The 72,089-nt window shown below is 47.2% G+C and overlaps 2 protein-coding genes and 1 non-coding gene across 3 annotated transcripts; all 3 read right to left on the minus strand.

Annotated features, from left to right (window-relative positions):
* Positions 1-19,082: 19,082 nt before the first annotated feature.
* Positions 19,083-20,207, minus strand: LOC100837776. Its single transcript, XR_002964164.1, has one exon. It is a non-coding gene; the product is annotated as an uncharacterized LOC100837776 (transcript).
* Positions 20,208-22,483: 2,276 nt separating this feature from the next.
* On the minus strand, positions 22,484-26,426 carry LOC100838377 (pentatricopeptide repeat-containing protein At3g05340). The gene is made up of 2 exons (XM_003566518.4): positions 24,067-26,426; positions 22,484-22,762 (listed from the first exon to the last, which is right to left on the minus strand). The coding sequence occupies exon 1, from the start codon at positions 26,378-26,380 to the stop codon at positions 24,536-24,538; it is 1,845 nt and encodes a 614-aa protein (XP_003566566.3). The 5' UTR covers positions 26,381-26,426; the 3' UTR covers positions 22,484-22,762; positions 24,067-24,535.
* A 528-nt stretch (positions 26,427-26,954) lies between these two features.
* LOC100838681 (protease Do-like 2, chloroplastic) lies at positions 26,955-37,385 on the minus strand. Its single transcript, XM_014899070.2, has 21 exons — positions 37,141-37,385; positions 36,910-37,023; positions 36,221-36,274; positions 35,860-35,933; positions 35,367-35,430; positions 34,504-34,548; positions 33,879-33,986; positions 33,631-33,708; positions 32,764-32,830; positions 32,498-32,556; positions 31,387-31,486; positions 30,816-30,895; positions 29,642-29,698; positions 29,397-29,500; positions 28,437-28,524; positions 28,256-28,341; positions 28,143-28,167; positions 27,973-28,044; positions 27,820-27,870; positions 27,672-27,732; positions 26,955-27,586 (listed from the first exon to the last, which is right to left on the minus strand). The coding sequence occupies exons 1-21, from the start codon at positions 37,294-37,296 to the stop codon at positions 27,342-27,344; spliced, it is 1,788 nt and encodes a 595-aa protein (XP_014754556.1). The 5' UTR covers positions 37,297-37,385; the 3' UTR covers positions 26,955-27,341.
* Between the last annotated feature and the right edge of the window lie 34,704 nt (positions 37,386-72,089).

A 72,089-nucleotide genomic window follows, 5' to 3' on the forward strand; every position in this document is an offset into this window, starting at 1 on the left:
GGTGCTTCTTTACTATCCTGGAAGACCGATGGTCATCAAAGATTCCCTGCATGCCATGTCAAGAGAGATGCAAGAGCTTCATCAGTTCTACATGCAAGCATCAGCTGGTTCTGAACAGCATGCCCAACAGATCAATGTTAGAATCCCAAAAGACTATGGCTTATTTGACCAAGAAACCGGTAAGATTCAAGAACGTCTTATCACCTTTGGTGTGGAGTTCAACGAACTATTCCACCTCTTCAACCGCCAAAAGCTTGATATCAACCTCTTAAGGCTGTGGTCTGCCTACCAAATAAGAAAACTGCGGCGATTGGAGGTCAAGAAAGTAGCCATTCTAGACCCCGCGATGTTCAACTACGGTGACATCGGTCTTGAGCCTGAAAAGGATGCCTCAAGAACCACGGCATCTAAATACTTGGTGGCATGTCTCGAGAAATACGCAGACGACGACTTCATCCTCTTCTTCCTTAATTTGGAGTAAGTTCAATTTTATATATGGAACCATTTGTTTTTTCTAATTCAGTCTTTCTTATACACCCTTAGATACTAAAGTTTGTTTCTTTTGAAAACAGAGACCATTGGGTGACACTACTCATTTGTTTGCCTTGGTCCGCGGTGTACTACTTCGATTGACTGCTTCCGAAGAAGGGTGTTCGAGGTAGGTTCTGGAAACCCATCAAATCACTCATTAACACTGCTTGGAAAGTGGCGACCAAGGGAAAACTAGCTAGCTGGTAAAGGCTATAAAGATGAGCCTCACCACAACCACAGGTTCCCTTGCCAGCAACAGCCGCCAGATAGTGTGTTCTATGGCTACTACTGCTGTCACATCCTTATGGAGAATGCCAGCATGTTCAAGTCTAAGTGAAAGGGGTCAGTCGCGGCGATGGAAGAGCACTGGCGACCCCGAATGACAATGGGACACCGACCTAAATGGATCGTGTATAACATTCAAAGGGAGTTCGCCCATCTCATAAACAATGAGGTCATCAAGCCTAGTTTGGACTTCTTCGAACGCGTGGAACAAGTCGTGTCTAGGGTTCACCCACGACAATAGATTTATTTGTATTCTTTATATGCTTTCATGAAATTTTGACACTTTGTAATTATGCTTCCATGGAATTTTGACACTTTGTAATCAATGTCGTGAAGTGAGATACATTTGTATTCTTTATATGCTTTATATGATGCGGCTTATATACAATTGTATGCTTTAAGTGATGTGATGTGATGTGATGCGGCTTTATATGTATTTTCTGTGATGAGATACATTCTGTATATAATTTGCTGTGTATTTCCTATGTATTTACTGGTTTTAATTATTTTTTTAAATACCGAAAATGTATCAGTGTCGGTTGCTCGACCGACAGTGATGGGGCGACGCGACCGTTACTGATGATATATACATCAGTAACGGTTGCTTCGACATCAGTAACGGTCGGGTCGACCGTTACTGATGATGGGTATCATCAGTAACACGAAGTTAGTAACGACGGCCCCGACCGTTACTGATATGATTTTTCGACCGTTACTGATAACCGTTTTTGTAGTAGTGTAGGCACGCACAAGGAGGCGGATGCGCTGGGAGGCAGCCAGAACCGGCGGGCGGCTGCGGAGGCCCATACCACGGCAGCCCAGGGCGGCAACGCAAGGGAGGCCCCGGGAAAGCAGCGGGTCGCCGGCGCGAGAAGGAAGCAGGGCGCGCCGCCGCGAGTTGATCGGGAGACGAGATGGGAGAGAGAGCCCGAGAGAGAGGACTGCGAGATAGGGAGGAGAGAGATGGGAGAGAGATGTGCCAGAGGATTAAGCAGAGATTACTCAGCTGGGCAGAGAAATTAAAAAAAAACTGGACAGACGTGTGGCCAGGATGGCGGTGGTAGATAGGATGGAGAGTACGGGGAGGTTTGCCCATCACGAAGGCCAAAAGTTGATGCAACAGCACTTCAAACAACCACAGAAAGCACAATCCAACGCATAACAGTGACAGGCAGCAAGATCCATTTTTCTTCAGGCGCCAGTGAGCCGACTCTCGGTCGCCCCCAACCGATCATCTTCCTTGCAGTCTTTGCAGCAACATCACAGTCTTCTGCAGCAATCAACGCCCTCATCCTTCATCCTTCTGCAAGTCTGCCCAGAACTGAAGAAACGAACACAGGGAAGAAATGATATATTCAGGATTATGCAGAGGATCTTCTTTTCAAAACAAACCCCATTCCGGGCTTTCCATATTGCCCAGCAAATAGCCCCCAACCCTTCCAGAAACCACAAGTGAGACAAATTAAGCAGCCTCCCCGACCATATGAAGTATTGCCAAACACTTGTTGGAATCAATTCAGTACCTAGAAAATGAGCCACAGATCCCAAAACAACTTTTGCGACAGTACAGTCAAAGAAAAGATGGTTTAAAGACTCAGGCTTATGGCAGAAAAACACTTGGGATCCCCAGGCCAATGCCTTTTAACCATGTCATGTTTGGTCAGAACTAAATTTAAGAACAGCTGCCACACACACAAAAAAAATGATTTTAAGGGGAAGTTTAGATCTCCAGCAATCAGTCTGCTACTCAAGAGTTTATAAGCAGAATTAACAGGAAAACGCTCTTTAGGCCCCCACTTCATTTTCTTCTTTGCAGCATCAGCACTATTTTCACAGGTGATAAGTCTAAGATGCTCCCACTGAGTGGCCAAAAGTCCTTTCAACCATCTAGAGAAAGCAATAGAATTCCAGTTCATTTTTGCATGAGCAAAGGAAACTTCTTTATTATTGCAGAAAAAATAAAGTTCAGGGTATAAGCACTGCTACAGAAAACCCCATCCGTGATCCCCCTCCAGTGGCGGTTAAAACGGACCAAAAAACACACCGCCGCTGGAGGCCTCTCGAGGCATCCACGAGTCACCGTCACTGGTGCTACATCAGCAGTGGCGGTGATTTTGTTCACCGAAACAAATCACCGCCACTGATGTTGTAGCACCAGTGGCGGTGACTATCACCGCCACTGGCGCTGCTCGTGGATGCCCCATATGTTAGCAATGGCGGGCACCCGAAAAAACCGCCATTGGTGAGTCCGCACCTGATGGGTTAGCTACTCGGCCTACCGTGACCTTCCCTTGACCGCTGCAGCACCAAATTGATCGCGTTTCGGACTCCAGCGGCCTGGGAAGTCACTGTTGACTGGTTAGCCACCGATAGGATGGGCAGCCGAATCCATTTTATGTTAGTCAGATCGTTTGTAAAAAAGCGAGGTGGGACTAAATTTCTCAACAGTGGCGGTTGTTTCTTTGTCACCGCCACTGGCTGTCTTCCAGTGGCGGGTCCAATAAAATGACCGCCACTGCTGAGTCGGCACGTTATGGGACTACCCAGTCAACAGTGATCTTCCCTTAGCCGCTGCAGCACCAAACTGATCGCGTTTGGTCCTCCAGCGCAAGGGAAAGACACTGTTGACTGGGTAGCCACCGATAGGATGGGCGGCCGAATCCCTTTTATGCTGGTCAGATCGTTTGTAAACAAGCGATGTGGGAGTAAAGTTGGGGAACTAGTGGGAGATCACCAGTGGCGGGTATAATCTTACCCGCCACTGGTGCGGCTCCAGTGGCGGTTTATTTCTCCGCCCGCTGCTGGAGGTCACCAGTGGCGGTTATTCAGTTTGCCCGCCACTGGAGACCTCCCTATATATAATCCCTGTACGAGCGCTAAGCTGTTCGAGCTCATGTGTCTGTCTTGGACCAGCTGCGGCTCTGCTTCTCACCGGCGGCGAAGCCCTGCCAAAATTTGATGGCGGCGGTCGGAAGGTAGCTCTCCCCCCTTCTCCTCCCTCTTCCTCTCCCTTCTTCCTCCTCCTATTCTTCTCCAATTTTGCAAAATGGCCATTAATGGTGCCTTGGCCGCCGGCAGGAAATTAGGTCCTGACCTCTCTCCGGCGGCTCTCCCGGGCTGCCCCCGCTGTCTCTGGAGCTCCCCCTCACCCTAGTGATGATCCTCCCTCTCTCTCTCGCTTTAATTTTGCTGTCTCTGGAACTCACGCCAGAGGTCGAGCTGTTCATCGACATGCACATCGAAGAACTTCGAAACCTCAACCCTAACAAGAATGATGATTCGATCCAGTGAAAACACAATTCTACATTCGCCATGTGGCTGAAGGATCTTTGGTATCCGAGGGCTGCGGCGAATGAAGATGAGAAGATTGTCCAGAAGTTGTCATGGCTTCCCGACCGCAACGTCGTGACATACCAGTCGTACGCAATGAATGGGTATACATACTACACCAAGGCTCAAGACCGTAAGAGTACGTACCAAACTCATAGTTGAGACGGGGACCGACAGCGAAGGTCAGACTGAAGCGTACTACGGCATGGTCGAAGAGATCTAGGAGCTTGACTACACCTTCACCACCATCGCCATGTTTCGCATCAGATGGGCACGCGATGTCAGGCATGAAGATCATAGGTTCAGAACAATGATTCTGCCAAAAGAGATTCCCCGTCATCAGGTGAACGTCAAAAGAATCTCGGCACTGCATGAACCATGGCAGTTTGCTTCCAAATGCAAACAAGTCTTCTTCGTGGAAGACCCGATAGCGAAAAACCGCGTAGTCGTGAGGAGAGGTAAAAGGAGCATTGTTGGGTCGACAGAGTAACTTCACAACAAGACTATGAAGGTTTCCCCGATCCCACGACCAGGCAAGAAGAAGAGGTGGCAAGACGGACGATCCAGACAAGAAAGAAGTCAAAATTACCCACACAAGATGGGGCCTACGCCAGAAGCAGCCACAATGAGGTCCAAACGTATAAGAGGAAAGAGAAGACAACAAAGAAGAATACAAGATTGTCCAATAGTTCACTATTTGTGTAATTTTCGATGTAATTTGAATTCTAACGAGGTTCGAATCTTAACTTGTTCAAATTTGAAAACAAATGCCGTAAATTTGTTCGCAATATTTTTCTACTGTGAATGCATATTTTATTTGCTTGTTTCATCATTATAAAGGAGAAAAAAAAGTTTTTAAGCCCGCCCGGGTCAACTAGGCTGTTCGGGTTCGAGCCCAGCCAGGCGAACCCGGGAGCAGCTTACTACCTACTAGGCCAGAGCGGACCGGGCCCACGGGCCAGGCGAGGAGCACAGGAGACAGGCGAGATGATTAATCGGAAGCTGATGGGAGAAGGGAGGATAGCCTTATATGCTGGTCGAACCGCTTGTAAACTAGCGAGGTGGGACTAAACTCCCACCTCGCCTCGCGCGGATCCCGCAGAAGGACACCAGTGGCGGTTATTACAAGGAAAACCGCCACTGGAAGGGGACCAGTGGCGGTTATTACCAGAAAAACCGCCACTGGAAGGGGACCAGTGGCGGTGATTGCAGGTAAACCCGCCACTGTTGCCTGCTACCAGAAAAGGAAGCAAAAAAGTTTTTTAGCCCGCCCGGTCAACTAGGCTGTTTCGGGTTCGGGCCCAGCCAGGCGAGAACCCGGGAGCTGCCTACTACCTACTAGGCCAGAAGAGCACGGGCCCACAGGGCTATAATCCGAGCCCACCAGTGCACACAGAGGGTACCGGGTCCACAGGCCAGGCGAACGGGAGTAGAGGAGAGAGAGCGGCAATTGTTTTTATTCGGAATCTGCAAAGGTAAGGGGAGGAAGCTATTTCTGCTGGTCGAACCGCTCGTAAACTAGCGAGGTGGGACTAAACTCCCACCTCGCCTCGCGCGGCAGCCCGCAGAAGGGGTACCAGTGGCGGTGATTACAGGTAAACCCGCCACCGGAAGCACCCACCAGTGGCGGTGATTTTGCTGAAACCCGCCACTGATGTGTGCTACAGGACTTGGAATTTCCCAAATCTTCTCCAACTCACCAGTAGCGGTTATTTTCCTGAAACCCGCCACTGATAATTATTTCAGAATGCACTATTATAATCCTATTATATTCTCTGCATTCCCAAAAAATATGGCACTTGTACTTTTGGGTGTATAGTAATATCTTTTGTTCCCAATACTAGTTTTAGACTTTAATTCATAGTCTTTCATACAAATTTCTATGATTATGTGTGGCTTTCGTGCTAATTTAATTCCATAAAATTTAATTTTCATCAAAATGAGCTGAAACTTGGCATGGGAACACCTCTCAGTCTAATGAAGCCACATGGAAAAAAATCAAGCCCAAAGTTGTTATAATGTTACAATTTGGATGTTGGCTTAGAAGGTATCAGAGATATCTAACTAGATGATCCCAATATGTTATTCTTATGGGTTTCATTTGGAATTTTGACACCAAACTTCATATACAGGAATATTGTTGTGTGAGAAGCCTCCATGCCAAATATCAGACCATTCTGAGCAACTTTGTAATTTATAACAATTTTTAACCACGGTAAACACTACAAAAGCATAAATTTTCAATTTCAGCAATGTATTTAGCATTGAAATATTTAGTAATACAAGAAATAATTATTATACACTTGAAAGTACAGGTGCCACAATTTTCAGAGAGACACTGAATATAATAAAAATATAATACTAGAGCCAAAATAATAACTAGTGGCGGGTATATACGATACCACCACCACTGGTCCGTGGAACAGGGATGTGGCTAACCCTCACTCCTGTTTCAATTACCAGTGGCGGGGATTTCACATACCCGCCACTGGTGGCTCACCAATGGCGGGTATCCGGAAATACCCGCCACCGGTGGTCTCCCGCACCGGTAACCCTAGGAAGGGTCTCCAGTGGCGGGTATCTGCGAAATACCCGCCACTGGAAACCCTTCCTATATATATTTCAGGGCGAGACTTCGCAAATTTTTTGTATCGTAAACAATCTTCTTGCTTACCATTAGCATCTTCTGGAGGATTTTTGGAACGAATCCACTTTTCTAGGAAGATGGAACATTTTGGGATAATGGACCCTGGTTTTTTTCGGAAAACCTTATGGTTCTTTATTGCGCGTCTTTCTCACAGACCAGCAGCGCTCATCCCCGAAACCCTAGGTGAAGCCCTGCCCAATTCCACCGCCACCGCCGCCGCCCTTCCCCGCCGCTGCCATGTCGCAGCCAGACAAATCCGGGGCCGGGGGGTCGCAACGGACGATGAGGAGCGGGAAGCCCCTCGCCCCGCAGGCCCCCCCGCCGGCCGCCGGACCCGCCTTGCCGCCGCCCGGCCCGTATCGCCGAGGGCGCGGCCGGGCCGCCTCGACGCCGCCACCTCCACCGGCCGTCTCCGCCGCCAACCCCGCGACCCCCGCTGCCCCGCCAGTCTTCGCCGCCGACCCCGCGGCCCCCGCCACGGCCCCGGCATTCTCCGCCGCCGACCCCGCGACCCCCTCTGCCCCGGCCCCCTCTGCCCCGGCCGTCTCCGCCGGCTGACGAAGCCCCTTTCCCGGTGAGTCAAATTAGGGTTCAATTAGGGTTAAATTAGGTTCAATTAGGGTTCAATTAGGGTTAAATGTGTTCTTAATTAGGGTTGAATCTTATTGTTAATGTTTAGTTAGGGTTTAAATATTGTTGTTTAGTTCTATTTAGGGTTGAATCTTGCTGTTTTTTTAAATTAGGGTTGCTGTTTATGTTTAGTTAGGGTTTAAATATTGTTGTTTATGGTTAAGTATTGATGTTATTGCTGTTTATTGTTTAATGATACATGCATGTGATCCCGACCATCGTGTCGGTTGATATGAGGAATGTGGGCCCGGCCATCGTGCCGGGTCGTTGAGAAGGGTCCGGCCATCGTGCCGAGGGGGTATATGTGGGTGGGAGTTTTTTTATGCAGGTATAACATTCGGGTATACTCATTTGTTGTTTTACAGGAATGGTCATGCCAAAATTTTCTTGTTTTACAGCATAGGTCATGCCGAATTTTTCCGTTTTTTTAAATTACTTTTATAAGTGTTGGATAGGAACCTCAGGCTCGCGTTGAAGCGGGGGCATCTTCCTCGGGCTCGGAAATTGCCATGAGCGAGGAGCAGTTGTTTCTTGAAGGAGCCGAGGAGCAGCTGCTCCTTGAAGGAGCCGAGGAGGAGCAGCTAACGAGGAAGAAGCTCAGGCTACGAAGGCGACTACTCAGTCGAAGTCCAAGCGGGGGGCAAACAAGGTGCCGACGGAGTCGTGGGTCGTCACCAAGCTGAACAAAGAAAACTACCCGGAGGAACCGGTGGAGGCCGCAGAAAGATTCTCCAACACATGCAACGCCATTGTACGGGTACGCGCTTGGATCTATCAAAGATGGAGCGACGTCCCGGAAGCTGTGAAGCAGGACTGTTACGAGGCGGCATGGAAGCGGTTCGTGCCTGCCAATGATGAGATCAGGAGACGGTTGGAGTGGCGGATGCACCAAGTCATGAGGAAGGGCCAGAGCACGTGGCAGTATAACTGCCGGAAGCTCATCGGCAAAGACTGGAAGACAGATGTGAACAAGCACTGGAAGGGGATCTCGAAGGAGGACTGGGAGAGGTTCAAGGAGTGGGTCAGCTCAGATGAATTCAAGGCCAGCCAAAAATGGTACAAGGAGCTTCGTGAGAAAAGGCCCTTCGACCACCGCCTCGGCAGTCGTGGACGCCCCGGAAAGGAGAAGGTGTGGGCGAAGGAGGACACCGCATTGGACCAAGCCGGTATACAGCCGAGGGTCCCAACTTTGCTTCGCGGTGAGTGCTCCAGCAAATGGATGCGGTCGTCCATGACCGCAAATCAGTGGGCGGGCCTAGAGCCTATGTCAGAGAAGCAAGAGGCTGCACTCGTAAGGCCTCGTCCTGACATCTTCTTTTATCGGTTGGGCTTCTTATACTCACATATAACATTAACACCGAGCATGTTGTTTTTTGTATACAGGGTGCAATGGCAGAGTGGGAGTCGGATGGCTCCCACTCGTCTATCAACCAACAGTGGGATGATGCCATCAGCTACGCTCTGCAACAAAATGAGCACGGGGGCCATATTCGACGTGTCTGTTCGGGGCCCTTTCGCAGGCAGATGGCGAAAGAGCAAGGTTCCTGCAAACGCAGAATGGTGTCCAGCAAAGAACAGAGCTCAGAGGACCTAGATGAGAAGATCTGGGTGTTGGCGAGGGAGGAGCTCAGAAGCTCATGCGGCTTGCAAGGGACCAGCGTGACATCGACAACTTCGTCGATCACGATGTTTTCCCGGAGGCGCCCATCCAACCAATCCCACCCGCATCGGATCCGTCCCCGCGAGGGAACAAGAGCACCTCATGCTCCGCCACCAAGTGCCAGCTTGACCAGCTTGGGCCACCCGACGAGAACCTCACGGTAAGTGTCTTCGCCCGCTACGAAAAATTGAGAAATACCACTATCATGCTCCAATCCATTAATGATGTTGCCATGTTTGTCATGCGCAGAAGGGCGTCAAATGCCGGCTACACATGCCGACGGTGGGGAACCCTCTGGGCGCGCGCGAGTTGCTAATGTCGCGTACGGCCGTGGTGCACCACATGACCCTGCGAGACGACATGGTCAGGGTGCAGGTGGACTCCGTGCTCAGGGGCTTTGAGGACGAACCGGTCCCTTATCCTCCGCACGAAGAGGAAACGACCCTAAGGGATTGCGTCAACTCCTACCTCATCTGGCCTAGGAGGTTGGTGGTCCTCGCTACGGAGCCGTCTCCATCTCCGTCCCCCCGCCTCGGTCTGTCTCCACCCGCCCGGCGCATGACGTCTCCGTCGCCGCTTGGCGCCTCACCCGGTCCTTTCGACTACAAGCCCGCGGAACGAGACTTCTCACCTGCGGCGGAGTGCAGCGACGACAATGCAGGCAAAAATCCTCCGTGGCCGCCCGAAGCCATCCGCACCAAGACCCGTCCCTCGGAGAGCCGCAGCACAATCGGCCCCGTTGGAGAGCCGTCCAAGTGCCCCTGCTGGGATGCAGGTCCACCAGAAACCGGACAGTTCCGATTTCCTGAGACGCAGGAAAAACAAAAGGAGGACAGGCGGCAAGGCAAGCAAGGGCTCCTCCAAGGAGGGGAAAGAGTCGTCTTCTACGGGAAGACAACCAAAGACCGCGCCGCAGATAGAAGGGATTTGGGAAGAGCGGCCAGACATTCTGAAGATGCCCACCCACCCCCGTGTTGGAGATAGATTGCCTGATGGATCTTATTTCGTGGACAGGCGATTCTCCCAATTTTTGTTGTTCCACCCCGGACAACCGATGGTGACCCAGGATGACCTGTATCGCCTGCCACAGGAGATGCAAGAGCTCCATGATAAATACATGAGTGTGGCATCATCAGGCGCAGACCTCCAGAATCTGGAAATCAGGGTTCGAGTGCCAAAGCATTATGGCTTCTTCGACTCCAATACGGGGGAAATCCAGAAGGAAAACGACGTTACCTTCGGCATTGACTTCCTCGACTTGTTTCCCCTCTTCAACCGCAAGTGTCTCGACAACGCCATATTAAGACTGTGGTGTGTACACTACACGAGGGAGGCCTATAGGGTGAAGCAGTATGGGATGGCCGTCGCCGACCCCCTACTCTTCAACGCCACTTTGCTTGGTCCAGACCCATTGTTGGCCGAAAGTAGAAGGTTGGCGATTGAATACCTCACTCAATTCATCTTGAAGCACAGAGACCGCCATTTCGTATTGATATTGTACCATCTACAGTAAGTTGTTTTCAATTCGCATGAATACATAAATCTTTTTCCGTCGGAAGACTTGCTTGTTATATTATTTGGCTAATACAATGTGCTCTTTTTGTGAAACAGCGACCATTGGGTGACAATCGCCATCTGCCTCGATATGGGAGGGGTCACATATTTTGATCCACTAAGACGCAAGGGGAATGAACCACAACGCGACTTTGAGCCCATCAAATATGTCATCGACTCAGCCTATCGCGACGCGGTGAAATGGTACAGGATGACTGGCTTCAGCTGCAATCCTGACGCTCCCCTCAGGCACAATTTCAACTTCCCCTGCGAGCAACAGCCTGAAGGATCCGTCTACTGCGGTTACTACTGCGCGCACACTATTCAGCAGATGATCAATGACTTCAAGCCGAAGGGGAAGAAGACCTTCAAAAAAGTGAGGAATTGGTTTCTGGCCAACCCTGAGTTAGGGCACAACTCTGAAATTCTCGCGTACGAGATCCAGAAGGACATCGACGAAATCCTCAACAAGGAGGTCCTCAAATCGAGCGGGGATTACTACGGCGGCGGGATTGTCGCCAAAAGTGGCTAAATTGTGTGGAATAATTTTATTTGTGGCTCATTCTTTCAAACACTTTGTATACACATGCATGTGACTTGAATGTTTAACTCGTGTGAAACTTTGTAATATATTTGCTGCTATTTCTGTTTCTTTGGTGTTGTATATTGTGCTGCTGTTATTATCTGTGCTGTGCTGTATTCCTGCTATTTCTGTGCTACAAGAATATTTATTTTTATAAATAACTCATTTATTTTTTTTCGGGAAAAAATAGTACCAGTGGCGGTTAAGAACCACCGCCACTGAACACATAGCAGTGGCGGTTAGGCAGGACCGCCACTGGAAAAGGTTCGAGTGGCGGTGGCCATAGAAACTGTCCAGTGACGGGTACTTCGCCCGCCACTGATGTACTCCACGCATTTTTCGGGTGGTGCCAGAGGGATTTACAGTGGCGGTTTGTGGGTATTCGGTGGCGGGTATTTTACCCGCCATTGTTGATCTCGGAGCAACAGTGGCGGGTATGTTACCCGCCACAGGTGCCAAAATCTCCAGTGACGCAGAGTTGGTGGCGGGCGTGATCACCGCCACCAACCCCATTTTTTACCGCCAGTGGAGAGGTTTTGTGGAGTAGTGAAGGAGCACAAGGTACCATTGCCTGCCCATCTATCCTCCCAAATTTTTTTTTGCCCAGAATCAACTTTGCAGCATCTGTCAGCAAGATATAAAGGTTTTACTTGGAGGATGTCTTTCCAACAGGAAGGATCAGTTATTCTTGTACCTTTTCTGAGAGGACATTATAGGTGAAATTGAAGGGCCTATTTCTTCTTTCATTATATATTCCTATTTGCTTGTCACTGCCTTGTTGGTTTATATCTGTGAACAGGAAAATGCCAGCTTCGGTTCTGATGCTAAAGAAAAGAGTGGTCCCAAGGAGGGCAGAGAACTAGAGATGTGCTGTCAGGGGGCCATCGGTGACTTAGAATAGTTTAACAGATGCCGGTCGCTCGCTGCAAATCTCGTAAGTAAAGACTTGACGGTTATCTTTGCGGATGCTTCAGAAATCAGAAATCTTGGCACAGCAAGGACTCACCTTGAGGCTTGAGCAGTAAAACAACGGCGGCAGCGGGTCCTGCACGAGCGTAGGTACAAGCAACGCAAACCGTACAAGAAAGAGCTCCGGTAACTGGGCCTTCCTCCGAATAGGGTTAGCAGGCCCAAGCTTTTGGTCAATTTCCTTCCACGATTTCCTGACCTCGGGCGAAAAACTCTTTCTATTCGACAGAAAGTCAGAAAGCGACCCAACCACTGTCTCCACCCCGTCCGGCCCGACTGGCGAAACCTTAGCCTAGGCTCCTGCCTCCTTCCTCCAGTCCGGCCGATCGTCCATGGCTCCAGCCGCCGCAGCCCCCGTGACCGTCCTCGGCGACGACCTCCTGCAGGAGGTCTTCATCCGCCTCCGCACCCCCGCCGACCTCCTCCTTGCCGCGGCCGCCTGCATGCAAGCCCTTCCTCGGCACGGTTCGCTGCGCCCGCTTCCTCCGCCGCCACGCCTCCACCTTCCCCTCCCTCGTCGGCTTCCTCGTCCTCAGGGGCAACCGTGGCCCCCTCCACCACCAGGAGCCCAACCCCGTCCGTCTCCTCATCCCATCAGCCGCCGCGCGCCGGGTCACTGACCGCGGCGACTTCGCCCTATCCTTCCTCCCCCACCGCACATGCCAGTGCACCGCCGCGTGGCAGGTCCTGGACTGCCGCAACGGCCGCCTTTTGTTGAGTACTTGGGTGTCAAGGCAGCTCATGGTCGCCGACCCGCCACTGGGTCTCACTCCCTAAGCTCCCCGCCCTAAGCTTCGTAGGGTATGGCCTCGTCGCCGATCACGGGGACTCCTCGGTGTTCCAAGTGGTGTGTATTTCACGAGAAGGCGTCTCCCTGCGCGCCTTTCTCCTATCCTCCGGTGAGCTTCGTTGGGACGAAGTTGCTGGCTTTGCAAACCAATCCAACTTTGCCAGTTCCCGTGCAATGCAAGCGAACAAATCGTTGTACTGGAACCTTGAGGGAGGAGAGCGGATGGTCGCGTTCAACACATTGGCGATGGAATTCTTTGTCATAGACCTCCCGCCTGTCTTGGCAGAGCAGCTTCGACATCATTGAGAAGGGAGAGGAGGATGACGGTGGAATCTATATACTCACAATGCGTGGTTTCTACATTGAGACGTGGGTGGGTGTGAAGACCAACACCGGCGGGAGAACATGGAAGCTGTTGGAGAAGTCTGTGAGCTTCCGAAGGGTTTTACATGGAGGCTGGCAGGATATCATCGGGGTGGTCGCCGGTGTTCTGTTCTTGAGACATGGTGTTGGCTTGGTCTCCATTGATCTGGACACTATGAGGCTTGGGTGGTTGCCCGAGAAGGAGAATCGTCCGCTGGGACAGATATATCCTTACACAATGGCATGGCCGCCTTCATGTTTGAACCCTAGTGAACAAGGTGCTTGATAGGGTGATTACCACTTCCTCCTATTGCTAATTGCCTTGTCAAAGTTTTGATCTACGATGTTTTTGTACATAAATGGGTAAAATCTCTAGGACTTCAGTTAGCAAAACTTTACTCCAAAATCGTCTTAGTTCACCATGTACGACACGGTTGGGCCAACGCACCCCCCCCCTCCTCCGGCCGAGGTGGGGAAGACAACTCTACCTGCGGATTTGGTCCCTCTATAGTAGTTGCGCAAGTCTCACTCTGATTGGGAGGATTTAATCTAGCGAGGGAACACATTGATAAGAATAATGATATACTAGTAGACTTGAGGAGTTGAGGTGGTGTGATAGATTCAATTCTTGGATCAACATTTGGTCTCTATTGGCGACTCATTTTTCTGGTAGGCTCTTTACTTTGGATGATAACCAGGCCAACTTTGTTATGTTCAAGATCGAAATGATTTTCCGCTCCACATAGATGGACCATGTTCCCTTTAGCTAGTTCCAGGATTTTACCCGACATGGAGTGATCATGTGCCAGTTATCTAGAATTCTAGGCACAAGGCAACTATTCGAAAACCTAGTTTTAAATTTGAGAAATGGTGGTTATCCATGGATGAATTTCATTGTATCGTTAGGAAAGCCAAGTATAGTCTAGCAAATAATGTGGTGTAATAATCTTGTAGATATTTGGCAACATAGATCTAGGTATTTAGGAAGTTTGCCAAACATTTGAGTGCTAATGTTGAGGCTTTCATGAGAAAAGCAAAAAAAATGGAGTTATTGAGGAATTTGATAGGTTTGATAAGAAAGCTAAGGAGGGTCCTCTTTCTTAAGTGGAGTTGAACAAGTTGGATAAGCTCAGCAAAAATATAAAGTTGATATGGGCTAGAGAGGAAACTAAAGCTAGAAAGGAATCTTGAGATAGGAATATTTTGGAGGAAGATAGAAATACTAGTTCTTCCTGGAGCCTGTCTATAAGACCGAAGAAATGCTAGGTATAGCTACTGAGTTTTTTTTTTAAAAATGTTTCATTTTGAGGAGAGATTTAACATGACCCTTAGAGAAGACTTATTTTCTAAAGAGGAGAAGGTAACTGGCAAAGAGGAGAGGATCAATTGTCATGAAGTGAGTTGGTTTCAATAGGTATGGATATGTCTAAAACAAAAGTATTCCTACATTACTTTCAATTTGTGGATGGACATTTCCCTATTAAATATCTAGGTATCCCTTTGCATTATGATAAGCTAAATAGAGAGGACCTCCAGCATGTTATACCTAGACAAGTTAATGGGTAAGATAGTAGGGTGGAGATGGAAGTTTCTCTCTGTATCTATTATATTTTTTGAAATTCCCTAGATGGGCCCTCAAAATCATTAGTTTTGTTAATGGGATGATTGTGAGGTACATCATAGAATTCGATCTTTGTGCATGAGAAAAGAGTATGGTGGATTAGGAATTCCAAACCTGCAAGTTTTAAATATTTTTTTTCACTAGCTCTTGGATTAAGAGTTCAATCAGAACATAATATGTGAAACAAGTAGTAGTCAATAAGTATAATGTGCATATATAGGCCCAATATTTTCTGTTTCTCAAAGAACCATGCTTCCTTTTTGGAAGGGGGTTATGCAACCTGCACAGATGATTAAGTTTGGTTACAAATGGGTTGTGGGGCAGAGGTACCAGAATTAGGTTCTGGGAGGATGTCTGGTTTGAAACTGCTCGCCTAGCTAACTATTCAGTTTTGATATCTATATTCTATAAAGATGAACATAATGTCACAGATGAAGGGAAGTGTGGGATGGGGATGCACCTTAGATGCACTTTTCAGGATAACCTTCAGTGTACATATGCTATATCAATAGAGAGAGCTGGAGGTTGTTACTGGTATTATTATTTTCTCTGATGAAGAAGATGCAATTATCTGGCAATATGAGAGTAGTGGGGTGTATTCTTCCAATTCGCTTTCCAAATAAAAATTATGAACCATCATGGGGTTTCACCTGTCTATTTCCTTATAATGTAGAAAGATAAGGAATCACCTAGGGTTCCTACATTCCTCTGGCTGTCGGATCCAAATAAAATTCTGACTAGAGCTAATCTAGATAAATGACATTTGAGGAAACCAACTGATTGCATTTTCTGTTCTGAAAAAGAATATTTCAATCACCTATTTTTTTACGACATATTGGCTAGGTTCCTATGAAGGAGATAGCAATTATGTTTAAGTGTCAGGCGTGCGATTTTACTTTTGTTACACACTAGATTAATCATAAGATGATGTCTATAATACAACATTGGCCCCGGTCTTGTGGGGATTCTACAAAAGTAAAATTGGCATTGTTTCTAACAATGGCAATTGGATGAATATTAAACAGGTCTAGAGGAGAATGCTTCGAGACGTCAAAGCTTGGAGCATTAATTCTTCCTCCGGTTCTTGCTCAGGAAGCGATGGGGCGAGATCCTGGAGTATTGGAGGCAAGCCTTCCTGTTGTGAATATATTTATGAATCATATTGTTAGAAACAATGCCATTTTTACTTTTGTAGAATCCCCACAAGACCGGGGCCAATGTTGTATTATAGACATCATCTTATGATTAATCTAGTGTGTAGCAAAAGTAAAACCGCACGCCTGACACTTAAACATAATTGCTATCTCCTTCATAGGAACCTAGCCAATATGTCGTAAAAAAATAGGTGATTGAAATATTCTTTTTCAGAACAGAAAATGCAATCAGTTGGTTTCCTCAAATGTCATTTATCTAGATTAGCTCTAGTCAGAATTTTATTTGGATCCGACAGCCAGAGGAATGTAGGAACCCTAGGTGATTCCTTATCTTTCTACATTATAAGGAAATAGACAGGTGAAACCCCATGATGGTTCATAATTTTTATTTGGAAAGCGAATTGGAAGAATACACCCCACTACTCTCATATTGCCAGATAATTGCATCTTCTTCATCAGAGAAAATAATAATACCAGTAACAACCTCCAGCTCTCTCTATTGATATAGCATATGTACATTGAAGGTTATCCTGAAAAGTGCATCTAAGGTGCATCCCCATCCCACACTTCCCTTCATCTGTGACATTATGTTCATTCTTTATAGAATATCTATTATCTATTACAATATATTAAATTGGAATCGGTGGTGATGGGTGGGTGCCGTTGGTCGGTGTTGGTCGGTCAACTTCGTTAAAATTACAATCAATATGTCACTGCCTCTTATTTTCTTTCCCTCCCGCTTTATTCACGATTTCAGTAGCAGAAATTCTACGGTTTAGATTTACCGAAAGTTATCGTAAGGTCCAAATTTGTCACAACATAATACGAACAATCCTAAAATAAATCAATCTCCTTAGCATGAAATCCAAAATTCTTCATATCCATCTCAGTATGGAAATCAATCCGAACCCAAACAAAAAATCTCGGTATCAATCTCAGTATGGAAATCAATGCAATCGAAAAATCAATGTCCAGACTTCGCCTCCACCGGCTCGTGCTTGATACACTTTCCATTGTTTTTGTAGCATCGCACGGGTTCTTTTGCTAGTAGATATCAAAACTGAATAGTTAGCTAGGCGAGCAGTTTCAAACCAGACATCCTCCTAGAACCTAATTCTGGTACCTCTGCCCCACAACCCACTTGTAACCAAACTTAATCATCTGTGCAGGTTGCATAACCCCCTTCCAAAAAATAAGCATGATTCTGAGAGAAATAGAAAATATTGGGCCTATATGCACATTATACTAATTGACTACCACTTGTTTCACATATTATCCTCTGACTGAAGTCTTAATTAGTCCAAGAGCCGGAGTAAAAATCTCCTTTATTTCTTAATGGACCCACATGTCATTCTCTTTTCTGTCTTGGTATCCATGTAGATGTTGTTACTTCTGCAAGCAACAACTACTTCCTTATTTTATTCATCTCCCCACCATGTCGGACTAATACCTTCTTAGTACCCATTATTGGGGATGCCCTAAGCTTTTTTATAATCTAGCTGAAACAACAGACCTTTTTGTTTTGAAGAATGAACAGTATGCAACTACCACACTGATCTCATGGATATTCCCCCACCCCCTATTAAAAGCAAATTGGTTGTGAGCTATCAACCATTCCATAATCAAAGTGAGACTTTAAAGATACAATTTTAAAAGACTTATAGGTCTAAATTTCTTCATTGTTCGGGCATCATTCTCTTTTGGGATTAATGGTAAAATAGCAAAGTTTAATCTATACTTATCTAGCTCCTAGCTCCACCAACAGTGAAACATGGCAATTATACCCCCCCCCCCCCCTTAAGAGCACTCCCATAATTTTCGTAGGAAAAGAAAAGACATCTCATAAGTACTAAGAGCTCCCTCAGATTAGGGATCAAATGAGGCTTTTCTCCCCCATCTCCTTAGAAAACTATTTCTTTGCCACTTACCTTCTCCTCTTTAGAAAATAAGTCTTCTCTAAGGGTCATGTTAAATCTCTCCTCAAAATGAAACATTTTTTTCTATAAAACTCAGTAGCTACACCTAGCATTTCTTCAGTCTTATAGACAGGCTCTAGGAAGAACTAGTATTTCTATCTTCCTCCAAAATATTCCTATCTCAAGATTCCTTTCTAGCTTTAGTTTCCTCTCTAGCCCATATCAACTTTATATTTTTGAGCTTATCCAACTTGTTCAACTCTACTTAAGAAAGAGGACCCTCCTTAGCTTTCTTATCAAACCTATCAAATTCCTCAATAATCTCCATTTTTTGCTTTTCTCATGAAAGCCTCAATATTAGAACTCAAATGTTTGGCAAACTTCCTAAAATACCTAGATCTATGTTGCCAAATCTCTACTAGATTATTACACCACATTACTTTCTAGAGTATACTAGGCTTTCGTAACGATACAATGAAATTCATCCATGGATAACCACCATTTCTGAAATTTAAAACAAGGTTTCCGAATAGTTGCCTTGTGCCTACAATTCTAGATAAGTGGCACATGATCACTCCATGTCCGGTAAAACCCTACAACTAGGTAAAGGGAACATGGTCCATCCATGTGGAGCAGAAAATCATATCGATCTTGAACATAACAAAATTGGCCTGGTTATCATCCAAAGTAAAGAGCCTACCGGAAAAGTGAATCGCCAATAGAGACCAGATGCTGATCCAAGAATTGAATCTATCATGCCACCTCAAGTCTACAATATCATTATTTTTATCAATGTGTTCCCTCGCTAGCTTAATTTCTCTCAATCAGAGTGAGACTTGCGCAACTACTCTAGAGGGACCAAATCCCCAGGTAGAGGGGGGGGGGGGGGGGCGCTGCGCCAACCGTGTCCTACATGGTGTACTAAGACGATTTTGGAGTAAATTTTGCTAACTGAAGTCCTTGAGATTTTACCCATTTATGTACAAACACATCGTAGATCAAAACTTTGACAAGGCAATTAGCAATTGAAGGAAGTGGTTATCACCTTATCAAGCACCTTGTTCAGTAGGGTTCAAACACGAAGGCGGCCATGCCATTGTGTAAGGATATATCTGTCCCAGCGGACCATCCTCCCTCTCAGGCAACCTCCGAAGCCTCATAGTGTCAAGATCAATGGAGACCAAGCCAGCATGATGTCGCAAGAACAGAACACCGGCGACCACCCCGATGATATCCTGCCATCCTCCATGTAAAACTCTTCGGAACCTCACAGACTTCTCCAACAGCTTCCATGCTCTCGAGCCGGTGTTGGTCTTCACACCCACCCAAGTCTCAATGTAGAAATCACGCATTGTGAGTATATAGATTCCACCGTCATCCTCCTCTCCCTTCTCAATGATGTCGAAGCTGCGCTACCGTAAGACAGGCGGGAGGTCTATGACAAAGAATTCCATCCCCAATGTGTTGAACGCGACCATCCGCTCTCCTCCCTCAAGCTTCCAGTACAACGATTTGTTCGCTTGCATTGCACGAGTACAGGCAAAGTTGGATTGGTTTGCAAAGCGAGCGACTTCGTCCCAACGGTGCTCACCGGAGGATAGGAGAAAGACGCGCAAGGAGGCGCCTTCTCGTGAAATACACACCACTTGGAACACCGATGAGTCCCCGTGATCGGCGACGAGGCCATACCCTACGAAGCTTAGGGAGGGGAGCATAGGGAGTGAGACCCAATGGCGGGTCAATGGGTCGGCGACCATGAGCTGCCTCGACACCCAAGTACTCAACAAAAGGCGGCTGTTGCGGCAGTCCAGGACCTGCCACATGGCGCCGCAGTAGCATGTGCGGTGGGGGAGGAAGGATAGGGCGAAGTCGCCGCGGTCGGCGACCCGACGCGCGGCGGCGGAGGGTGTTAGGAGACGGGCGGGGTTGGGCTCCTGGTGGTGGAGGTGGCCGCGGTTGCATCTGAGGACGAGGCAGCCGAGGAGGGGCGGGAAGGTGGAGGCGTGGCGGCGGCGGAAGCGGCGGAGGAAACGGGCGCAGCGGACGGCGCCGAGGAAGGGCTTGCAGGCGGCCGCGGCGCGGAGGAGGTCGGCGGGGGCGGGGAGGCGGATGAAGACCTCCTGCAGGAGGTCGTCACCGAGGACGGTCAAGGGGGCGGCGGCGGCCGGAGCCATGGACGATCGGCCGGACTGGAGGAAGGAGGCAGGAGCCTAGGCTAGGGTTTCGCCAGTCGGCTTGGACGGGGTTTTTTCGGTCGGTTGGATTAATTTTTCCGCCCGAGTCAGCCGTACATGGGGATAGCCATGGGTTCAGGGGCTGGTCGTGGGCTGATAGCCCAGATACCAGGCTTGGGCCTCTTAAGAGGAAGTCCCAGTGGGCTCGGGTCTTCAGTTGATTGACGTGCCGCCCCGGCAGATACACTTCCTCCGGTTTTACCCCTAAAAAAAAAAAAAAACCTCCCTCCGGTTTTCAGTTCTCAAGGTGAGTCCTTGCTGTGCCTTTTACAATATTTCTGAGCATGAGAAGTCTTTACTTGCGAGATTTGCAGCGAGCGACCGGCATCTGTTAAACTATTCCAAGTCACCGATGGCTCCTGGGAGCTATTGTTGCCGACACAGCACTTGTCTGCCCTCCTTGAGACCAGTCTCTTTCTTTTGCTTTTGCAGCAATAGTGAGCATCAGAGCAGAAGCTCACAAATATAAACCAATGAGGCAATGACAAGCAAATAGGAATAAACCGTGAAAGAAGAAATACGCCCTTCAATTGACCTGTAATGTCCTCTCAGAAAAGGTAAAAGAATAACTGATTCTTCTTGTTGGAAAGACATCCTCCAAGTAAAACCTTTTTGCTGACAGATGCTGCAAAGTTGATTCTGGGCAAAAAAAAAATATTTTGGGAGGGTAGATGGGCAGGCAATGGTACCTTCTACTCCTCATACCCTGAACCATTCTTTTCCAAAAACAAAGACAAACTCTTGGCATCTGCATCGATCGATGCACACAGCCATCCTGAACTTCATTTGTTCCGCAATAATAAAGAAGTTTCATTGGCTCATGTCAAAATGAACTGGAATTCTCTATTACTTTCTCTAGATGGTTGAATGGACTTTTAGCCACTCGGTGGGAGCATCTTAGACTTATCACCAGTGAAATTGTGTTGATCAATCAGCAGGATGCTGTGATGTGGAAGTGGGGGCCTAAAGAGTGTCTTACCGTTAGTTCTGCTTATAAACTCTTGAGGAGCAGACTGATTGATCCTGATTATTCCTTTATCTGGAGATCAAAACTTCCCCTTAAAATCATTTTTTTTGTGTGGCAGCTGTTCTTAAATTCAGTTCTGACCAAGCATAAGTTGGTTAAAAGGCATTGGCCTGGGGATCCCAAGCATTTTTCTGCCATAAGCCTGAGTCTTTAAACCATTTTTTCTTTGACTGTACTGTCGCGTGTTTTGGGATGTGTGGTTCATTTTCTAGGTACTGAATTGATTCCAACAAATGTTTGGCAATACTTCATATGGTTGGGGAGGCTGCTTGATTTGTCTCACTTGTGCTTTGTGGAAGGGTTAGGGGCTATTTTCTGGGCAATATGGAAAGCCCGGAATGGGGTTTGTTTTGAAAAGAAGATCCTGCATAATCTTGAATCTATCATTTCTTCCCTGTGTCGTTTCTTCAGTTCTGGCAGATTTGCAGAAGGACCCCCATCAGCAACGGATGAAGGATGGGGCCGTGGATTGCTGCAGCAGATTGTGATGTTGCTCACTGGCGCCTGAAGAAAAATGGATCTTGCTACATGTCACTGTTTTGCGTTGGGATTGTGCTTTCTGCGGGTTGTTTGAAGTGCTGTTGCATCAACTTTTGGCCTTCGTGATTGGTTTCCTGCTGGATCTTCTGTTTCTTTTATTTCGACTCGTGGCAGCAAGTTTTTGTCCCATGGCAAAGTAGACGAGCCGGCTACCAGTGGGTTTCCTGCTGGTGGAGGTCTTGCTTCCCCCTTTTCCCTCTGCTGAAATGTTCTGTATGCTCTGAACATTGTGTTCCCGTTCCTGCAATTGAACATGGGTGTCGCCCAAGTTGGAAAAAAAAGGTAAAAGAAAAACACCGACTGATTTCAGGTTAATGATCTGTTGGATGATTCCAAGCATCATTTCGCTTCTTCTCGATCTATCAACATTAAGAGTTGCAACAAATGACTTTGGTGAAGGAAATATGCTTGGTAAAAGAGGTTTTGGTATGGTTCATAAGGTACAAACCATGCCATATGCGACTCTGTCAACCTTATAAACTTTTTATATGTTTGTCAGTGAGTATGCTTGCGCAGGGAGTCCTACCTGACGGTAAGCAAATAGCGGTAAAAAGGGAGTTGAAAAGTGAACTAGTTCAGGTTGCTAAGGTTTGCCACAGGACTACAGGAATCTTGTGGGCCTCATCGGTGTCTGTTTGGAGGAATAAGATAAAACAGCTGTGTATGAATTTATGCCCAATGAAGCCTTGATACCACTCTCCTTGGTACAACTTTATCACTATTAATTTAACAAAAATGAAAAAAAAACTGACTTTTGTGCAAGTGCCACAATTTTGTCATCATAATGCTAATATTTCTTGTGTGAATGGCAGATTCTGAGAAAATCAAAGACCTAGATTGGGGAAGGAGATTCAAGATTATCAACGTACTTGCTAGGGGATTACAATATCTCCATGAAGATTCTCAGTTGAAAATAGTTCACCAGGACCTGAAAGCAAGCAACATTCTATTGGACTTTGATTACAACCCTAAAGTTTCTGACTTTGGCTTAGCAAAGATATGTGGAGGGGATCAATCAGAAGATGTCACTAGCCGTATAGCTGGAACATAGTAGAACACCTAGTAAAAGTTATATTCTTACTGCAGAGGATACATGTCGCCTGAATAGTGGTCAGTACTCAACAAAGTCATGTGTTCAGCGTCGGTGTTTTGGTTTTAGAGATTGTCACGGGAAGAAGAAATAATCCCCTCCTGCAACTTGGAACAGTATATTTATCACTTAAATCTTGTAAGAACTTAAGAACCAATGTTCTATGTGTGAGGCTATGAGAAGCTGAATCTCCATCATAATAGCCAAACAATTATTAATTTGGTGCAGGTATGGGAGCACTGAACTAGGGGGAATGTCATCGACTTGATCGATCCATCCCATGGCAACCATCCTCCTCCCATTGATCAGGAGCTGAAATGCATCCAAATTGGGTTACTATGTGAGCAGAGCAGACCTGAAGATAGGTCGACAATGTCATCGGTAAATGTCATGTTTAGCAGCCAGTATTCGTCTCCCTTCTCTTTCCATGCCAGCCTTCTATGATGGATTGAATGGATACTGTGATAATTAAAAAATGGTGTCTTCAAATGAAATGACCATCACAATGCTCGAGCCATGATGAGCCTTGAATCAGTTGCTGAATCAGTTTTGCTACTAGCGTTACTTTACTATCTTTTCAGAGATCAGCTTGATGTACCTGGTTTCTCTGTGTAGTGGCTGTGAGGATAAGCCATATGTGACTACACATTGCTGCCAGAAATGTTACTCCCTCCGATCCATAGTAAGTGTCTCAGATTTAGTACAATGGATTGCAGGGAGTAGCTTATACTATTGTTATGACTGATAATATGCAACATAATATTTGGCGCAATATTGTGTGGCGCACAAGTAGATTTAGTGGAAATTTGTAGGAAGGCAGAAATAAGAAATGGATATGGATTATCCAAACTGTTGGTATTTGAATTCAAAGTATGTGTATTATTTGTTTCCATCTGAACATTCCCAACTATTCAAATTTGTATCACTATCTTCCTTCAATATTTGAATTCCTATACAAATCAGGTAGGTAAGAATACACCTATCTGGTTCTTCTCTTTTTGGTATTGCAAGACAATCTGTGGATATCCCCATGAAGATAGATTTAGCAGTCTTGATATCAGTTCTGCCGAGAGATACTTTATGAAATTGGTTTAGATTTAAGAGACTGAATTATCCGTCCGAAAATGTACTTAGGATAATACCTTAGAAAACCGACCTTCGAGAAGCTTGACAAAGCGCTCATGAGTAGTTGAGTACAGACTGGGACCAAAAGTTTTCCTTGATCATTGTCAAATGTCAATGCCCTCGGTAGGGATCTTTCTAATCACACCCCGGAGCAGTGTTCCATAAGGAAAGCCAACCCCAGAACAGCCTCTGCTCCCGTTCTCTTCGAGGTGTCACCAGTCTACCACCCTCATCACCGTGATCACCAAGATTACACCAGCTGAACCACATGGTTCATCCAGAACATAGCCTCCCCCTCGAACCACTTGGTGCACCACAAGCCAGGCGGCATCTAAGCGACTAAGCCCATGCCCATGTGTCATCATAGCAGTGTCGCTGGCTGAACACCAGCCACGATCCTGCAGGGGGCTCCATTCACCGTGAAGGCCATGATCATGAAATCGCCTTCTCTGTATTAGAATCATGTATACACATCTTGCCTCTCACTCACAAAGCATTGCCTTCCATCAGATCATCCTGATGATCACCAACAACGGCAGACAGCTGTAACATCATATCGTCCATAGTAGCAGAATCAGGACGAGATGCTGGTGACCCAACGACGAAAGAATGAACCTCCTTCTCAAGCTCAATCCAGCTCTTGCCGGTATCCTTCCTCAAACCCATCTCCCTCATGCTCTTCATGACCCTGGCTCGATCGTCCCATCGGCCCTCGGATGAGTATATGTTTGATAACAATACATAAGCAGCAGGGGAATCAGGGTCCAAATGGAGCAACTTCTCTGCGGCATATTTCCCGATCTCCGAGTTCCCACGGAAGCTGCAAGCTCCCATTAAGGCCTGCCAAAGAAGAGCACTGTCCTTGAAAGGTCCATCTTCAATGAATGACCTGGCATCTTCTAACAGACCGGCTCGGCCAAGCATGTCAACCACACATGCATAATGTTCCACCCTTGGGAGGATTCCGTACTCTGACGACATAGAATTCAAGATTTCCAGTCCCTTCTTTGCTGATCCGACATGGCTACAACCATGGAGCAGGGATAAGAATGTCACATCCGTGGGATTGGCACCGTCAGCTTTCATGGATTCAAACAGCTTAAAGACTTCAGAACCTTGACCGTGTCGCGCGAAAGCTGCAATGATGGAGTTCCATGAAATCGAGTTCTTACTGGGTGTTTCATTGAACACTTGGATAGATTCTTCCAATTCACCGCACTTAGAATACATATTGATCAGACCATTGCAGACATAGATGTTCCTTCCGAAGCACTTCTTGATGACCAGTGCATGGATTTGCTTCCCAAGAGCAAATGGCGCAGAAGCACCGAATGCCCCCAGAACTGCAGAAACCATGTTAGTATCAATCAAAATTCCTTCGCCTGCCATCTCAGCAAACAATTCAAACGCCTTCTCCTCCAGTCCATTCTGAGCAAACCCAACCAAAATCACTGTCAAGGAGATTTCATCAGGCTGACGACATAAGCGAAACACACTCAGCGTATCCTCCATTAAGCCACATTTAGAGTACAAATCCATCAGCCCACTCTCGACATGAAGGTCGGTCTCAAGTCCAGCCTTCACAACAAGGCCATGAATCTGCTGACCTTCCTTGAGTGCCAGAGATCCAGCGCAAGCTAACAGGGAGCTTGAGTACGTCGCGCTATTGGCATCCACGGTGCGCCTCATCTGCTGAAACAACACAATGCTATCCTTGTAGAGCTCTTCTCGAGCCATCCCAGATATCATCGCTGTCCACGTAATGACGTTCCTCTCTGCCATCCCATGGAACGCCCTCTCGGCCGAGCCCGGAGACTCGCACTCGAAGTAGGCGGTCACCAGCGCGTTCCCGACGGACACCTCCGCCTCGAACCCGCGCGAGACCACCAGCCCGTGCACCATGGCGCACGTGGGGAGCGACGCCTCGCGCGCGCACGCGGACAGGACGGTGGTGAACGTGGCGTGGTCGCACGAGACGCCACCGCCCGGGGAGGAGGACGAGCGCAGCATCCGCCTGAACTGGGAGAGCGCGTCCTCGGCGCCGGAGGAGCCGATGAGCGAATTCCAGGAGACGGAGTCACGGATGCGCATTTCGTCGAACACCCTGGCGGCTTCGGCGTGGCGGCCGCACCTTGCGTACATGGAGACGAGGGCGTTCCAGGCGACGAGGACGTGGCGGAGGGAGGGGCGGAGCGGGCATAGGAGGAAGTGGGAGGGGTTTTTGACGATGGTGACGTGGAGGGCGGCGCCGAGGCGGTGGTCGGCGGCGCGGCCGCAGCGGGAGAGCAAGCCGCTGAGGTAGGCGTAGTCGAGGAGCGCGGGGACAGCCATTTTCTCATGTCCTGTTCTGGCGGAAAATAAATTCCTTCTCCAGGTGCATAGTGGATTAGTGGTCATGTGTATGTTAAAATGAATCTTTCTTTTTTAGCTTCAAAAGAAAAGGATTAATATTTTATTTTGGCAATATGGCACAACGTTAATAGAAGTATGTAAAGTTAAGAGTTATAATCTCTCCTTTCTGAAATAAGTGACGTGAATTTGTATATTGCAAAATCTAGCTTTTTTTTTGGAGAGAGATATTGCAAAATCTAGCTGATTATATAAATCTTTACTCAAATTTGGTTATGGCTTCAAAGCCAGAGGTTATGTATCTTTAGTCCCCCAACTTCAATATACAAATTTGCTGGTCATTCAGTTTTAACATCGAGTTTTGGTCCTTCGGAAAATGAGAAATATATACAGTTTTGACACTTCAGGAACCAAGACTTCCAGATATTGGGGTTGATTTCAATAGGTTGGCACATATTGTACTGTAACAACAAAGAAAAAATGTGTTCCGTAAAAACAAAGAAAATATGTATTTTTACATCAAAAGTTTTGTTATACTTCAATCTACTTCAGAAAATAATGCAACAAAATTTCTTACAATTTATTGCACTTCCAAAATTTAAAGAATTGGTTGCCGTCTAGTTGTACAAAGGAGGACCAATGGGTCCGCCGCAACGCTTGTCCACAATCCCACCATAAATGTTGATGAATGAAACATTCTGTGATTTTAAAATACAACATACTCTGCCTAAGCTAACCTTCCATCATCGAGATACAAGTACAACATGGCTCGGCTTAAGCCGCTATGAAGTGGTATGTCCAATGAACGTAGTGCTGCTCCTATTTGCCATCGGGCAGATGAAAAAACCCACGAGCTTTATTATCATTAGTTACTACTGAAAATCCCCATTCTCTGTTTTGTTGCGGTGTTCTTTTGTTTCTAAGCTGGAGCACTGACAATTTCTCATGCCCACAGTAGACAATCAACTCCCATTTCAAAGTTCGTGACAGGACTGTCACCGAAATCCTCGCTTGTTTTTTGGACCTCATGGTTTGTGTCGACATAGGGCTCTGATAAATCCGAAGACCTTACCGAGGGGATGGCATGTTCCTTTTGAATATCTGACGATGCAGCCATTGCTTCTTCCCGATCCAAGACAACGAGGAAGTCATCTTCGAATTCAAATGTTAAGAACTTGTCTTGGCAGGCTACACATTTATATTGAACCATGATAAGATAAACATGAATAAAGGGCTTCATAATGTTATCCAATGGGAGGCAGCCGGTACTTACTGTCCACAAGATGAGCAAGATGGTGGATGTTCTTTACCATAGTTCCATTTAATTTAATGACCTGACAAAATTATTGGTTACTGCAACACATTAGCTGAATTCAAAAGCATCAGAAGATGGCTAAAAGTAGAAGAGACGAGAGGTTTACTTGTTGATTGCCCATGTGCTCATACCCAATGTTGACATCATTTGCCAGTACCTAGACAGCAGTGATGAATTAAGAACGTAATAACACTATGCAGCAATATGCAGCACGTGAACTAATCAATTTGATCTAAGCATGTAACGAAATACAACAAACCTGCGACACAATTACAATTTGCTCGCCTTCGAAAGTCGACAGAGAGTATCGTGCCTTTGCCAACAACTTTAACTGTAGATGAAGGTGAGATATCAATAACAGTAAGAGATTGCATATCTTGTGAAAAGAGTGAGCTGCAAGCAGAATGTCACGTGGAATCATGATCTTACCCCTAGAGTATCTTCGCACTCTTCCCTGCAAATGAACAGATATTTATGAATTAGTAACTACAAATTTTCCCATAGCAAGCAGTGCTTGAAAGAGGAAATCATTGGTTACTTACTCTATAAATGGTTCTGTTAAAGGTGTGAAGACAAGACCGGCAACTATCAGATAAGAAGGCTGGCCCCCTTCAACATGGAACGGGACCTTATTTCAGAAAGATGAAGATTCTTACAACTGTGAAATCAGTGAAATTCACATTTCAAGTTTTCGTCATGAAAAGATGAGGGGTAATATCATACTAAATGTTTTCTTGGATGCAAAGTAGTCTGGACTTTCATGAAGTTGCCTTCCCGAATGATACCTAGTTCGGCAACATCACCTGCATACCTGATTAATAAGACATCAATTGTTACCCGCAGAAAAAAAAAACATCAATTGTTTAGTGCATCTCATGCTTTAATGTTGGAACCCTGTATTTTCATTAGATGTTACAGCTCGTTTGGTACCCATCATTTGAGCTTAGAATTCAGGAATTCATTTCAAATTCCAGAAACGAACTTGTTTGGTTGGCACGGAATTGGCCACAGGAATTTAATCTCAAATTTCATGGAATTGTACTATAACTAATCCCAATTCCTCTCCAAAAGCCATCATTTCTCTGGAATTGTCTCTCACTCTACAAATCCATGTGGTAGACAAACATGATCTTTGAACAATGAATTCAAATTCAACCAAATGAAATCCTATCAAAAATTGGATTTCATTTCATTTCTACCAAATGAAATGAAAGGATGGTTACCAAACGGGCTGTTAAGGATGCCACTAGTATCAAAATTATAAGATCCAGATAAAGATCAATGGATGAAAAATGCGATGCCTCAGATGCAACAAGTTTGTAACTTCAGTATACAAATCAAGAGGGACCTTTCTTAGAAAAGGCATCACATGTTAGGGGATTAGGCAAATAAAGACCAGCTTGTGTAAAATCAAACACTGCTTAGTGCTCTGTGATTCTGTACTACTGAATCACCAAATGATAGAGAATGTGACATGTATATAAATTTACACACATTTTGACACAAAGTTGGTTGTTGAAATATTGAATTATTGGATGCACAGGTCTATACTTTATAGATTATAAACACAAATAATGTTCTGCTATAGAAGATAACATAAACAAAATAACAAGGTTAGGAAAATGCACTTCAAAAGGATGAGGTTAAGGATAAAATTTCCTGGGAATAAGACAACACACTTACTTTTGACTTGTGAGGTAGCGGAAAGCAATCCGCTCTGTGGAGCGAAAAGGTACTGTTCCTTCACATCCTACAGGGACACCGTCGAAACTTGCTATTACGTCTCCCTGCAGAAACAAACATATGATCATCTTAAACAAGTGAAACAAATGTAGCAACTTTTTTCAGAATCATTAATTCAGAAAGATTCATTCCAGGATGAAAACCAAAAGGTACCACACAATCGGTGAACTGAGTTGCAATTTTACCTTTCGCAGAACACAGCTTGCTGGAGCAGTAGGCTCAACCCGGCGGACAAGAATACCCTTCAACCAAGTATAATGGCATGTTATAGGAAAACAAAGAGAAACCTTGGAGTTGGAGCAGTATCCGATGCAAAGGACAGAAATGAGAGCAATTTTAAGAAGGGATTCTTTTGTTTGCTAGGTAAAAGTCAATACTCCTATTCAACTGTCCCATTTTAATATGTAGGCCCTTGGAATGTTGTATTTTTGTGGAAGGCCTGGTATTTACTTCAAGTTTGGGGGAAGTTGAACTAAATACCAGTCCCTCCCACAAACAAATACAACATTAAGCAGGGCCTTAGGGAAAATATGGCGATTGCGAGGTGATCTCTACCCAAACCAGAAAGAAAGAAACATACAGAACTCACTATCTACTTTGTGCAAACCATTTAGTAACTAATTTTAAGACTCGAATCTCGAGGACTTAAGAGTCGAGAAGTGACTTTCCATCAGAGATCGTTTGATTCCGTGGACTCAGATTGAACCACTCTGGTTATTTCCATGGAACCAGTACCTAGCTCTCTCACCTCCTTCTATCCAAAAATACCGTGGGGTTCCTCCCCTATCAGCAAATTATTTTATTAAGACTCCAGTCTCTCCTTGCAATTAACTGCCATGACAAAAAAAATCACGACAGAGTGTTGGCAAAGGAAGCATCAACTTTATTCACCAAGTGATATGCTGCCAACATGAACATATGATTCCAAAGATGACAATTCTTCTCAATTATTCTACTCAGTGTCCCTCAAAAGTTATTAGTATTTTAGGCGTATCTTAGGCCAACTCAGGTCCAAACAATCTAACTGGCAGAAGCACAGAAGATGCTGTGTAAGAGATAAAAGGACTGGTTTATACACATGTCAGTTGTCACCTGAGGTTGAGACTGAAGGAACCATGAGCTATCTACATTCACCATTCTAAATACAGGACAGCATGCTAGTAAAGTTTATCTATTGAACATGCTTTTCTTTTCGAACTTCATTTGGTATTCAAGATATATCATGGCGTGATATATTTAAAACCATGATCAGCCATTCTTTTTAAGTCATTATCTTGTTGCTGCAAATACAAATGCACATGTGCATTTACACAGTAGGTAAGATGCAAAGTGCTGCTACCAATTATATAGATAGCATACCTCACTCGAAGGTACCTTCAAGCTTTCACGCAGTGCTGGGTTTTCCAGTTTCTGGAGTAGCACACCTAGGCAAGGAAATCCTACATAATGTTTGGAAACAGTTAAACATTGAGGACAGCAACTTCAACAGACTGCAGCAATCTCACATCAGAAAACCAGTAGCTCATAATACAGTGGCACTAACTAATGCATACTCCCTCCGTCCCATATTAAGTGACTCAAATTTGCACAAATATGGATGTATCTATGCCTAAAAAGCGTCTAGATACATGTAATAGAAAGTCACTTAATATGGGACGGAGGGAGTACTTGATATACAAACAGTTTTTTTGACCGGAAGATATACACACAGTTAGGAAATGCTTATAAATCATTTGACAGGTCAAAAAGGGTTGAGCAAAAATTACTATTTCTAACTCTACGCAGCGAAGATAGGATAATTACTTGGTTGGCTGGCCACACAAAGTATTTTTTGCAAGCAAATGAACAACTAGTTATAAGTCAATATATAATCAAGTACCTATGGCATAGTTTAGTGTGTTTTCTGTTTCTGAAGAGGGGTATACTTTACCTGTGTATTTTCCATTTTTCCGATAGTCATTCAGGAAATGGGATACAACTGTAGTTGGAATAACGTATCCAATATTTTCAGCTTCATCTGACCTGAATACCTAAACAAAACACAGTATGAAAAAGGGAATAGAAAGACCAGAAGATAAATATTACCCCTCTCGTATTTTACTTAGGCATGGCCAACAGACAAAAGGACTTGAACCCCGCTTCCGTTTTTTGTACCCAATAGGAAATACAATGAGATAATATTCTCTGATATATATGCCCAAGCTCAGGTTCTTACTCAAGCTTTTCTAGTTTTCTACCATAGTACATATGTATATACTCCCTCCGTTCCATAATTCTTGTCTCAAATTTGCGCAATAATGGATGTATCTATTCCTAAAAAGCGTCTACATACATGTAATATTTCTACAAGAATTATGGAACGGAGAGAATATATTGTATAGTACGAACCAAAATGCCATTGCTCTGGTATGAAATCCTTAGCAATTTTGAATTTCCTGTTTTGTTTCTAAAATAGAGATTTCTATTTGTTATGTAAGTGATTTCGGAAAGCCACTACATTGGCAAAGGAGTGCTAATTAAGTGCAAGGTATGTATTTGGGTGAGTACAGTAATACCACCGTATTTGACCATTATCCTTGTCATCTAACTTAAGCATTTGATGTTGCATCAAAATTACGCACTAACAGGGCTTTGAGGGAATCTTTCATGTTTGTTGATAAAAAGCCTGAGGAAATATCTTTTACTTGAATGGAAAAACAAAGTAGCTATGGGCCTTATGGCTTATGAAACATTGGATGTGATTCTAATCCATGACAAGTACCTGAGGAAAGATTATTTTTTATTTGAATGGAAAAACAAAATAGCTATTGGCCTTGTGGCTTATGAAACGTGAAATGGATGTGATTCTAATCCATGACAAGTAAAATCAGATCTGAGTTGATATAGCTGAACCATAAAACTCTGAGATTTTCTTCTAAATGCCAAAAAGTCTGTTTTACTAGTTTGAATTGGTATTTTGTTCAAACCTGATTGTTTCTAACACAGTATTATGCACACCAGCTATATGCACACATCAGCTACCTAACAACCAGTAAAAGTACCTGAAATGCCACCCCAATGCATTCCCCTTGCTCATTAAAAGCTGGTCCACCACTGTTTCCTGCACGAATGCAAGCAAAATAAAACTCATCTTACCATTTGTCAAGTATAAATTGCAATTACAGTAAGGTAGATGCCATATAAAAATTAAGGTAAGGCAGAAGCAATGACATAGCAATGCTCTAAATATCCTCTTCAATTATATTTAAAAAGAATGGCAACGAAAGTTCTGCCTAAAAGAAATCACAAGTTAAAGGTGAAAGCAAACCAGCGTTTATTGCTGCATCAATTTGAACGCCAAGAAGATCTGATGTTCCATGTGCATATGGTGTGACCTGGGCTATTCCAAAGGTAAGATAGTGTAAGTTTAACTATGTAACTAAAAGTAAACTGATATAAATATGAATGCCTTAGAACATGTATCAAATCTTATTGCTGCCAATATGCCTCTTAAATAATATCGAATTTATTATTCCTTCTTTTAGAAAAGCATTACTGTCAATTCCATATAAAAGGTTGACACAGAATTCCGTATGGCATATTTTGGTCAAACAAGGTCATGAGACCAATAGAATAGTAGAGGGAAATAGAAATGACAACTGTTATGTTAATGTATTAAGAATAAGAGGGAAAATAGTTTGCATGAGGGCGGAAAAACGAAATGATCATCAAATTTGCATGCATGTCATATATTTTGAAATAAAACTGAAAAAATTATAGGGTTAATATTTTGACATGGGGGGAGTAACTGGTAGTGATAATTACTTGAATACCAAACTATTGCTAACTATTTCTACACCTAACTAATGGAGTATTAGGAGAAGACGAGGGTAGTTTCTGTCAGCAAGCAGCAAAGTTAATGCATCACTATTCCAAAAAATGTGTTCAGAAGTTCAGAAACTGATCACAGAAAGCAGTCAAGTTTTTGTTCCACATCCTAGAAACATGCACCGTGAGAAGTAAAGATAATATCATCTAGCAAATAGCAATACAAAAATACGAGGAATTTGTTGACATTTGAGAAATAGGACAACTATTTTTTTGATAATACAGAAATGGGACAGTCATTGTCATGCATGCAACATTATCACTTCTCTCCCTGTTAGGAAAAACTGAATGAGCCAAGAGATAGCACCTCAATGCGTGATACAACGCCCTTTGTTACAGATATCGTGTCTCCACCAAGAGGATATCCGACAACAGTGACTGAATCCTGGGGTAAACCATAGGAACAATGTTAGATGAAGAACAGGGAAAATTGGCATATCATTTAACATCTCGCAAATGTAGCTACAAATAGTACAACACAAGCTGCTACATTTCAGGGTATAGTCGCGCTCCCAGTAAGTACATGCTACATTAGAACATTACATAGATAATTACCTGAAGGCATGGCAAACGACCAAGTTGAAGTGGTTCTGTTCCTCGCCAAAACTCTTCATTCTCAACAGAGAGCAACGCAAGGTCACATTCTGTGCCCCTAGCTACAACCTGTAAACCGCTTAATGAGACGACATTTTACCAAATCAGATTTTGCAAAAGTTCAATAAAATTGTAATTAATAACCAAAAAAATATTACTTGAAAAAGATATTGCTTGTCGTAGCTTTGTCTAGATACGCATGTATCTACACACTGAAATGCCTCTAGATACATGCGTATCTAGACAAAGTTGCGATAAGTAATTTGGATCGGAAAATGGTAGACATTAATCATCCTCAAAATCAATCAATCCAGACTTTAACCAATCCAAAGTCCCGGCTATGGACTCAAATCTCACCAATATAGTGGAAAATGCAGACAGACAGTCAGCAAAGTCGGCAAGCTAAGTTTGGTAAGCAACAGCCTGTACCAGTAATGTCAGGACTTAGGAGTAAAAAGTTCGCTCATTGGTGGAGTGTCTTGTATAATAACTCTAAGCATGTCTCCATGTTCAGGTAATGCAAATTATGCGAGAAAGGTTTTGGATAAAATCTCTAGATAGCAGCACAGATACAGGGAAAGTGTACCTTGGCGACATACTTTTTGTCATCTCCCCTTCGCTTTACTTTAATCTGTATATAAAAGAATAGTTACTTCAATATCAGAAAAATGGCATAACTAAACTATTATCTGTCAAAACAATTGTATAACAATATTGGCAGAAATCTTAGTTAGTCTAACCAGTTCAGTCATTCAAACACGTAAATTAACCAGCCCAACAATTGCAGAGGAAGCAGTAGATTAGAGCCAAATTATATGTTAACAGTTGAGTTGGAACTTTACAATTTCAGAGGAACAACAAAATTTCAGCCAAGTTGGTGCAGGAGTTTCTGCACTATTGGAAAACCTGGAAGTTGAAATTGTCTTGATTCTGTTTACATCCCATGCTATGGTGTGATCATGTGGATAGTACTCCTAGCTAAATAAGAATACAAGAATTTCTAGGGAGTGTTTGGTTAATAGCCTAAGGTTGCCATGCCTGCAGCCTGCCTAACCTTAGTGATGCCACAACATATTAGGCATGTGTTTGGTTCATTCCCACACATCCTTAGCCATATGGTCCAGATGTCAATGTCATAGGGTCATTTTCTTGTTAAATGTTGCCACACTTGTGGTGGCCACTTTGTCCAACACACTTTTTTGTGCCAACCATAATCCACCTAAAGTTAGTTGCGGTAAAGCTAGTTATGAACCAAACATGTCCTAGATTTGTTTCAGGACAACTTACAAGTTAATAAGCCATGCAAACTAAAATGAGTAAAATATTGGATTGACCTAAGAAGAATATTAGGAAACGATTTAAAAGGAGGTATGTCTAAATATGAGGACCCAAGACTCCACTATAAAATAAAAAACTGAAATTCATAGGTATAACAAATTAAGTAAGCACCTGGGTGTCATGTTCAACACAATGAGCATTTGTCAACAGCTTACCATCACCGATCATAAAAGCGCTGCAAAAGTAATGTTTAGTAAGGTAAGCAGAGGTTATAAATTGAAGACATGCTGGATCACACTCCTATTATATTGTAATGAGTGACTGCATTCAAAATACGCAGATAAAGGTTAAGGTATAAAAGTGAGGCTTGCTTGTCCATGACTTCAACAAGTACAAAGCATTTCAGAATGAAACAACCATGACATATGTTTACAATTTACTTGTTTAAACATGAAGTTTCCCAATCAGTTTGCGAAAAGGGTACACTACAACTCCCATATATAATAAATCACTAGCATAATTAATCAAAATGCTTAAGACCATGCCCTTCCCCACCAGCACATAAAACACATGGGATGACAGAAGGCAGTACTGCATATTAGCAAGGTAAAGAAACAAGTCGAATAAGAATTTCAATCAAAATAAGTATTAGATCAATACTTGCCTCCCAGTGCTCGAATTTTGCCTCTGCTTTTGCCAAGGAAGCCCATAATCAGGTCTAATATGAGTACAGTAGACCTAACAAGAGAGCAGCTAGTTAAACGCACCAGACATGACCAATTATAAAAAACCACATCAGTAGGACATAAGTAAAATCAAGATAAGAATATCTCTAACTTTGAGCAGGTTAGAGCACTATGCTTGATAAACATACTATGCCAAAGTACATTTGTAATAATAGAAGCAGTATCTAGCACGTAATTAAGGTCTCTCACTAAACTATGGACTAACTGAAATAAGGTACAGGCATACAGTAACAAGAACAAGCATTGTCAACAGCCATGAAATATATTCTCGAGACTCACCTTAACAACAGCATTAAAGAATTTGTCTTCTTCAAGGTCCTCAAAATCAGCAACCTAGCACAACAACATAGTTAGCAGGAAAACCATGGAAATTTAGTGATGCCAAATATAAAAATCTACGATGCGAAATGAAGATCATTAGATCCATTGTGAAATATATTTCCATAGTGTCTTAGTTTGACACTGTATATGTTGATAAATTTTTTTATAAGCTTGGTCAAACTTAGCCAACAAAAGTTAAACGCCCTGCATTTTGGAACGGAGGGAGTAGTTTGCAGTGGATATGTGAAATAGTGGTGCAAAGGGTCTTCACAGCTAATATGTGCACAGAAAATAGAGGATGGAACACTAACACAAATTGAGGATCTCACAGACGCCGAAGCTTGAAAGGGTAAATGAGATATTCTAGATTAAAGCATGGCATAATTAATATCTATCCAAAATGGAGAACGAGGCGATTAACATTGTCTTGCGTACAACAATGGAGGGCACCAAATTGCAGTCCAAGGCACCCATCCAATCGAAGCACCGCAATGCTTACAGAGGCAGCAAACACTTCGATACAAGCTTTCAAACCCAATTAAATAACCTCCTCCCAGTGAATTGGAATGCACATTCTACTCCGAACTCTTAGCATCTAAAGCACAATTCCCACTACTGCAGGCATGGAATTCCATTGCGTATCGTACCTGCGACTCCTTGAAATCAACGGAGAGCCCCTTCTCCTTGCGCGTGGACGACGCCAGCGAGCCCCCTCCGCCGCCGCCGATGACGCCCCGCCGCTTCTTCGACGCCCCCTCCAGCTGCGGAAAACCCCCAACAAAAACTCAGCGCCACCATTCCTCGACCGGTATCTCGGGAAACACACACGCGGCGGACGAACGAACGAACGAACGCAGGAACGAGCAAAGCAAGCGCACCTCGTCGTAGCGGCGCGTGACGCGGCGGGGCGCGGGCTGGTGCCGCGGGGCGCAGGCGACGGCGGGGCGGAAGCGGCAGGAGCATGACGGCGAAGAGGAGGAGGTGGAGGGGAAGGGGAGAGCGGGGGAGGCAAAGAGGGCGGCGAGGCCCGCCATTGCTGCTGCGGCTTGTGCTTTTCGGGCGCGGTTTGATTGATTTGGGTTTGGTTTCCCTCTCGCGCTGGGCGATGACAGCCCGACCTCCTTATCCTCTCTTCTTCAGTCGAGAGCTGTAGAGGAGAAGCACGTGCAGGGCGCGCGAGACAAGTTCTTCGTGAGGATATAGTTGGGTCGGAAGGCCCGGAAGTACGTGGCCCAACCAAGCCCAGCCCAGGAATCGCCGCGGCGCTCTCGGGGTTTCCAGTTTCAGAGGAAAAAGGTCCGCCAAAATTTCTTATCAGCTCACGCTTGTGCCAGGTTGGCCCATGTGGGCTGAAGACGCTGATTAGTGGGCTCGGGGTTGTGTAAACATTAGTTCTCCTACAATTAATCTCTTTACCTGCTCCGTTCCATTATTCTTGATGCAGCTTTGCCTAGATACGGATGTATGTAGACCCGTTTTAGTGTGTAGCTTCATTTACTATATTTTAGAAGAACTTGCATCAGGAATTATATAAGGGAGGCAAACCCTAGCCATCCTTGTTGAAAAAACTTCAATGAAAACTTGACGGAGGATGATGGATCGAGATTTGAGCTCGCATGATCGAAGACTTTAACACACACACTATACAAACCAGTGAATCCAAAAATACAAAATACCACGAGAAGTATTCCTTCAAAAAAAATACCACAAGAAATAGTCTTCGAGCATTATAAATGGCGCCCTATAAATGTTGACAATATTTTGTAGGTAGCATGTCATGCCTTCTTGCCCTTGTCGATTATGTGTAGTTAGTCTCTTAATTGACTCCATGGTGTGTCGATAGAGTACTTCATGAGCACCTGGATCATGGAGGGAGAGGTCACAGATTTCTCGGTGCCCAAAGAAAAATCTACAACATTTGAGGTGACCCACACCTCCTTCTCATTGGTGAGGTCATACATGTAAATCCCAGTGCCTTCATTATCCGGATCTTCTCTCTCAAAGTAGAAGAGGCAGTTGCCGTCAATGGAAGGGAACTTACTAGCATCCACACACACGCACCTCTCGCCGAGGAAGAGAGCACGGTTCCGATAGATCCAATGGGATAGATCGCCGTTTTTTGGGTGTCCACCTTGAAAACATCCACGCCATGGGCGGGACATTCAGGACGGATGATGAGCAGCTTCTCTTTGGCAGATTGAAGGGTGTGGTAGACAGGAGGATAGAAGGAGTGTCTGTCACTGGGAATGTTGGCCGTGATGCTATTTATGAGAACACCTATCATCTCATGATCATTGGCAAGTCCAGAAATAGCACTCACCTTGTCCAGCAGATTGTACTCCACCATGGTGAAGAGATCATCGTTGGGCTCGGCCAAGTACGCTATGTTAGGGAGCGGGCCATCATCCAACAATAGATTGAGGGGAAGCAGGCCAACCCCGCGGAGATAAGATTTGGTATGGCGCACCGAGTCAGGAACGGGCGCTGTGAAAAAGATGGAGGAATCTGTGAAAGGGTTGAAGACACGGGTGGAATGCGGAGCATGCTTGCTTGCCAGGGCGAGGAGGCTGCCGCTGCTCGAGACAAAGTAATGTTCTTTCAGGCAGGGGAGCTCCTTGAACAGGAAACGGCCGGTGGTGGTGTTGATGAAGAGGCTGACCGGGGTTTCCCCATCGTCCTCAGGGTAATGCTCGTCAAGCATGACCGATTGCTGGAGGCGGAAGCGAGGGTTGGCTGGGTTCGCCTTGGGGTGGATGGTCGCCATGGCGGCATGCCAGCCACGGCGGACGACACGCATCTCCATCTAGTAGTCGATGTCGTCGGCGGCCAGGAGGTGGCTGCTGATCTCGTTGACGAGGTCGTTGGGGAGTGAAGACCAGCCCGCCGCCATTGGAGTCTTGCGTAATGGGGTTATGAGAAATGATGTTTTGAGCTTCTGAGGCAATGGATTAGCTATAGCGATGGGATGGATGCAAACGCAGGTAGTGCTTCTCAGATTGGGGGGCAATAGAGTGGTCCGGGATAGTGTTTGAAATGGTAGCGTTTTGCCGCGCTAGCCGGACACGATGAAAATGACGTTCTTATTGCCTTGCTGTCAAGTTCTAATCGAATGGAATATCATTCGGTTTTACACAGCCGATACGTAATACTTGCCAAATATAGTTGCCAAATACGTAAGATTTGTAAGTTTTTTTAATTGCTCACCCGGTCTGCCCCCGGGAGGTTGATTTGAATTTTCAAGTTTTGGCGCTCCAGACAATAAATTAAACTCCAATCTAACCATGTGTTGATCTCCTCGTCTGGTATGGATACGTGTTTCCCACTATATTTGGCATGTATTACATATCCGTTGTGTAAAAAAGGAAGTTATTTCATTCGACTAAAAATCGACAGCAAGCCAATAAGAACGCTAATCCATTGTGTACGCTACCCTTTCAAACAATGTGCAGACCGATATACATATATATAACAAGCTCTCTATTGCCCCCAATATCTCCAGAAGCACTTGCGGTTGCATCCATCGATCACATCGCTAATTCCATTGCCTCAAGAGCTCAAAGCATCATTTGCCCAGCCAACCCGCGAGAAGAGAGTTCAAAACTCCTAATTCCATTTGATAAAGCAGTCCATCACACACAACACACTCCAATGGCAGGTTGGTCTTCACTCCCCAACGACCTCGTCAACGAGATCAGCATCCGCCTCCTCGTCGCCGACAACATCGACTACTATATGGAGATGCGTGTCGTCTGCCGTGGCTGGTACGCCACCATGGAGGCCATCCACCCGGAGGCAAACCCGGCCGACCCTCGGTTCTGCCTACGGCAATGGGTGATGCTTGACGAGCAGTACCCTGCAGTGAGCAGCAAGGACGATGGGGATACCCCGGTCCGGTTCTTCATCAACACCGCCACCGGCCGCTACGTCTTCAAGGAGCTCCCCTGCCTGAAAGAATGTTACTTCATCACCAGCAGCGGCGGCCTCCTCGTCCTGGCAAGCAAGCGAGCTCCTTACTCCACATACATCTTCAACCCTTTCACCGATTCCTCCATCCGTTTCACAGCGGCCGTTCCTGATTCCGTGCGCCATACCAAAGCTTATATCCATGGGGTTGGCCATTCCCTTAGTCTATTGTTGGATGACAGCCCGCTCCCTAGCACGGCCTACTTGGCCCAGCCCAACGATCATCTCTTCACAATGGTGGAGTACAATCTGTTGGACAAGGTATGTGTGATCTCTGGACTTGCCAATGATCATGTCAGCACACCTACTTCACCAACTACTGGCGAGGCCCAAGACCACAAGACGGATGGGCCGGCAACGAGGCCCAGGAGAACAACTCGATTGCCGGCCTGGCTTGCAAACCAAGATTGGGTCTGATTACCCTGTAACCAGATTCCTATTTAGTTGCGTCTCTCTTGTAACTTGGCTTTGAACTAATGACGGGATGGACTGATAGCTGTGAGGGTGGATGGGAGGATCAGCTACCGCACAATATTCCTTGTTCTAGTTCATGCTTGGATCGTTGGTAGGTAGGATCTTACATCTGGCATTAGAGCCTCTTCGATCTTGAATTTCCCGGGCACCCCCACTTCACTCGCTTCGCTGCAGGACGGCGCGCGACGGCCATGGACAAGCTTACGGCCGCTGAGAAGGCCGTGTACGATTTGCTCAAGGCCGAAATCTCCGGCCACTTCGACCAGAAGTTGAAGGAGCAACAGGACTCCATCCTCAAGGCGGTGACCACCTTGGTGGCCGACGCGACTTAGAAGATCGACTGCGCCACCACCTGGATCGAGACCTTGCGCACTGACTTCAGCGCCGATATTGGTGACTTGCGCTTGGATCTGGACAAGCTCGTTGCCCTTGACGACTCGCCGCCTCGCAAGCCTCCGCCTTCTTCATCTCCGGGCAAAGATGGGGAAAAGATGCCTCTGATCCTTGAGGCAAAGCCCGAGCCCTCTGCTTCTCAGGCATGGCCCACGGGACTCTACGTTCCCCCAAATGCTCGATGTACGCGCGAATCACCTTCGTTCCGTACTCCCCCAGAATCTCCTACCCGATTGGATGCTACTAATTCGGCTCCGCGTGTTGAATTGCCCTGATTTGATGGCTCCACACCGCAATTGTGGCAATCGAGATGTGAGGACTACTTCTAGTTATGGGGCACTCCTCAGGAATTGTGGATTTCCTATGCTATGGCGCAATTTGAAGGCGCGGCAAGCAGATGGCTGGAATCGGTGAAGCGTCGTTCTCCGCGTGTAGCCTGGGATGAGTTTTGTGTACTGCTACAGAACAGGTTCAGTCGCAATCAGCACCAGGCATTGATCCGTCGTTTGTTCCATATTTCTCAGACGTCTACTGTTACTGATTATGTTGAGCGGTTCTCTGAGTTGCTCGATCAATTGACTGCTTATGAAGCGACTCCCGATCCATTGCATTACACTATTCGTTTCCTTGATGGCTTGCATCCTCTGGTTCGTGTTCCTGTAGCCTTGCAGCAGCCGCGTGACCTTGATCACGCGTATGAACTTGCTCTCCTTCATGAGGATTTGGGTAATGGAGTTACCCCTCAGAATATTGCTCTTGCGCAGTCTCCTGCTCCAGTTCAGCTTCGCCCAGCTTTGGCGCCTTTGCAGTTACCTCCTCGCCCTCATGCCCATGGTCGTTCACAGGAGGATCGTCGCTCTCCTAATCAGACTCGCACTTCGGCTTCCGAGGACAAGTGGTTAGCGCTGAAATCTTATCGCCGTGCTAAGGGTCTTTGTTTTATTTGTGGAGAGAAGCATAGCAGGGAGCATAAATGCAAGGAGGCTGTCCAACTTCATTTTGTCCAAGAGATGATTGAATTCCTTCAGCACGAGGATTCTGATCAGCAGTTCTTTGATTCCAGTTCACAAGTTGAGGAACATTTTATGGCTCTCTCTGCTGCTGCTCAGGTTGACAGTTCAGCGATTTCTCCTACTCTCAAGTTAGTTTTTCTCGTTGATTCTGGCAGGACCCATTCTTTTTTAGATCTTGCCCTGCTTCCTCAGTTTACTAAAGTCCAATCTATGCTATTGCCTGTCAAGGTCAAGGTGGCTAATGGACAGATTCTGCAGTGTCACCATGTTTTGCCCAGGGGTACTTGGCTTTGTGGTGGTCATAAGTTCTGTGATAAGTTCCAGTTCATTCCTTTGGGTGCTTATGATGGTATTTTAGGCTTGGATTGGTTGATTAAATTGGGTCCCATGCAAGTTGACTGGGGACAGAAATGGATCTCTTTTACTCTTCATAATCAGGCAGTGTTTTTACAAGGTGAAATGCCTGCTGTCCTAGCTTACACTGTGGTTGAATTATCAGCTCTTGATTCAGGTTCAGTTTTGACAGTGATGCCTGAAATTCAGTCAGTTTTGGACAAGTTTGCTTCAGTCTTTGCTGCCCCCAGTGGCTTACCTCCTCGCAGACATTACGATCATCAGATTCCTCTTTTTTCAGGAGTCAGGCCAGTGTCCATTCGTCCTTATAGAGTCACCCCTGAACTCAAATCTGAGATTGAGCACCAGGTTCATGAGATGTTGGACAATGGAATTATTGTTCATAGTAACAGTCCTTTTTCCTCTCCAGTTATTCTAGTCAAGAAGTAAGATTCTTCCTGAAGGATGGTAGTGGACTATCGTCACCTTAATGCTCTGACCGTTAAAGGCAATACCCATTGCCAGTCATTGATGAGCTTTTAGATGAATTGACTGATTCTTCTTGGTTCTCTAAATTGGATTTGAGGGCAGACTACCATCAAATTCGCTTAGCTCCAGGGGAAGAGTTTAAAACTGCCTTCCAAACTCATCATGGACATTATGAATTTCGAGTTATGTCTTTTGGTTTGACTAGTGCTCCTGCCACCTTTCAATCTGCTATGAATGAGACCCTGGCTCCAATCCTTCGCAAGTTTGCTCTTGTCTTCTTTGATGATATCCTTGTTTATAGTAAGACTTTTCCTGACCATGTGGATCATTTGCAGCAAGTGTTGGCTCTGTTGCAGGCTCATCACGGGCAAGTCAAAATGTCCAAATGTGCCTTTGCTCAGTCTAGCATTACTTATCTAGGACATGTGATTTCAGGACAAGGTGTGGCCACTGATCCTTCTAAGATTCTTACTATCAGCAAATGGCCCACTCCTACTTCAGTTAAGGAGGTGAGAGGGTTTCTTGGTCTCACTGGATACTATCGAAAATTCATTCGTCACTATGGGATTATAGCTAAACCATTGACTGATCTCTTGAGGAAGGGTGCTTTATTTGTTTGGACTTCCCCAGTGGATTTAGCTTTTCAAACCTTGCGTCAAGCTCTTATGACAGCTCCTGTCCTGGCATTGCCCGATTTTCAGAAGGTTTTTGTCATCGAAACTGATGCCTCAGCTGATGGTATCGGTGCTGTTCTTATGCAAGAAGGTCATCCTTTGGCTTATGTCAGTCGTTCTCTAGGCCCCAAGAATAAGGGTTTGTCTGTTTATGAAAAGGAATACATGGCCATCCTTTTGGCCATCCAGCAGTGGCGTTCTTATGTCCAGTTCTCTGAGTTTGTCATCCAAACTGATCAACGCAGTCTGATTCATCTCTCTGATCAGCGGCTTCACACTGTGTGGCAGCAGAAAGCTCTTACTAAGCTTATGGGCCTTCATTATCATATCCAATACAAGAAAGGTAGTGACAACAAGGTTGCTGACGCTTTATCTCGCAAACCATATGATGCTAGTTCTGTTCTCTCGCTCTCAGTGGTTCAGCCCTTCTGGCTTGCTGATATTTGGGCTTCTTATTCCTTGGATACTAAGGCCACAACCTTATTGGAGCAACTAGCTGTAGCCCCTGATCATACTATTGGTTCCTATCAGTTGAAAGATAGTTTGATTCGTCAGAATGGGCGCATCTGGCTGGGCAACACACCCCAGTTGCAGCTTTAGATTATTCGGGCTTTCCATGCTAGCCCGGTGGGTGTCCATTCTGGGGTACCCGTTACTTACCAGCGTGTGCGCAAGCTCTTTGCTTGGACTGGCCTTAAGCAACAAGCTCATCAGTTGGTGCAATCCTGCCATGTCTGTCAGAGGGCCAAACCTGAGCGCACACTGTACCCAGGTAAGCTGCAGCCACTGCCCATTCCTCATCGTGCTTGGGACACTATCACCATGGACTTTATCGAAGGTTTGCCCACGTCCTTCCAGTACAACTGCATCCTTGTCATTGTGGATAAATTTTCCAAGTACAGTCACTTCATTCCTGTTAAGCACCCTTATACTGCCAAGCGCATTGCTGAGCTCTTCTTGGATCATTATTATCGTTTGCATGGAATGCCAACTGCTATTGTTTCAGATCGTGACCCATCTTTACAAGCTCCTTTTGGCAAGAGTTCTTTCGCCATTTGGGCACTGATCTCAAACTCAGTTCAGCTTACCATCCTCAAACCGACGGCCAGACTGAACGCATCAATCAGTCAGTGGAATGTTACTTGCGGTGTTTTATCTCTGCTCATCCTGCCCAATGGTCCAAGTGGCTTCCTCTGTGTGAATATTGGTACAACACCAATTGGCATGCCTCATTGGGCAAAACACCTTTTGAGATCGTTTATGGTCAACAGCCACGCTCCTACTGATGCTGTTGCTTCTCCTGATTTGCATCAATGGTTGGCCAATCGTTCTGTCCTTATTGCATCTGTTCGTCAACACTTGTGTAGAGCTCAACAACGGATGAAGCATCAGGCTGACAAGCATAGGGTGGAGCGCCAGTTTTCAGTGGGGGATCCAGTGTACCTCAAGCTTCAGCCCATGTTCAGTCTTCAGCGGCGCCTCGCGCTAATCATAAACTTCTTTTCAAGTATTACGGGCCTTTTCCTATTCTGGAGCGCATTGGGGCTGTGCTTATCGACTGTCCCTTCCGCCTGGCACAGTCGTATTCATCCAGTGTTCCATGTCTCTCAGTTGAAAGCTGTGATCAAGTCTTCCGTTCAGGTAACTGCTACCTTGCCATCGCCTGAAGATGTGGTTCAGTTTCCTGTTCGCTTTTTGCATCGCCGTGTGCGCGCGCGTGGTTCTTCTTCTATTCCACAGGTGTTAGTGCGGTGGAGCAACTCGTCTGAGGACATGGCGACATGGGAAGATTTGCTGGACCTTCATCAGCGATTTCCGTTTGCACCAGCTTGGGGACAAGCTGTGTCTCAAGGAGGGGGGGATGTCAGCACACCTACTTCACCAACTACTGGCGAGGCCCAAGACCACAAGACGGATGGGCCGGCAACGAGGCCGAGGAGAACAACTCGATTGCTGGCCTGGCTTGCAAGCCAAGATTGGGTCTGAGTATCCTGTAACCAGATTCCTATTTAGCTAGGGTTGCGTCTCTCTTGTAACTTGGCTTTGAACTAATGACCGGATGGACGGATAGCTGTGAGGGTGGACGGGAGGAACAGCTACCGCACAATATTCCTTGTTCTAGTTCATGCTTGGATCGTTGGTAGCTAGGATCTTACAGATCATGAGATGATTGGTGGTATCATAAATAGCATCACATCCAACATTCCAGGTGACATGCACTACTTCTATCCTCCTGTCTACCACGTCCTTGAATCTGCCGGAGAGAAGTTGCTCATCATCCGTCGTGAACGTCCCGCCCGTGGCGTGGATGATTTCAAGGTGGACACCCAAAAAATGGTGGTCTATCCCATTAGATCTATCGGCAACCGTGCTCTTTTCCTCGGCGAGAGGTGCGTGTGTGTCGATGCTAGGAAGTTCCCTTCCATCGACGGAAACTGTGTCTTCTACCTTGATAGAGGACATCGGATAATGAAGGCACCGGCATTTACATGTATGACCACAGCAATGAGAAGGAGGTGTGGGTCTCCTCGTGTGTTGTAGATTTTTCATGGGGCACTGAGAAATATGTCACCTCCTCCATGATCCAGGTACTCATGAAGTACTCCATCGACACGCCATGGTGTCAGTCAAGGGCTTAACTGCAGACAATCGCCAATGGAAAATATTGCATGCTGGTGCGGCATGGCGCTACATAATATTGTAAACATATATAGGGCATCAATGATCATACCCCAAGAATTAAGAATTTTTGGGCCATTTTGTATTTATGGATTCATTGCTTTGTCTATGTGCGTTGAAGTCTTTGATTCATGTGAGCTCAAAGGTTTGATCCATTATCCTTGTCACTTTAAAGCTGCGTTTTCTCTTTTTGTAATTTAATCAAAATTCATTCTCTTGATTGTTTGAGTTCAGATATGTAACTTGGTCCAAAAAATGGTAATACATGCATCCACATTGGATATACCCTGCCCTCTCTATCTTGATAGAGGACATCCGGATAGCGAAGGCAGCGGCATTTACATGTATGACCTCGCCAATGAGAAGGAGGCATGGATCACCTCAGATGTTGTAGATTTTTTTGGGTCACCGACAAATATGTCACCTCCTCCTGATGCAGGCACTCATCAAGTACTCTATCCACACATGTTAAGGGACTAACTACATTGTATATGTTGATAATTTTCGCTGTAAGCTTGGTGAGGGTAATCACCCCCTATGGCGTGGATGTTTTCAAGGTGGACACCCAAAAAATGGTGATCTATCCCGTTAGATCTATCGTCAACCATGCTCTCTTCCTCGGCGAGAGGTGCGTGTGTGTCAATGCTAGCAAGTTCCCTTCCATTGGTGGCAACTGCGTCTTCTACCTTGACAGAGGAGATCCGGTTAACGAAGGCACTGGCATTTACATGTATGGCCTCACCAATGAGAAAGAGGTGTGGATCACCTCAGATGTTGTAGATTTTCCTTGGGGCACCGAGAAATATGTCACCTACTCCATGATCCAGGTACTCATGAAGTGCTCTATCGACAAACCATGGAGTCAATTAAGGGACTAATCGACAAGGGCAAAAAGGCATGATGACGCTATCTACCGAATATTTTAAACATATATAGGGCACCATTGATAATGCTCCAAGAATATTTATTGTGGTATCTTGTATTTTTGGATTTATTGCTTGTATAGGTGTGTGTTAAAGTCTTCGATCATGCGAGTTCAAAGCTTAATCCATCATCCTTGTAATTTTATTTTTCTCAAACACACACTTAGTGCGTGCCAGCTTGTATTAGAAGAAAATGCAAGATGGCTTGGTGTTACAAAAACCCGCAGCAAAACAAAAGAGGCCATGGAGCGAAAAACAGAAGAAAAAAGAACTGTTTGAAATAGCCTGTAAAAGTAAGCAGCTCTGGATCTATTTGAAATATAATCATTCATGCAATCCCAAATAGCCCAACAAAAATAAAAAACTCCCAGCCGTGTGTGAGCTTTCATATTATTCTCAACCTCATTTAATCAATTCCCGAACAAAATAGTGATATTAGTTGGAGGCCAGGTCACAAAAGCAGCATTTCATACATCTAGTCCAATTTATATTGGCGAGGTTAATCATGTATGAGAATTGAATTTCAGGGTTGAACAAAAAATTTAAGCCGGTTATCGTTTTGGGGTCATGTGCAGTACGTACTTACTTACACGGTTCAAACCCCCCTCTGCATCAAAACGAGGCACAAATCCATTTTATTGCAGGTGCAAAGTTAATGTAGCCAACCAAGCTGTTTATGGGTCACACAGCGATGGATACAAAATGCGCCAAAGAAAAAGATAATCTTGCTGAACGTGTCTATGCATCTAGAATTTTAGCAACAGGCCGCCACCTAGCTTGGCTCAAGATTATATCGCGAGCGACCGTTTCCAACGATGTGTATCCAGAAGCCGAATGCTCCTGCTTTTCCACTGGCAGAAGGAAAGCCATGGATGGATCAAAGAAGTGGTCTTGAAGATAGCCTGTAAAAGATAAAAAACTATGGGGCCTGTTTGAAATATAATCATTCATGTAAATCCAAATAGCCCAACAAAACTCAAAAACTCCAACCCGTATGTGTGCTTTCATCATTTTGTCAACCCCATTTAATCAGTTCCTGAACAAATTAGTGATATTAGTTGAGTGGTGTATGTGTGTGTGTGTGTGTGGGGGGGGGGGGGTGAATAGACTCTGCCAAGTCACAAAATCGCGCTGCGCGATGACAGCCCGACCTCCTTATCCTCTCTTCTTCAGTTGAGAGCTGGAGGAGGAGGAGCACGTGCAGGGCGCGTGAGACAAGTTTTTCGTAAGGATATAGTTGGGTCGGAAGGCCCGGAAGTACCAGCATGCGTGGCCCAACCAAGCCCAGCCCAGGAATCGCCGCGGCGCTCTCCGTGTTTCCAGTTTCAAAGGAAAAAGCTCCACCAAAATCTCTTGTAAGCTCAGGCTTGGGCCAGGCTTGGCCCATGTGGGCCGAAGACGCTGATTTAGTGGGCTCGGGATTGTGTAACATTAGTTCTCCTGCAATTAATCTCTTAGTGTTCTAAAAAAGCAATTAATCTCTTCGTTGTTACCTCCGTTCCATTATTCTTGACGCAGCTTTGCCCAGATACGGATGTATGTCGACGCGTTATAGTGTGTAGGTTCGTTCATTTTAGAGAGAACTTGCGTCAATAATTATAGAACGGAGGGAAACTTGACAGAGGATGACGGATCAAACTTTGCACTCACATGATCGAAGACTTTAACACACACTATGCAAAGCAATGACTCCAAAATTACGAAATACCACAAGAAATATTATTGGAGCATTATATTATCAATGGCGCCGTATATGTGTTTACAATTTTCCTTAGATTATGTCGTCATGCCTTCTTTCACTTGTTGATTATGTGTAGTTAGTCCCTTAATTGACTCCATGGTGTGCCGATAGAGTACTTCATGAGTACCTTGATCATGGAGGAGGTAGTGACAGATTTCTCGGTGCCCCAAGAAAAATCTACAACATTTGAGGTGACCCACATCTCCTTCTCATTGGTGAGGTCATACACATAAATGCCAGTGCCTTTATTATCCAGATCTTCTCTCTCAAAGTAGAAGACAGTTGCCGTCAATGGAAGGGAAATTACTAGCATCGGCACACACGCACCTCTCGCCGAGGAAGAGAGCACGGTTGCCCATAGATCTAATGGGGAATATATCACCATTTTTTGGGTGTCCACCTTGAAAACATCCACGCCATGGGAGGGACGTTCACGACGGATGATGAGCAACATCTCTTTGGCAGATTCAAGGATGTGGTAGACAGGAGGATAGAAGGAGTGTCTGTCACCCGGAATGTTGGCTGTGATATGCTATTTATGAGACCACCAATCATGTCATGATCATTGGCAAGTCCAGAAATAGCACTCACCTTGTCCAACAGATTGTACTCCACCATGGTGAAGAGATCATCGTTGGGCTCAGCCAAGTACCCCGTATTAGGGAGTGGGCCATCATCCAACAATAGATTGAGGGAAAGGCCAACCCCGCGGAGATAAGCTTTAGTATGGCGCACCAAGTCAGGAATGTGCGCACCGTGCTCTCTTCCTCGGCGAGAGGTGCGTGTGGGTCGATGCTAGTAAGTTCCCTTGCATTGAAGGAAACTGCATCTTCTACCTTGATAGAGGACATCCGGATAATGAAGGCACCGGCATTACAGGTACGACGTCAGCGATGACAAGGAGGTGTGGATCACCTCGGCTGTTGTAGATTTTTCATGGCACTGATGAGAAATATGTCACCTCCTCCATGTTCCATGTACTCATCAAGTACTCCATCAACATTCCATGGTGTCAATCAAGGGCTTAACGACACACAATCACCAATGGAAATAATGCATAATGGCGCGGCATGGCGCTACAGAACATTGTAAACATAGGGCACCGATGATCATGCCCCAAGAATTAAAATATTTTGGGCCATTTTGTATTTAAGGATTCATTAATTTCTTTGTCTACGTGCGTTAAAGTCTTTGATTCAGGGGAGCTCAAAGCTTGATCCATCATCCGTGTCACTTTAAAGCTGTGTTTTCTCTGTTTGTAATTTAATAAAAATTCATTCTCTTGTTTGTTTGAGTTCAAATATGTAACTGTGTCCAAAAAATGATAATACATGCATCCACACTGGATATGCCCTGCCCACTCTAACTTGATAGAGGACATCTACAAAATTAACGAATGCACCAGCATTTACATGTATGACCTCACCAATGAGAAGGAGGTGTGGATCACCTCAAATGTTGTAGATTTTTCTTGGGGCACCGAGAAATATGTCACTTCGTCCATGATCCAGGTACTCATCAAGTACTCTATCGACACACCATGGAGTCAATTAAGGGACTAACTACACATAATCGATAAGGGCAAGAAGGCATGACGAAGCTACCTACAGAATATTGTAAAAATATTTAGGGCGCCATTGATAATGCTCCAAGAATATTTCTTGTTGCATTTTTTATTTTTGGATTCATTGCTTTGTATAGTGTGCGTTAAAGTCTTTGATCATGCGAGTTCAAAGCTTGATCCATCGTTCTTGTAATTTTATTTTTCTCAAACACACACTTAGTGCGTGCCAGTTTTGTATTAGAAGAAAATGCAAGATGGCACAGTGTTACAAAAACCGGCAGCAAAAAAGAAAATAGGCGAAGGGCCGAAAAACAGAAATAAAAACTGTACAGTAGGTTACAGCACTGATTCACCCCTTTTCACTTAAAGCTCTATTTTCTCTGTTTGTAATTTAATAAAAAATCATTATCTTTTTTCTAGAAAGGATCGTTAGCTTGATTGTTTGAGTTCAGGTATGTAACCGTGTCCAGAAAATGACAATATTTCCACTGGATATGTAGCTGTGTTTTTCTCATTTTCTATGTTCTTGATGTTGAAGAACTTTCACATACTACAGCAGTACGTACACTAGTCACTAGCTAGCTAAAGAGCTGAAGACATGCATTGCGTGATGAATTGACATCAAGTTAATACCTGCCTACGCTATTTGAGCAATAGATATATGCGGATGAATATACGAGCAAATTAATAACCTACGATCCTAGACGAAAATAACTGGCCAATGGCGGATCATATAACTGGCACTACCCAAACCAACTTTGCACAGTGCCAGGATATATAATAAACACTCGCAAAGCCACGGCACTCAGCAAAATAGACAGAATAGAGAAACATACACTCAGCAAATAAAAACACTTGGCAAATAGGCAAAATACACTCTGCAAAGAAAAGCACTCGGCAAAATAAACACCTTCCTGCTTATGGCAGATACATAGGTGGAGGAGGAACCGCTCGCCGGCAACACCGACTTCTGCGGCCGCCGGTCTACTGCTCCACCTCTGGCGGGTGGCCCTCCGCCTTCTCTTCCTCATCGGTATGCACTACTCGCATGCATATATATACTCAATTAGTTTACGGTCTATCGATGCATTAATACATGCGATGCATGCAATGGTCGCCGATATGTTCTCATCCTACAGCTTGAGGGCGAACCTATAATCACATTCCTGACAGGTCGGGATTTAGAAACTTTTTGGGACACCGTTCCCAAATCCTTTCTTGCTGGTGGAAGATAATATTTAGGGAATACCTCGGGTTTCACAGGTTGAAAACAACATCCTTGTTGCCGACAACTTTATTGAGAAGGAGGTGCATGATACAATTTTTTAGAAGGAGCATAGTAAGGCTCGTGGACCTGTGACGGGTTGCCTGCTAAGTTTTATCATGTTTTTTGGGAAGTTTTAATGGTTGATTTGTTGGCCCTATTCGTTCATTTAAGATGGGGACTAACCTTTGTTTAAGTTGAACTTTGAGGTTATCACCCTTATATATCCCCAAGAAGGAGAATGATGTTCAGATTTAGAAGTACAAACCCGTTTGCTTGCTTAATGTCGCTTCAAGATTTTCTAGAAAGTAGGTGCAAGTCACACCACTTGGATTGGCCAAGGTGTGATTCGATCGCCCTTCTCAGACGACCTTTATTCCTGGTCGCCATATTCTAGAGGGGGTGATTGTTTTTCATGAGGCTATTCATGAGCTGCATCGGAAGAAAATGGACGTGTTCTTTTTAAGATCGAATTTGAGAAAGCATGTGACAGGATCTAATGGCTTTTCCTCCAACTAGCATTGCGGATGAAAGGTTTTGACTCTAAGTGGTGTGAATGGATCGCCCAATTTGTGCAAGGGGGCAGTGTGGGGGAAAAGTTAATTAATGAAAACATTGGTCATTACTTTTGGACTCATAATAAAGGGTTGCGACAAGGTGACCCTATTTTGCCAAATCTCTTTAATATTGCCACGGATATGGTTGCTATTCTTATTGATCGGCAAACGATGATGGTTAGGTGGAACGCCTGATCCAATATGTTGATGATACTTTTATGGATCATGATTAATTAGAAAGGGAGATAATGTAGCTGATCTTGTGTGTCTTTGAACAACTTTCGGACCTTATAATAATTTTAGCACCGGAGTGAAATTATATGTTTCGGTCGGGCCCAAGAAAAAGAGTCAGACTATATACAGATTTTTGGATGTGAATGCGAAACTCTCCCGTTTCGCTATCTGGGGATTCCAATTCATTACACGAAATTGCTCAATAAAGAGTGAAAAGAGGTTGAGGAACGTTTTGAGAAAAAAACTTTGGGGTGTTGGAAGGGCAAGTTACTCTCATGTGGAGATTGACCTGCTCTGATTAATTGTGTACTCACGATCATGCCTATGATTATATTATCCTTTCTTGAGATAGCCTTCGGATTTCTGCAATGATTGGATTTCTACGGGTCCTGTTTCTTTTGGCAATCCATGACTAGAGATCAGAAAATATCGGCTTACCGAATGGAACATTATATGCCATCCTAAAGATCAGGGCAGACTGGATATCGAGCTGCTCACCAATTAATAGGAGGAGAGGTGTGGCACACAGATGTATTATAATAAATCCAAGTTCCGAACACGATTATAATCCAAATCGTCAAATTAATTATTATTTCTGTGAGAAAAGTTGTCAAATTTAACTTTCAAAAGGAACCTGACCTAACTTCAAATCAAATGTATCAATCTTTTAACTCAGACGATTCATACAAGATCCGAACTGAACAATAATATAGGACAGGGCATTCAACGCACAAATATTTAGAAATACAATATGTAGGAAAAAAAATGCAACTTTCTGTTGCTTCCGACCGATGTTTACAATTATGCAGTTAATTTTCTCTTGTAACCAGCACACCGGAGGTCCACGCAGTACCTGATGAGCACCTGGACGAGGGAAGGGGCGCCAACACTCCAAATCAAATCAGCAACACCATGTGATCGACCCGCTCCTCCTTTTGCTTGCCGAGGTCGAACTTGTAAATGCCACCAACTTCTGTGATAGTTTTTTTGTTTTCGGGAAAGAACAAGGCAAAGTCTTGGAGGTTCTACAGAGCCATGCATATTTTTACTAAAAAGATGCTTGGCTTCAAGACCAAACACATCACGAAGTAAAAATAAGAAATCTCTAATTAATTAAAATAAATCTCGGAGGCTGTCTTCTTAATTCAGACTCGCCTCAAATCATCCATACATTCAAATGGTGTAGTACATACAATGGATATTTTATAGGTGCACTCATGTATAATAATTTTCGGGACGCGATTACAATCAACAAGCAATCAAATTAAAACAATGAAACGAACATCTGAAGTAAATAGAACTTGATATCAGATCTAATGGATCAGGATTTCAACTCACCCGATTCAAGCTTAGTAATAAACCAGATATAGCTAGGCATGGAATACAAAATTCGAAATTCGAATCTAACAAAGAGTACAAAACTTTCTTGCAACTACTTTCTGTTGATCCCTGCGTTTACAATCATGTAGTTACGGTCGCTCCCTGTAACCAGCGCACGGGAGGTCTACACAGTATCTGATGAGCATCTGGATCAGTGATTTTGCACCAATGCTCCAACTCAAATCAGCAACACCATAGGTGACCCGCTCCTCTATTTGCTTGCCGAGGTCGAACTTGTAAATCCCACCAACTTCGTAATACTCAGCTCTTCGGTAGAAGACACAATCGCCGTCGATGGAAGGGAACTTCTCGGCATCAAGAAACACAGACCTCTCGCCCAGGAAGAGAGCCCGGCCGCCGATGGATCTCGTCGGCCGGACCGCCTTTCCCGTGGAATCCACCTCGAAACACATCCACCCCACGGGCCGCGCTTTCACGACGGAATCGACGGATTACAAGGAACTTCTCCCCGGATGGAGATTCAATTATGTGGTAGAAAGGATATCCAACCCAAGGGCTGGGATTCCCGTAGGGAAACACGGAGATGACGCTGCTCACCAGAGCATTGATCAGCGCCAGATCCCCAGACAGTACGTACCTGGTCGGCAAGACTGCACCTGGAAATGGAGAATTCCCGGTCGCCGATCTGGGCCGAGCATGCGGTCTGAAAAGGCCCACGGTCCAGGAGAAGGGTGGGCGAATTAGGGCTGACGACGTGGTGGAGGAGGTAGGCGTTGGTGTGACACAACGAAGGCCCCGCGGTAGAAGAATCGATAGTGGAAGTGTAGGGATTCGGAATGTGTGCTTGGAAATCAATGGAAGAGTCAGTGAAAGGGTTGAGGACGCGAGTTCTGGTGCCGGGAGAATCCCCTTCCCACGAGCTCGCCGCCTGGACGAGGAGGCCGCCGATGCTGGTGAAATTGGCGAAGGAGCAGCCGCCGGGGCGATACCGATGCGGGATCTCCATGCGGACGAAGCGCCCCGTGGAGGTGTTGAGGAGAAGGAGGCGTGTAAGGAAGGATTGGTCGATCATGGAGTGGTGGTCGTCGAGCAAGACCCAACGGCGGAGGCAGAACCGTTGGTCCCCCGGGACCGCCTTTCGGGGGTCGGCGGCGGCGGCGGTCCAGTTGCGGTAGGCGGCGCGCATGTTGATGTAGTAGTCCACGTCGTCGGTGGCGAGGAGGCAGTCGCCCACGCGGCGGACCAGGTCGTCGGGAAGCAAGGACCAGGAGACCGCCATTGTTGCAGGTAGGTACTAGGTAGAGCTAGCTAGGGTGGATCTGATCTTCTCACGTCACGTTGGCTCGAAATTAGGTAGACTTTTTTTGTGTTGGAATAATCTTGCTAATCAGGTCTCACTATATGCAGGGGAAGTTGTGCTAGCTTGTGTTTTGCATGCCGGGCTAGCTATTGCTGGACGAAATTAACGTTGTTTTTCATGCGAGGCTGTTGTTGTGTGGAATATGCAAGTTGTGACCGGCTCATAAACAAGTTACCTTATGTAGCAGCGGTATCGATCGATCGGGTTTCAAAGCATCGTGTTTTGCCGCGCTTGTTAGCTGGACGATATTAAAGTTATTTTCACGCATTGCGCTGTCATATTTAAATAGAATATATATAATGGAATATATCTCTCACGTGCTTGTACACAATGAATATTTTAATGGGATCCCATATTTAATATCTACCAAATTTCCTATATAAAAAATACCTACCAAATTTGTAATCAGATTGGAGGCTGTGTGGACTGTGTGTGTTGTGGCTCATAAACAAGTTAGTACCGCCGGGCTAGCTGGACGAAATTAACGTTAATTTTCATGCATTTCTGTCACATGCAAAATCTCACGCGCTTAACATAACGAAGATGTAATACCTGCCAAATTTACTAGGAAACACGTGCATACCCGGAGAGGAGCCAAAACTAAACCAAACTAAACCTCTCCAGCTAGCTAGCCACGGCTGGGAATTATTAACTAAAAAAAAAGACATCTTCGTTCACATTGGTTCCTTGTTCCTTGGAATGAATTTGAGGCCTTTTGACGAGCGAGAACCATGTTTTTTGTTCGTTTTTTTCGAAAAGGAGGGAATACTCCAGGACTCTGCATCGATCGATGCACACAGCCATAATAATATTAAGCCAAAGTATCGTATCATAAATCTTAGTTATTCCTCAAGATAGCTCAATAGTAAAACAAATAGGCTGCAAAAATCATCCAGTATCCATCCTACGAACGGCGCGCCACCCAAACCTGCTGTAGAACGCCCGTGCTACCATCTCCATATATACGACTGCATCCATATTCCATAGATTTCTTGGCCACCATCGGAAGCAGTGGGGACCAAGAACAGAGCTAGTACGTCGCCCGACAAACCACCTGCAAAAAATTGGAAGCTTTTGTTTTGCTAAAAACTAAATCATTCCGTCAATTACAAATGAACCAACAAATCGCACAAGACCCAACAAGGATGAGCGATTTGAGAGACTTCTCCATCCCATTAAGACAACGACCAAACATATTCGTGACACAAGTGGGTGGCAGGAGATTAAAAGTCACAAAGACCACTCTCCACACTAAGCGAGCCAGAGGACAATCAAAAAATAAGTGATGGATAGTTTCATTTAATCACAAAAAACACATGTTTTGCATCCGTGCCAATTCCTTTTAGCTAAATTATCCTTAGTCATCACAATCCCAGGACACAGGGAGCCAAGCAAAGATCTTTATCTTGAGAGGAATCTTAAGCTTCCAAATAATTTTGTGACGAAATTGACAGTTTGTATTGATCAAAAACTGATAAAAAGATTTCACAGAGTACGACCCCGAGGAAGCCAACACCCAGGAAAATGAATCCGGTTGGTCTACAAGCTGAACCGAAGCAAGTCTAGCACACAACTCCTCCAAGACAGCCACTCTAGCCCCAACAATATTTCTTCTAAAGACAATATTCGGTGGCATAGTGTTCAACACTCAGCCACCGATGCGTGACGGTTCATCACAAATCCTGTAAAGTGAGAACCATGGTTAATTTTGCCTAATGGATCACTTTTTTTTTCCAGGCAACCGGGATTTGCTGTAGCTACGGTAACTGGAAAATTCCAGGCATTTGCCAAATGAGGTTTTGTAATCAACTTCTTTTAATAATTATTTATTTTTAAAATATTAAATGATTTTTTAACCAGAAAACCTAGTCATGTGGCATATGACATGCGGGACACACATGTCGAAAATGTTGTCAAATGTTCAAAACCAGTAGATTTCGATTATTTGAGAACGCATGTCAAGAGTGTCAACATTGATTTTGTGAAATCTATACACAAGCCCGGACATGTAAGCGTGGCAGGCGGAAAGAACGAGAAGAGATCGAGTCACCAAGAAGGAACCCTATAGGGTTTTGGAAGAAGCTAGAGCACGAAGAAGAAGGAGGAGGTTGCGCGGCCATACCTGTCGCCCTTTGGCTCCATTTTTGGGCAGAGCTCCGCCGCTGCATGCCGAGTCATTGGTCGCCGCAGCAGGTCAAGAAGACGCGCAGCAATCACGACCACACACTTACTGGCTGAATAAATATCTGTTGATCCAATTAGTGGTGAGCACAGACATATATAGAGATCTCCACTAAAGGCCATGGCCACTAATACCTTGGTTATCAGTGGCAAGTCTTTCCGGTGAACGCCACAAATAGTCGGTGGAGGAATTTCCCATGGTTGGCAAACCAACCTTCAGTCACGATCGGGCTTTTCACAGGAAAGGAAAGCCACTGACGGTGAGCGTTAGTGGCCCCAATACCCGCCACTAACGTCTGTCATCCTATAGCCAGTTATGTGCTAGTGCTAGATGACAACGCAGCGCACAGAAGACAAGAATCCAGAAGCAGGCTATGCTAAAGTTCACTACTACAGAAACGGTCATTAGTAACGGTCAAAAAAGTGCATCACTAACAGGCGTCCTGCCCGTCACTAACTTCCCGTTACTGATGATACCGTTACTGATGATGCCATCATCAGTGGGGGTGCAGCACCCGTTACTGAAGGAGGCACTTCATCAGTGGCGGTCATTGTAGGGACGCCCGACAGTGATGATTTTTTCGTCATTTTAAAAAAAACCTGGCCACGGGCCAGCAAATCACAAATCGGTAACTTACATCAAATCAGATGAATTAACATATCACAAATCACAAATCTGTAATTTACATCAAATCAGAAATTGATACATGAATTCCATACAACAAATCACAAAAAAAGATCACAAAAGGAGCGTCGTGAGGAAGTCGATGGCCGGCCCTCGTCAGCGCTGCGACGGGAGTGATGGCAGCGCCGGCCTCGTCTCCATGTCTGCGGCGATCTGGTCCACCGTGAGAGAGAGAGAGAGGGAGAGAGGAAGAGCAAACTGAGAGAGGGAGAGAGGAAGAGAAAACTGAGAGAGGGAGAGGGGATGTACCAGCGTCTGTAGGGTCGAGGAGGATGGATTCGGCGGTGGCGGCTTCGATGGAGGCTGGATCCGGCACCGACCGCGGCCAGCCATGGCAGAGATCGATGGCGGCTGTCCATTGGTTCTGGAGGCGGCACAGGGGTGAGTGAGAGAAGGGAGAGGGGGGGTCGGGGGTGAGATGGGATCGGGAATAGAAGGAGGGGGGGGGGGGGGAGAGACATACCAGCAGGGGTTGCCGGATCCGGCGACAAGCTTGCTGGGGAAGGCCAGATCTAGCACCGATGGTGGCCGGGGGCGGGCGTACGTTGACCTGCAGTAGGACAAAGACAAGAGAGCGTGAGTGAGAGAGGTTGAAGGGAGGGGAGGAGATGGCAGAGGCTGGCTAGAGACGGCGGCCGGCGGCAGCGTTGGGGAGAGAGAGTGCTGGGGAGAGCGGTGGGAGGGAGAGAGGAGGGAGTTAGGGGAGAGGCGGCGGCTGGGAGGAAGAGAGGAGGGAGTTAGGAGACCCTGGGGGAGGTTAGGTTTAGGGGATTTTTATATGCGGTGGGGTTGGTTGGGCCTCAATTGGGTCGTCCGGCGGCCCATACCAACATCAGTGGCGGGTCTACCTATAAAACCCGTCACTAATGGCCTCAAATATGATATTTTTGTATTTCAAAAATGGAAAAGCATATTTTGAACCTAACAATTGTAAGGATTTTTGTTAATATTGTTTTTCATGAAAATACGCACCTTTCTGCAAAATATGGACACATTACCATGACCCGTGGCATAGAAATGGACACACTTTGGTCATTTGGCTTAAATAAAACATAAAGTTCAACTATGGGAAATAACAAGATATAATCAAGAATACATTTTTCAATGCATTTCTTTGGCAACACTTTTTGGCATGGTAATATACACCTATGTGCAAAAAATGGATACATTATCATGAATTAGGACATGGAAATGGACAAAACTTTGATCATTTAGCTTAAACCATACACTCAACTGTGGGAAACTACAAAAATGTACTACACAAGTCATTTTTCAAATGTTAACATATGATATTATTATACCATCATGTTAATCAAGAAAAACTAAGACTATATCAAAAATAATCACATTTGTTCGATTTTTTATGAATTAGTTATGATTTTTTCAATCTTCAAAGGTCTCCAAGGCTCATCAGTGGTGGGCCTAGATATTGAGCCTATCGCACCAGTGGCACCCGGGGTACCACCGTTGCGCGATGCGTGGGTCGCATCGCTAAGTTCCCGAGAGGATCTCACCCCGAGCGGCAACGTATAGGTTGCCCGGCAAGCTACCAGCCCGGAAGGGCTAGCGGGGCTTCGGGGAATATTCCCGCCCGGGCACCTCCCGGGAAGGCACTTGCCGGGGGGAGGTGTTCCCGGGCGCAGATTCCCGCCGTGAGGGCGGGCCCGAGCGAGCTGAGCAGCGACGCCACGTGGGCGCGCGACAGGCGCCCAGTGTGCAGTTTTGCGAGGGCAAGGAATGAAGCGCACGGCACATTTAATGAGCCGACAGGAGGGGCGTTATCCGTCTAGTCGGACGAACAGTGGCTGTCCAGTCTTGTTTTTTAGGCCCTAGACCCCTAGCCGCGGGGTTGGCACTCATGCATGCATGCCAGCGCACCGAGGAGGAGCTGCCCAAGCTCCTTGCTCGCCACTTGTAAACCATGTACCGTGGCACCTGTGGTATCCCCTTGTCTATAAAAGGAGGACCCCCGCCAACGGTCAAAGGGTTGGGTTTTTCTTCGCTAGATCGTTCGGTTCGTTCGTTGGTTCGCTATGCCGACTCATAGTACAACACTGGCAGTAGCCCGAAGTAGGAAAGAACACTTAGCCAAAAAGAGACCACCCAGGGGCTTCCCCCGGCAACCTGTAAACAGCCGATTTCACAGTAATAAAAGCTCAGACAAGGATGACGTAGGGTTTTAAACCGCAAGGTGGCCCAAACCTGGGTAAAAAGCATGTGCACGCGTTCTTGATGCGTTCTTACGCCTCGCATCGGTCCCGCCGGCGATCGCCGAAGCGATCCCCGTAGCCCACTGCCGAACCTAAAATGGGGGTGCCCACGCATCCCCGGTGTCGGAGCCCCATGCGATGAAATCTGGCGCGCCAGGTAGGGGGTGCGTGAGGAGAGCTCGTCGGTGACTGCCGGCGGCAGCGTCTACACCTACGTCGGCCTCGTCCTCCTCGACGACAGAGCCAACCACCATGCCTCCCAAGCGGGCTGGTGACCCTCGGATCGACCCGCGTGAAGCCCCAGCGGCACACACGCGGTCGCATGACGCGCAACCCACGTCGCGGGTTCAGGAAAATCCTGAACCCTCGCGAGTGCAGCAATCGCAGCGGCCACCCCTGCCTCCTCGGCCGTCTGCGGATAACCGGCTGAGGGGGGCGGCGGCCCCCAGTGCCGGGGCCGGCCGTGCGAGCGGACATGGTGCCGCCCCCGCCGGCCAGCTAGTTGAATCGCGGGCCGAAGGCGTGCAGTGTCAGCTGCGCCACGAGCATACTGCATCACGAGCGACGCCGGCGGGGTCGCACCCCACGCACCCGGTTGCATCTGGGGATAGGGCGGAGGGCAGCAGCTCGGGAAACCGGCTGCCTCCCACACAAACCCTGGCGGAGGCCATCATCGCTGCACGGGTCATGGTGCGGTATGAGCCGCAGCAGGGCACGCCAGCGCACGAGACGTGGGGCGAGGAGTTGAACGCGCTTCTCGCGCTCGCCACCCAATAGCCGCAGGGCAAGGGCGTCCTGGCAGGCTCCGGCCGTGGGCAGAACCTGAAGCGCGGAGACGCGCCCCGCGCCTGGCGGCAAGGGGAAAACCCTCCCCCGCAGGGAGGCCAGGGGGACGGGGACCCGGAGGGTTCCTCGGACTCGTCACCCACCGTTGCGCGAGGCGACGCACGCAGCATTTTGAATGCCTGCCAGCAAGAGGATCTGCGCCAGCGCCTGGAGCGCCGGCGTCGGCACCTGGAGCAGGAAGATGCTCCTATGGGCCCCGAGGACGGCTGCACTACGTTCACGTGCGAGTTGCGGCGGGTGACATGGCCCCGAAGTTCCGAGCGCCCGCGCTCGGTACGTACGATAGGACCGTGAATCCCATGGATTTCCTTCTGACCTACACGTTGGGGATGCATGCCATCGGCGCCGATGACAAGGTTAGAGCCAACTGGTTTCCGATGGTCTTGAAAGCATCAGCGAGAACCTGGCTGCTCAACCTGCCCGCTGGGTCCATCGCCACCTGGGCGGACCTACACGAGCAGTTTGTGAGCGCGTTCCAGGACGGTGACAAGCGCTCGGGGACCATGGTGGAGCTGTACACTATCGTGCAGAAGCCGGGAGAGATGCTGCAGAGCTTCGTCAACCGCTTCTCCAGTCTCTGCTACTCCATCCCGAAGGCGGAGGCTGCCGCCATCGTCAACACCTTCGCCATCAGTGTCCGCGACCTCAAGATGCGTGAGAAGCTGAGCACGCATCGGATCCGGATGACACAGGACCTGTACGCCCTGGCGCACAAGTGCGCCATGGCCGAGGAAGGGCGCCTAGCGCCCGAACTCGCAGCTAAGGCTGCCGCGAGCCCAGGAGAGGGTTCGCAGAAGAAGGGTTCCCGCAAGCGCAGCGGGAAGCAAGTCCTCGCTGCGGAGTCGGGGCTGCCGCTACGAGGCCTGCAAAGAAGGCCTCTCCAGGTGGCGGGTCTGACGGCAAGCAGGGCGACACGCCCCGCTGCCCCATCCACGCCAACTCCACCCACGACGCGCAGGACTGTTGCATCCTGCAGGGGATCAAGCAGCAGCGCGAGCAGCGCCACGAGGAGCGCCGAGCAGCCGGTGCCTGCTTCAACTGCGGTGACATCGGGCATCTCTCCCGAGATTGCCCGAATGACCCCAGAGCGGGGCCGAGGCCCGCCGGCGGTGGCGCCGGCAGGGAGGAAGCCCAGGGAGGACGCGGCCAGGCCCGCATTGGCAGGGAGCGCCCTCCCCGGGGATGGGACAGGGCTCGTGCCGAGGAGCAGCGTGAGTCTGATTGCACTGGCGGCGACGAGCCGGGTTTCGAGGAGCCCCACAGCGTCGCCTGCATCCATGGGAGAGCGTAAGCTCTCCCATCTCATGCCGCGATGAAGCACCTCATCCGCGACGTGTGCGCGCTGTTGCCGGACGCGGAGCCGCAGCAGCCGCTGAGGTGGTCGTACGTGCCGATCACCTTCAACGCCGACGATCACCCAGCACGGCAGTTGGGTTCGGGGGTCATACCCTTCGTGGTCTCACCGATTATCAGCAACATGACGGTGACCAAGGTGCTGGTGGACATCGGAGCGGGGCTAAACCACCTGTCGGCCAGGTGGGTGGAGAAACTCCAGTTGCCGGTGGAGCAGCTGAAGCCCACTGACCCGTTCCGGGGAGTAAACCCCGGGATCGTGAACCTCACTCTTCGTCAGATTCACCTGCATTATTGATTGCAGCCACTACGTGGTCAATACATTGAATGTATTGGCAAGTTCACCTGAAAGTTACAACAGATCCTACCAAGTATATGCAATTGAGGTATAGTGGGGTTCAGCCTTTTTGGCATGGTGGCAAAACATAGTTTACCCTACTACAATTGAATGTTACATTATTGTTAACTAATGGACACGGGGTAGAAACACCCATGCTCCTATTAATTTAGAGCACATTGAGTAGAAACATCAAGTGCCCCTACCCTGTTCAAACCATTCATTTTATTTAAGAAGTTGGAATGAGTGAGACTTTCCTTACAGCCCAAATATCTAGTTGCTCATAATTGTCCATAAACGGGGACACGGCTAAGTACTTAGTTTGACATTCTCGAGAGGTTGTACACATTTCCCACAAGAAATTGACGTGTTAATCCCTTGCTGTCCTCAGGGTAGAGTAGCAACGGCATCGATTACAGGAATTTTCAGAACATAATCCCCCAAACCGCCTGAGGGACGCGCTCCCACCTACACGGCTACATACCGATGTCATCCTCAGATCCGGGTTCATATTTCTTACATCCATCCTGCCAGAGCCCATTTAGCATGTGGTTGTACTAGAAGCTACTAAACAGGAAACTAGTCCAGTCTCTGATACCCCAGGTGGCATTCCACATTTGCGACGCAAGCGCTCCCCGAATCCACTGGGAGACATCCATGGACGATCCGCCCCCGAATCCACGGGGACTCGACTCAGAGGGACCCATAGAAATGGACCTGATGTCGCATAACATCTCAAATCCTCAAAGCAGCCCACCCAGGATGGTTCATGAGGGTTGTTTTTGCCAAGTTTCCAAAATCACTCCACATCATCATTTCACAGTGATTGAGATTCTGTCCCACATTTACTAACATAGCACGGCTAAGCAATACTAATCACGATGGCTATTGGTGGAGGATTCATGGCAAAGGTAACCCTATAGCTAGTAGGTCAATCATAGCTAGCATAAGTACGAGTAATAGTCCTATCAATGCATTTCTACAAACAACTCTAATGCATAAGTATTTAAAAACAAATCGTAATAGGATATGATCAAAGTGAACTTGCGTTGGTAGCAGTTGGAGTTCAAACACTCGTCACAATCACAAGGTTCGCTCTCCGAGAAAACTATTCAAATACAAACAATATACACACACATAAACACACAATTCAAATCACGACAAAATAGAATATGCTATGATGCGATGCAAGCATGTGACATGGTTGGGCTTTATTTTATTTGGATGATCAACTGATCCTAAGCATTAGTAATTAAAAATAATGCTTTAGGGTTTTAAACAAAAGGCAAAAACAATTAAATAAAACCCTGAATTATTGTTTTATTGGCATCAGTCAAAACATTTAATTCAAAATATTTATTGCTCTGTCCCAATGGACAGAGGACAATAAAACAAATTTTTGGGCACTGGTTTCAATTTAAAAGAACTCCTAAATAATTAATTGTGAATTAAAAGGCATTAAACTCTATTCTGTAATTTGAATGTGGTTCAAATATTCAAATTTGAAACTGGACAGTGCCAAAAGATTCTACATTTCCTAAGGATTCAAGAAAGGTGCGGATCATCAAATTTCGCCAAACAGATTAAAAGATATGATCATTTGAAGTTACATGGGCTTTTCTGCAAAAGTGCCTTTTCTATTTATTCCGGGATTAAAATTACATTATCATTTTTATTTTACCGTGCCACGTGTCAGCTCCTGATTGGCGCGTACCGGTTCGTTTAAGTTAAAACCCGGGATCTAATCTGGACCGTTGATCACGATCGAGCGGATCAGGGGAGGTCGGGCTCACCTAGGGTTCCGGCGAGCAGCTCCGGCGGCGGCGTGGCACGGGCGGCGGCGGCGCAGGGTGCTCCGGCGAGGCGGGCGGCGCGGGGATGGCCGGGGACGACGCGGCGCGGCACGGCGGAGACGGGGACGAGGTCGGCGCTCCTCGGGGTCAACGGCGTGCTTGCCTAGGACGACTTGGCCGCGGCGGCGGACGGTGGCGGAACTTCAGGCGCTCGTCGACGGGGAGCTGCGACACGCCAAACGGAAAACCAACCGCGTCAAAATGTGCGCAAGAGAGAGAGGAAGAAGAAGATGTAGGGCTACGGGTTGGAGCTTCAACGACTCACCGGCGGCGACCAAATCTAGCGGCGGTGTCCGAAGCTTCAACGGCGAGAAATTCCGGCAGCCTGGCGGCGAAATCGAGGGGGAGATCAGAGGGGGAAGAGAGAGGAGGGGCGGGGCTTTATAATGACGCGCTCGAGGCTACGGAAGAAGGATGAGGCGAGGAGATCCCGGCGGTGAACGCGCGGCGGCGTAGAAGGAAGGGGCGCGCGCGTGACGCGCGGGGGTTTCCCTGCGGGAAAGAAACGCGTGACAGGCGGGCCCCGGTTCGGGCGACGCGCGCGGGGCCGGTTCGGGCGCGGTCGGGCGTGGTGGGAACGGGGCCGGTTCGGCCCATTTGGCCGGGCCGGTCCGGTTTTCTTCCCTTTTTTTTCTTTTAGCCTTTTTTATCTGTTTTTCTTATTTCTTTGATATCTTTTGATTTTGAACTCCAAATTGGCCCAAATAAATTCCAGAAAATTTGTAAAATCATGTTTTACCATGATACAACTTTTGGGAGCAATTTCCCCTCAAAATAAAATATATAAAATTACATTTGCCCTATAAATGCCTTTAGGGCTATATAACTATTTAAATAAAATAGTTTTTCAACTCCAAATAATTATCCAAAAATTATGGGATAGCTCATTTATGCAATAAACCCCTGTTTTAAATAAACCCTATTGGTTTGAAGATCCAAAGCTCAAATGGGCGAAACCCTAGGGTTTAAATTGAAAAAAAAACTTTCCAAAGCCTTTTGAGATTCAAATTTGAATTCAAATATGCAACTGTGGCATGATGCTTATGAATGCAATGCACATGTAAAAGTTTGAAATTTTTGGGATGTTACACCAATGTACTTCGTCAGCACGATGCTGCGTGACGCTCGAACGAGGTACCCGCAGGTGCAGAAGCTCCTCCTGGGGATTCTGCTCGCGTCCCGCAAGCTGCGCCACTACTTCGAGGCGCACCGCGTCATGGTGGTGTCGGGGTTCTTCCTCAAGCGAGCCCTCACCAACCGTGAAGCCACCGGGAGGGTGGCCGAGTGGAAAATGGAGCTATCAGAGTTCGATCTGCACTTCACCAACTCCAAGAGCATCAAGAGTGCGGCCCTGGCGGACTTTGTCGCGGAATGGACGTCGATGAGTGTAGAGGAGGAGGAGCTGGAGACCAGCCTGCCAGGCATGCTGGACGAAGGCCACTGGGTCCTCTACCTCGACGGCGCGTTCAGTCTCCAGGGAGCCGGCGCCGGGGTCGTCATCGAGTCACCGGCGGGGGACCAGTTGAGGTGCGCTGTCCAACTCGATTTCCCGAACTCCACCAACAACGCGGCAGAGTACGAGGGTTGCTCGCCAGGTTGCGGGCAGCGATCGCCTTGGACATCAAGCGCCTGGTCGTTCGCGGGGACTCCCACCTCGTAATCAACCAGGTTAACAAGGAATACGACTGCCCACAGATGGCACTGTACGTGGAAGAAGTCCGCAAGCTAGAACGCAAGTTCAAGGGTTTGCGATTCGAGCACATCAAGCGGAAGGACAACTTCACGGCTGATGAGCTGTCCAAGATGGCAGAAGAACGCAGAAAGCCCCCGGAAGGGGTGTTCTGCCACAAGCACGCGGCTCCTTCAGTCGCCCCAAGCCGGTTGCCGGGGAAGCCCCTCCGGCAACCAAAGGAAACCCCGCAAAAGCAGGGGTCCATGCCGCTGACATAGCGGCATGCGCAGTCAGGGAGACCCCTCCTTGGGCGGTGGAAATCGCCCGCTACCTGAAGGGGGAGGCCCTCCCGGAAGACGACGTCACCGCGGAGCGAGTGGCCCGGCAAGCCAAAATGTACGCCGTGGTGGACGGGAAGCTCTACCGCAGGTGTGCGAATGGAGTCAAGCTCATCTGCGTGCCGCAAGACGAAGGGCGCGCGCTGTTGGAAGAGATACATCGAGGCACATGCTCCCACCATGTGGCCTCCCGGGCGCTGGCCGGCAAGGCGTTTTGGCACGGTTTTTACTGGCCCACGGTCCTGCCCGACGCGGAGCAGCTGGTGAAGACTTGTGAGGCGTGCCAGTTCCACTCGAAGAAGAGCAACCAGCCGACGCAGGCTCTGCATGTCATCCCGTCCTCGTGGCCGTTCGCGGTCTGGAGGTTGGACATCGTCGGCAAGCTGCCGAGAGCAGTCAGCGGCTACGAGTACTTGCTCGTGGCCATCGACAAGTTCTCCAAGTGGGTGGAAGTGGAACCAGTGCGGAAGGTGACCGCCCAGGCGGCCATCAAGTTCTTCAAGAACATTGTGCCTAACGGCATCATCACTGACAACGGCACGCAATTCACGAGCGCGGTATTCCAGGCCTACTGTGAGGGCATGGGCACCAAGATACACTTTGCGTCCGTTGCTCCCCCAAGGAGTAACGGGCAGGCGGAGCGAGCCAACGCGGAAGTGCTGCGGGGGCTTAAGACGAGAACCTTTGACAAGCTCAAAGGCCACGGGAAACACTGGGTTGAAGAATTCCAGCCCGTGCTGTGGTCAATCAGGACCACACCTAGACGGGCAACGGGTGAAACCCCTTTCGCCCTTGTCTACGGGGCAGAAGCGGTGCTGCCCCTCGAGCTCAAGCACGGATCTTCCCGAGTACTCGCGTACGCGACTCCAGCCAACACGAGCAAAGGGTTGACGATCTGAACTTCATCGAAGAGCTTCGATGCCGGGTTGCTGTGCGAGCCGCGCGCTACCAGCAGGGACTCCGTCGTTATCACGATAGACGAGTCCGTCCCCAGTGGCTCGAGAACGGAGACCTTGTCTTGTGCCGGATACAAGGAACGAAGGCCGGGAACAAGTTAACTCCGAAATGGGAGGGTCCCTTTCGGGTAGTACAGGTGACCAGACCGGGGGCTATCCAGCTGGAAACCGAAGATGGCTTGCCGGTGCAAAATAGCTGGAATATCGAGCACTTGTGCAAGTTCTACCCGTGAAGCGGCGGAGCCCGACCCTCAGGTGATGCCGCCGATGCATACCTCTCGAACTAGTGTAGCCGGGCAACCCCCGTGTGTAAACCACTGGTTATTGTGAATAAAGATAAGTGTTGTTTCCTGAATTTTAAGATTGCTTCGTTTATTTGCATGTTCCTCCCTTTTCTGTCTCCTGCTCTAGGTGCACAGAAGTGTCTTTCCATACTTGGTTGTGAGCAGGGGCCTGCCAGAGCCTCGAAAACATAAACCCATTGCCGGATCGCTCCGACACGGGACATGCAGTTGCCGGGCTCCCCGCAACGTGCATCACGGGACATGCAGTTGTCGGGCTCCACGCAACATGCATCACGCAGTTGCTGCGTCTAGGAAATAAAGTGCTCACATCCAAGTTTGGCATCGACCCTTTCGTGCCCGGGGGCTGTATTATCCATACTGCTATGTGTTTTCGTGAATTTCGAAATTTTTTGCAGCATCTCGGGCTTGGTAAGAATCTAATGTGCAGGGTAAAGGCAGAATCTTGCGCACTGTAATGCTCGTGGACCGTCCACGGGTCGGGGCGCATAGCGGCGCCTGGTGGTGTGGAGCGACCGCATCACGAGGGACTCGCCGCACTCCGAGGCTCTTGACTCAGGAGGAAGCCGTCACGTGTGTCACAACAACTTGGCATGCGGAGTGGCGAAGACCGTACCGCACTTCAAGGGGCGGGGTGCCACGGGTGCTGCGCTGGCCCGTCATGCGCGGTGGCAAGCCCTTCCCCCGCGCCTATAAAAGGGGCGCCTCGGCCATGGAACGGCTCAGAGCGAAGCCAAGGAAGAGGCTGTGAAGGCGGGCGGTGCCGCAGAGGCGCGATGGTAGAGCTGGCAGCCGTCGCTGGGGCGGATGCCACCACAGCCATCGTGGAGGTAGCCGCGGGCACTGCGTGCGCCCTTGATCTTCGCACGATTAGGGGCGCGTCGTCGCTGTCCTCCTCATCGTCGACCATGGGGACGACTACCTGGGACGCGGCAGGCAGGCTCGCCTCGTCGTTCGAAGACCGAAGGGAGGACCAGCTTACCTCCGACTCACTCCCGCTCTCCTCAAGCACCTGCTTCCCGCGAGATGCCAGCGGGGGAGCGCGCGGGGTCTAAGTGGGGGTATCATCCATTAATCCCCACTCGTTGCAGGGTGGGAAGGAGGCGATGATGTCGTTGAGCCTCGCAACACTGGCGTGGAGGGAGATAACCCCTGGCGGGAACCCCGTAGCGGGAAGGTCCTCGCCGGAGATCCCCTTCTCCCAGACCTGGAGAGATTCCCAGTCCACGCCCTCGCGATGGAGGCGTGTCCCGTCCCCAAACCCCGTGTAAATCCACGCGGGCCGGGAGCGCAGTTGGAGCGGCGCGACGCGCCGGGTGATGAAGGTGCGCGCCACGTCAACATCGGTGAGCCTTGCCAGCCGCAAAGCCTTGATGTACTCCACGATGGGGAGGAGATCGGCGTCGCGGTGGTACCGGTCCCGCAGCTCGGTGGGCGAGAGGATGAACTCCTCGGGGGGTCTTCTACCCGGACCCAGCACCAGTTGCCCCGCCACTCCTTATCGATCTTCTTCTCCGACCGGACGATGAACTCGGACTTCATCCGGTCACGGGCGCGGAACACCACCCCTGACGACATCGCATTCGCGTTATCGATCCGGGGGTAGAAGTAATACCGGAACAGTGCCACCGACGGCATTACCCCGACGAATGCTTCGCAGAGGAACTGGAAGATGGCGAGGAGGTAGAGAGATGTGGGGTGGAGCTGCGCCACCCGCAGCTGGTATGACTCCATCGGTGCGTGGAGGAACAGGGAGAACGGCGGCGCCAACCCGGTGAGGATGAAGCACCCGAACACCCGGAAGTCGTTTTCCTGGTGGTCGGCGCCCACGGGGAAGATCAGGGTCTCCCCGTGCTCGTTGAACCCGGAGGCGACGGCGTTCCGAATCTTGGCCAGCGCCTCGCTATTGTAACCGGGCCGGTAGAAGGCGAGCGTGGCCCTCATCGCCCACTTCTTCTGATCTTTGTCGGCGGCAGCCTTGGTGGCCGCTTCACTTTTTCTGGCCGCCGGTTTCTTTGGGGCCTTCCCCTCCTTTCCCTTCCTGGTGGTGGGGGGGGGGGCGTCATGGGGGGCAGAGGCAGAGGCTAGCAGAGCTTTTGGGCGCAAGATGCGAAGAAGATGGAAGACGAAGGCTAGGGAGCAAAGTGTTTTCCCCTCACTACAACAGTAAAAGCTTTATAACACCCCGCCGTTTGGTACCAGCCGGTTCCGCACCCTACGGGCGCGCTGGGATAATTGCTAATCAAAAGGATAATGCGACGCGTGGGTCGCACCGGTGGCACCTAGGGTACCACCGTTGCGCGACGCGTGGGTCGCATCGTTGAGTTCCCAGGAGGATCTCACCCCGGGCGGCAACGTATAGGCTGCCCGGCAAGCTACCAGCCCGGAAGGGCTAGCGGGGCTTTGGGGAATATTCCCGCCTGGGCACCTCCCGGGAAGGCACTTGCCGGGGGGAGGTGTTCCCGGGCGCAGGTCCCGCCGTGAGGGCGGGGCCGAGCAAGCTGAGCAGCGACGCCCTGTGGGCGCGCGACAGGCGCCCAGTGTGCAGTTTCGCCAGGGCAAGGAGTGAAGCGCACGGCGCATTTAATGAGCCGACAGGAGGGGCGTTATCCGTCTAGTCGGACGAACAGTGGCTGTCCAGTCTTGTTTTTTAGGCCCTAGACCCCTAGCCGCGGGGGTGACGCTCATGCATGCATGCCAGCGCACCGAGGAGGAGCTGCCCAAGCTCCTTGCTCGCCACTTGTAAACCATGCACCGTGGCACCTGTGGTATTCCCTTGTCTATAAAAGGAGGACCCCCGCCAACGGTCAAAGGGTTGGGTTTTTCTTCTCTAGATCGTTCGGTTCGTTCCTTGGTTCGCTGAGCCGACTCATAGTACAACACTGGCAGTAGCCCGAAGTAGGAAAGAACACTTAGCCAAAAAGAGACCACCCGGGGGCTTCCCCCGGCAACCTGTAAACAGCCGATTTCACAGTAATACAAACTCAGACAAGAAGGACGTAGGGTTTTACACCGCAAGGTGGCCTGAACCTAGGTAAAAAGTGTGTGCATGCGTTCTTCATGCGTTCTTACGCCTCGCATCGGTCCCGCCGGTGATCGCCGGAGCGATCCCCGTAGCCCACTGCCGAACCTAAAAAGGGGGTGCCCGCGCATCCCCGGTGTCGGAGCCACGTGCGATGACAGAGCCCGCCACTGATGTGTGCTTTTCTAAATTTTGTTATTTTTCGCATTGAACCATGAGTGACGGGCCTCCCGGGCCCGTGACTGATGATTGGTCATCAGTGACGGGCGTACCGTGCCCGTCACTGATGAGGGGTCATCAGCGACGGGCACGAATGGCCCGTGACTGATGACGGTCATCAGTGACGGGCGCGAAAGACCCGTCACTGATGTCTCGTCACATATGCACCGTTTTGTAGTAGTTGTTGCCGATAGCAACGCGCCTGTGACTGACAAGTGGGGCAGCATCGAGCGCGAGGCCGGCCGGAAATCGCTAGCTGTGCACTGTCGTAGAGCAAGGAGGAGCTGAGAAATTGTTCCGCTTTGGGATAGAGGATTATGTCAACCGGTGGCAACAAAGTCTATCCACTTTGGTTGAACAAAATGTTACTTTATAGGCTTAGAACTCACGGGTAAAACAAGGGTGGATTATCCACTTCGGAAACACCATTCGGCACTCGAGCTCCAGCGGACACTATATCTCAAACAAGGCGAAGATGTACATATGAGCGTGTGTTACCTATCTGAAGGATTTCGATACGAAATCTTGTTGATTTTGAGCAACACAAAAAAAACAAATTCACATATTTCAAATGTACTATTTGATACTTTGGTTTGATACGAAGGTTTGATACGGGGTGGATATGGATACTTTGGTTTGTAGTACTAGAGTATGCTTAGCTGAACTGCATCGAATAAATTTAATTAACGAAAATATGACCGACTAGATATTTCTTTTTCCAAAGAATTTTTTTTGTTTTATTGATCTGATTATTTTCTCGAAGTTTGTGTAGATTAATTTTCAGTGTGTAACTTTAAGACATATGTCACACCCTAGTTTTGTAAACGTGGAAAATATATTTTAATAAAATA

This window comes from Brachypodium distachyon, chromosome 2 (assembly GCF_000005505.3).
Source record: "Brachypodium distachyon strain Bd21 chromosome 2, Brachypodium_distachyon_v3.0, whole genome shotgun sequence".
Lineage (NCBI taxonomy): Eukaryota > Viridiplantae > Streptophyta > Magnoliopsida > Poales > Poaceae > Brachypodium > Brachypodium distachyon.

What these genes read in the sequence shown, in the direction of transcription:
- LOC100838377 (XM_003566518.4), bottom strand. Translation starts at nt 26,380, where the DNA reads ATGGCTGTCCCCGCGCTCCTCGACTACGCCTACCTCAGCGGCTTGCTC.
- LOC100838681 (XM_014899070.2), bottom strand. Translation starts at nt 37,296, where the DNA reads ATGGCGGGCCTCGCCGCCCTCTTTGCCTCCCCCGCTCTCCCCTTCCCC. An exon ending in GCATTGGGGTGGCATTTCAG is followed by an intron (nt 31,487 to 32,497) that starts GTACTTTTACTG and finishes TGTTTTGTTTAG; the next exon opens with GTATTCAGGTCAGATGAAGC. An exon ending in AAATTGTAATTGTGTCGCAG is followed by an intron (nt 27,871 to 27,972) that starts GTTTGTTGTATT and finishes ACTGCTGTCTAG; the next exon opens with GTACTGGCAAATGATGTCAA.